This window comes from Arvicanthis niloticus, chromosome 6 (genome assembly GCF_011762505.2).
Source record: "Arvicanthis niloticus isolate mArvNil1 chromosome 6, mArvNil1.pat.X, whole genome shotgun sequence".
Taxonomy (NCBI): domain Eukaryota; kingdom Metazoa; phylum Chordata; class Mammalia; order Rodentia; family Muridae; genus Arvicanthis; species Arvicanthis niloticus.
The window spans coordinates 72,006,738-72,067,685 of NC_047663.1; the positions used below are offsets into that span (position 1 = coordinate 72,006,738).

Consider the following 60,948-nt stretch of genomic DNA (forward strand, 5'->3'; position numbering starts at 1 on the left):
GGATAAGAATGGATCAATTTGCATTCTTCTATATGCTGACCTCCAGTTGAACCAGCACCATTTGTTGAAACAGCTGCTCTTTTTCCACTGGATGGTTTTAGCTCCTTTGTCAAAGATCAAGTGACCATAGGTGTGTGGGTTCATTTCTGGATTTTCAATTCTATTCCATTGATCTTCCTGCCTGTCTCTGTACCAATACCATTCAGTTTTTATCACTACTGCTCTGTAGTACAGTTTGAGGTCAGGGATGGTGATTCCCCCAGCAGTTCTTTTATTGTTGAGAATGCTTCTCGATGTCCTGGGTGTTTTGGTATACCAAATGAATTTGCAAATTGCTCTTTCTATCTCTATGAAGAATTGATTTGGAATTTTGATGGGGATTGCATTGAACCTGTAGATTACTTTTGGCAAGATGGCCATTTTTACTAAATGAATCCTGCCAGTCCAGGAGCATGGGAGATCTTTCCATCTTCTGAGATCTTCTTCGATTTCTATCTTCAGAGACTTGAAGTTCTTATCATACAGATCTTTTACTTGCTTGGTTAGATTCATTCCAAGATATATTATATTATTTGTGACTATTGTGAAGGGTATCATTTCCCTAATTTCTTTCTCAGCCTGTTTATCTTTTGAGTATAGGAAGGCTACTGATTTGTTTAAGTTGATTTTATATCCAGCCACATTGCTAAAGTTGTTTATCAGGTTTAGGAGTTCTCTGGTGGAAGTTTTAGGGTCACTTAAATATACTATCATATCATCTGCAAATAGTAAAATTTTGTCTTCTTCCTTTTCTATTTGTATCCCTTTGACTTCCTTTTGTTGTCTAATTGCTCTGGCTAGGACTTCCAGTACTATATTGAATAGATAGGGTGAGAATGGGCAGCATTGTCTAGTCCCTGATCTTAGTGGGATTGCTTCAAGTTTCTCTCCATTTAGTTTGATGTTGGCTACTGGCTTGCTGTATATTGCTTTTACTGTTTAGGTATGGGCCTTGAATTCCTGATCTTTCCAAGACTTTTAACATGAAGAGATGTTGAATTTTGTCAAATGCTTTCTCAGCATCTAGTGAGATGACCATGTGGTTTTTTTTCTTTGAGTTTATTTATGTAGTGGATTACATTGATGGATTTTCGAATATTGAACCATCCCTGCATTCCTGGGATAAAGCCTACTTGATTATGATGGATGATTGTTTTGATGTGTTCTTGGATTCGGTGTGCAAGAATTTTATTGAGTATTTTTGCATCAATATTCATAAGCGATATTTGTCTGTAGTTCTATTTTTTGTTGGGTCTTTGTGAGGTTTAGGTATGAGCGTAGTTGTAGCTTCATAGAACAAATTGGGTAGTGTTCCTTCTGTTTCTATTCTGTGGAATAGTTTAAAGAGAATTGGTATTAGGTCTTCCTTAAAGGTCTGATAGAATTCTGGACTAAAACTGTCTGGTCCCGGACTTTTTTTGTTAGGAGACTTTTAATGACTGCTCCTATAGTTTTAGGGGTTATGGGACTGTTCAGATGGTTTATCTGCTCCTTGTTTAACTTTGGTACCTGGTATCTCTCTAGAAAATTGTCCATTTCATCCAGATTTTCCAATTTTGTTGAGTATAGGCCTTTGTAGTAGGATCTGATGATTTTTTTTTAATTTCCTCAGTTTCTGTTGTTATGTCTCCCTTTTCAGTTCTGGTTTTGTTAATTTGGATATTGTCTCTGTGCCCTTTGGTTAGTCTGGCTAAGGGTTTATCTATCTTGTTGATTTTCTCAAAGAACCAGCTCTTGGTTTTGTTGATATTTTGTATAGTTCTTTCTGTTTCTACTTGGTTGATTTCAGCTCTGAGTTTGATTATTTCCTGTTGTCTACTCCTCTTGGGTATATTAGCTTCTTTTTGTTCTAAAGCTTTCAGGTGTGCTGTCAAGTTGTTAGTGTATGCTCTCTCCAGTTTTTTGGGGTTTTTTTTGTTTGTTTGTTTGTTTGTTTGTTTGTTTTGTAAGCAATTAGAGCTATGAGTTTTCCTCTTACTATTGCTTTCATGGAGTCCCACAAGTATTGATATGATGTGTCCTCCTTTTTATCAAATTCTAAAAAGTCTTTAATTTCTTTATTTCTTCCTTGACCAAGTCATCATTGAGTAGAACATTGTTCAGTTTCCATGTGTATTTGGGCTTTCCGTTGTTTTTGTTGTTTTTAAAGACCAACCTTAGTCCATGGTGCTCTGATATGGTACAATGGATTATTTCCATCTTTTTGTATCTGTTGAGGCCTGTTTTGTGACCAATTATATGGAGAAGGTACCATGAGGTGCTGAGAAAATGTTATATTCTTTTGTTTTAGGATGAAATGTTCTATAGATATCAGTTAAATCCATTTAGTTCATAACTTCTGTTAGTTTCATTGTGTCTCGGTTTAGTTTTTGTTTCCATGATCTGTCCATTTCTGAGAGTAGGGTGTTGAAGTCCCCCACTATTATTGTGTGAGGTACAATGTATGGTTTGAGCTTTAGTAAAGTTTAGTAAACTTTCTTTTATGTATGTGGGTGCCGTTGCATTTGGGGCATAGATGTTTAGAATTGAGAGTTCTCCTGGGTACATTTTTCCTTTGATGAGTATGTAGTGTCCTTCCTTATCTTTTTTGATTACATTTGGTTGAAAATCAATTTTATTTGATGTTAGAATTGCTACTCCAGCTTGTTTCTTGGGACCATTTGCTTGGAAGATTATTTTCCATCCTTTTACTCTGAGGTAGTTTCTGTCTTTGTCACAGAGGTGCGTTTCCTGTATGCAGCAAAATTCTGGCTCCTGTTTATGTATCCAGTCTGATAGTCTACGTCATTTTATTGGAGAATTGAGTCCACTGATATTAAGAGATATTAAAGAAAAATGATTGCTGCCACCTGTTATTTTTGTTATTAGAGGTGGAATTATGTTTCTGTAACTATCTTCTTGGGGGTTGTTGGAAGATTACTTTCTTGCTTTTTCTTGGTGTTAGTTTCCCTCCTTGTGTTGGGGTTTTCCATCCATTATCCTTTGAAGTGCTGGATTTGTGAGAAGATATTGTGTAAATTTGGTTTTGTCATGGAATATATTTGATTTAGTAAGGCCTTCTGTTAAACTTCAAACAACTTGGTCTATACAAGGCCTCATCTATAAGAGAATAGATGAGTGTGGGATTCTCTCTAGGTCATGCCCCCCAGTTACCTGGAGGTACCCATGTATGCAGACTCACAAAAAAAAAAAAAAAAAGACTGTTTGACCCCGCCTCAATTTCTTAGTCACTTACTCTCTTACACTCCTACTCTCTTTCTGCTATGTCCCTTCTACCCATATTCCTCTCCCTCCTCTATCTCATCTGTTCATAGCCACCCTCTACTTCTCTCTTCTCCTCTCCTCCCCTTCCCTCCCAATTCTCTCTCTCTCTCTCTCTCTCTCTCTCTCTCTCTCTCTCTCTCTCTCTCTCTCTCCTACATTCCCAACTCCCCTTCCTATGTCTTAAATAAACTCTATTCTATTCCTGTGGCTGGTACCTCAGGGGAAAAGGATGCCTCAGCATGGGTCCACAGAGGCAACCTCCCACCCAACCATAATGCACCTCTTCCAAACATATTCCTGGCTATTTCTTTTTATAAAACACAATAGAGTTCCCATTTGATTCTTACAAACTAGCCGTTTCCAGGAAGAGAAACTGAAACCTACTCTGACTACAGCGTCCCCCCCCCTTGAGTAGTTTAGATAAATAGAGCTCAGATCCAGGCAGAACAGTGTAGAGAACAAAGACAGTGTGTAGAACAGTACGGAGAAAGATACCCAGGAATATCAGACTGTCCATTCCATGGTCTAATTCTTTTTTTGTGCAGTTCTTCCTGGGACACCAGAACTCCACACCTCATGTCTTCTCTTCATAAACATCCTGAGTATAAATTCCTGCTTTAGAGAAAGACCTTTCCTGAGAGGAGAGTATTCACAGAAGTGTTATTGCCACCAAGGTCACCACTGCTGAGGTAAGTGAAGAGTGTCCAGGTTCAGCTGGTTTGATAATCCAAGATGTGTGATAACCTGAGGAGTGTTGTCCTGACACCAGGAAAGCAAAGATCATTGCTTTGTACGTGGGGAGCATCCTGGGCCCGGGATTATACTTCAGTGGCCATCTTCTGGACCACAGAGCATCCCAAAGCAGAGAAGGCAACCCCTTCCTTCCACCTGTGTGTTGTGAGCCTTGGTTGTTTTCTGGAGCAGTCAAGCTTCAGGAAAAGAGTCCAGGTTGACAATCTCAGGTTTCCTTGGAGTCCATGCTGTAGACTCTTCATCTGCCCCCATGAAGATAAAATCCCAGATCAGAAACAGCCACAGACAAGTTCTGGCACATCATGTTAGGCTCTTCAGTTTTGAAAGATTCTTCTGCCCTCAGTCACTTGTTGCTCTGAATGGCCTATTTTAAAGTTCTTCCTGTTTCTCTATTGCAGTCTGCAAAATTCTTTGCTCTGTATATTCAGGGTTTTCACTATAATATGACTTCAGGAGTTTCTCTTTCTGCACTGTGTATCTGGAGTTCTACATGCTTCTTGTATCTTTCTGGATGTGCTTTACTGTCCCTAAATATGGAGACATGTCTGCTAGGATTAATTGAATACATTTTCTACGCTGTAGGAACAAAGTTCTTCTACTTTTTCTATGCCCATACTTGTCCTTGTGTTCCAAAGATCACATATGGTTGTTCATAGTTTTTTCAATTATTATGGAAAACCTTGAACATGTCTTCCAATTGTGTGTTATCTATATATACCTACAACTCCTGATAATCTCTTCTTCACATGATCCACTGCACTGATGAGCCTTTCCATTGGGCATTTGATTTATCAAGTTTTAATTTCTAGACCCATTTAAGACATGAGTTTCTTTGGTATTTCTGTTTATTGAATTCCATCATCATACCCTTTATTGACCCCTTATTTTCATTCAGCTGGTTGAGTGCATTTACCTTGGTCATATTTACAATCATTCTTTTCAGTTTTGTCTGGAACTTCACCTATGTCATTCTCATGAAAACCACAAGAACTCCCCTGGCATTTGTGGGTTTTAGAGGAGATGAGCTGTCTTTGTTTTTCAGAGAACATTTGGCTTTGTGTTTGAATTTGCTGTTAGGAGTTAGATCACTCCTAACAGTGAGTGTTATGAGTTTTGCAGGACAAGAAAGAGAGACACTGCAGGATGTGTCAAAGCTTAGCAGGCAGCAGGGAAGGACAGTCTCTGATAGAAAGCACCCCACAGAGCATTGCAGAATCACTTTCACTGATTAACAAAAAAGGGCTTTTAGGAATTCAGTTCCCACAGACCAAAACCTCCTGCTTGATCTAGAAGTTGTTTGAAGGAATCATTACCTGAGCCTTTCTCAGCCACACAAGGCTTCCTGGTTTGCCAGGTATTTCTTGGGGCTGAGGACATGCTAAGGTTCTGAAATTCCCAAGAATCAGCAACCCCATAAGTCTCAGATAACAATCACTGATTGTTTTCAAGAGCTTCACTTCAAAGCATAAGTGGCCATCACTCCAAAGTAAATGCCAGGTGCAGTGGCTCTTCCAGTTTGCCCACTGCCTGTCTACTTTGTTTAAGCTCTGTTAAGTTATCATGAAAATTAAGTTTATGTTGAAGATCATGCATCCTTTCAGTAAATACAGTGTTTTCTCTATCATGCTGTTTCACGATTTTGCACAAAGAAGCCAGTAAACTTATTAGTGAAAAGACAAGGATAGCAGTTGCTAGACCAAGAAATCTTTTTGAGAAAGTGTCCTTAATTTCTTGTTGAAAACCATGAACCACTTAAGGAAAACTGAGGGTAGTCCATCAAATGTCTTTTAACCTTTTTTCCAGTCATATGTGTTCTCGTTGTAATTTAAAGGTGAAATACAATATATAACATATAGTCACATTTAAACTTCATTTGTTCTTTGACTGTCCCTAATTCATATCAGTATTAGAGCTTGTTTTAGATCATCTATTTCATTAACCATGTCACTATTTTATTGTGTAGAGTCCAAAGTTCTGCAGAATGCTTATGCCATTCACTCATGAACTCAGCAGTTTGAATTTCTTACTAAGCACCAGTCTATCTGTAGTATTAACAGTAGCTAATGCAATAATTTACATAATGACAGCAAAAATCAGCCCAGTCATTCTACAAGTTTTTCTTAATACTCTTTCACCAGGTATTAAAAATAAACACTGGTGAGCTTTGCCATGCCCTCGACAGCTTCACCGAATTCCAAACTGATGGCCTTGCTCTAAGAATGCACAAATATTCAGAAATGACACTTAAGGACATACTAAGATTAACATGCCTATGAACAGTACAATATTCACAAGTGATATGATAATTATTATGTTGGCATTATACAGACTTTTCAGTAGCAAATAACAGGATGATATACATACTACAAAGGGGTGATATTGATTTAAGCTAAAGGTCAAAGATTACTAACCATCATTAGTGTTTAAACTCCCTTTCCATGCTTAAAGAGGGTAAAAGGCCTTTGCTATTTTCCACAAATTAGTCTGCACTGGATGGCCAAATTGCAGGAGAGGACCTGACAGTCCAACTCCATGCCATCAAATAAGTTCATTAACAATAGAAATAACTTCCATGGTTCCATTTGAACTAAGCCATTGCCGTCTCAATTCTGAGTGACAACATTTTCCCGAGGAAAGCAACAAGAACTCCAATGAATGACTTCTTCATGGGATATCAACAAGCACCCAAGGGTGCTCCCTTTAATGTTGTTGCCTCTGTATTCAGTCCAATTCCTTGTTAGTAATCCACATCTCACAAGACCAGATGTTAGATTTATGGAACAAGTAGCACTAATCTTCTATCCACTAAAGGCAGATGCGTGAAGCATGTAAAATTTTCTATGAAAATTCTGAGTAGCATCAACTATGAATAACTACACTTGAAAAGATCTATGTAGACTTTGAGTTCCATTACCCTTACAAATAGTAGTTCCTTGCGCTCCCATGGTATAACTCATGATTTCTGTAGTCTCCTCCATAGGCTTAGCACTTCCCAGTTATCATAGGGATCAGGTAACCAAAAAGATTTATTAACCACCAAGAGGATATCTATATCTCCCCAACTTACTCCTGTGTTAATTGTAGGATTAGGAATATAGGCCCAGTGTGCATGCTTGGTGCCCATTGCTGTATAGCTTCCATAGGCAGCATAGCAAGGAACAAAGTTGTACCATTCGAAAGTTTTGTCCAATTTTTATCAATTCTGATGGTGTCCAAAACACTTGGTTTTAATTCTAATATGAAAGCATGCTTGTTTTTCATCAAACACTCATTGTAAACAATAAGAGATTGTAAATTGTTCTTGTTGGCCCAGCAACATCTGAACAACAAAGCATGAGAAGCGCCACAGAGACAGGAAACAATGCAATGTGTCTTTGTGTGTCTGTGTGTATAGTGTGTGTGGATATGGAAAGACATATATTTAAGCTTGGGTAGCTATAACCTGGAATATATATTGAATATATTGAGTGGCTCTTACTCATTTCACTACATTGTTAAGGACAGTCACTGTCGGTCCCTTCACATAAAACTGGGAGCATAAGCCAGAGGACAGCCCAGGTCCAGCTCTGGATAGGGATTAATGCCAACTATGCAAGCTGGGCCATCCTTTAAAAATTGCTAATTGTACAAAAATGTTGCACTGCCCAGATAATCTTAAGGGTAATTAATGGGTCACAATATTAAAGAGGCTAGCTGCTAAGCTTTGTGGTTGTATGAACTACTTGTCTTGATGACAGAGGGCCCTGCTGGGAGTCTGTTACAGAATCAAGACTTGCCAGCCCACAGACAAGATACAAATTAAATTGATCCCCAGAATAATACCTAGTTTTTCCCTCTATAAATCTATGGCTAACAATAGATGGGTCCTTACCTAGATAATTCTCTCTGGTTTGGGCTTAGTCAGTCTCCTCCTAATAAAAAAAACTCTAATTTACAAAAACCAAAACTCCCGTCAGACTAGTGACCCTCTAAAGGACCACAGAACCATAATATCACATAGAAAAATGTTGCATCAGGGAAGAGAACTGGATTAGCCTCATGTCCCTACAGTCTGTGACTTTGTGGTTAGGAAATCTGTGGCTGGTGTGGTCAGGAGTTGGGTTGGTGAGAGTGACTTCCAATTTAATGCCATCTTGGGGCCATTTTACTAGAGAGAGGACTTCTGCATGGGATCAGAGACCAGTACTCACAGTGAAGATGGAGGAAATTTTCTCATCAAAATGCAGTGCAAGGGGCAGGGAAGATGAACCATGGTGCTCTGAGAGGTTCAGAGCAGCTCTGCAGTTTATAACCCTAACATCAGTGAAACAGTTTTCAACACTTAGCAACTTTTTAAAGATAAATGAACTGCACCAGGAACATTCAATCCAGCCAGCTGACAGTGTACATTCAAAGTCGGAGCAACTTCCTCATGGCTTAGACAAGTTAAACATAATTTTGCTTTTGCCAAATCTAACACAGTTAACAGCACATTAATCATAATGTTCAGACTCCCCATGGATTTTTCTATGAGTGGCTGGGGAGATAGATATTGAAGTGATAAAGTAACTGTCTTTCTAAGAGAGAGTTATGAATTGGATACACAGAATCCACATAACAGACAGGTATAGTGGAGTGAATTTGTAATTCCTGCACTCAGGAAGGAGGGACGCAGATCCCTGAAACTCGCTTGTCAGCCACCCTTGCCTAATTAATGAAGTTCAGGCCAGTGAGTGTGTCTGTGTCAAAATAAGAAAAATGATATCTGAGAAAGAACAGCATCTGCACACACCTGTCCACCTACACACACATACACACACACACTGAGACAGACAGACACATACACACACACACACACACACAGGAAAGAGTGTCAACAGAATAAGCACAGGGCAGGATTACAGGAAGTGTCTGCAATCGTCGAACCATGTGCTCACTGGGTCTGAAAGTCAGTACTGCTCAGAAATAAATGACATCATCTGAAAAGAGAGTCTTGAGGTAGGGGAGCAAAATGGTCAGTGTTGGGGTGGGATCCCTGACACTGGGCTAGGCTACCAAAGTACTCACTAGAGCTCTCAGGAAGCCCTGGAGTTGGTCACTTCAGCAGAGTTCCAACTCCCTCTCTGTGGAATGATGTGAAAATTTTTCAGATGATTGTGTAAACCTGGAAAAAAGGTCTGGGAACAGAAACAGAAGCTGACACTCAATGCACTTGCTTCCTTCGGGGACAAGGCAGGTAGGAATCAGATCTAGAAACTGCAGAACATAGAGCAAAGACTGCATGGACTGAGATCTGGAAGGAAATCTGAAAATATCCACATTTACTTCCCAGCTGTTCTCTCCAGAACACCAAGATACCAACAGTCTGCATCCCATCTGTTTTCTGAATGCCCCAGCTCAGAGGAGTTCTTAGAGAGCTACCCCAGTGACCTTGCTCCCAGAAAAGAAGTGACAGCACAGGAGGACCACTGACATCACTACTCAGGAGCAGGTACGTGAAGGGTTCTAAGTGCAGCTTGACCAGAAATCCTACTTACTTGTGGTATAAGGTATAGTCTCCTGGTACCAAGTCAGAGAATCTTTGATTATGGCTTATTTCACTCAGGGGTTGTTCACAGAGAGGCCCTTCTTTGTCTTCTGCACCACAGAGCACCCCAACCCACCAACCAGACAGTAACAAACTTCCCTATCACCTGCACATCCTGGGTCTGTTGCTCTTCAGATGCTAGCTTGAGCTTGGAGAAAGATTCCTTGTCTGACCAGATTCCTCAGAGTCAATGCAGGAACCTTGTTAGGGTTGAGAGTTGTTGTTGGAGGTTTTTGTTATTGTTATTTCTTTATTTTGATTTTGGCTTTAGTTGAGACTGGATTACACTGTGTGCCTATAGAAGGTGTAGAACCTGTAAATCAGGCTGGTCTCAAACTCAAGGAGATCCAACTACTTCTGTTGCTCTCTCTCCTAAGGGCTGAAATTAAAGACATACACCATGACACCCAGCTACACTGGAACTATTGTATTCACGCCATGAGGATAAAATCCTATCCAGAATATCCACTGCTATTTCCTTGTCTAGAAAAAAACTATGAGAAGACATTTTCAACATAATCAGCACTAACAGTACCTTGACTTTTTGGCAGGGTTCAGGAGCTTCACAATCATCAAATCATGGGGAGTAGCCCACTACTGGGGCTAGGATTTCTATTGATTAGTTTTTCACTTCTGGCAGCAGCTTCATCCACCCACTCAGGATATCTCTGTTCAAACTTTATTTCATTTTTTATAAACTTGAAAAGAACCATATTTCCTTATAGCTTGTTCACATATACTGAATGTTCGTTGACTCCACCACAGCCAGTCCTCTGTCACAGGTCTCTCGCTATCATCTCTATTCAAACTTCTCAGTTCTCATTATTTCACCATCCACTTGTATATCCTGTGTATGCTACTATCTCTCTCCCCGAAAGCTATTTGTACCCATCTTGTGGGCCCTCTTCCAGTTTGCTGGCCTCTGCAAACACTTCCTGCTACATAAATGTACATACCTAAAAATGAGAAGCTGAAATCCACATATGAGAGAGAACATCAGGTTTGCCTGTGTGACACTGGGTGACCTCACTTAACATTTAGTAGCTCTGTTAGTTTGTCTGAATGGTATACACTTCCACTGATATTATGCAGGAATCCAGTTCCATTGTGTCTCTGTGGCGCATTCTCATTATCCATTTATCATCTGGACTGATTGCGTTTCCCAGCTATTGTCACTAGAGCAGTGATGAACATGATGTTCCAGGGGCTCTGTGCTAAGATATAGAGTCCTTCAGGGCTACACTCAGGAACGCTGTCACTGATTCCATAATGGCTGTGCTTGCTTACAACCCCACAGCAGCAAATAAGGATTCCCCTTCCCCTACATCCACACCAGCATCTGTTGCCATGTTCTTTCTTCATGAAAATCTCTCTGACTCAGGTGAGATGAAATCCCAAAGTACCTACAATTCACATGATTTAATGGCTGAGGATGCTGAACCATTTGTGTTTCTTCTGAGAACTCTGTTCAGTTACACACATGTTTTTATTGAGCTATTTGTTTTCTTATTGATCTGGGTTTTTGTTTAAAGTTCTATGCATGTTTTGAATATTATCTTCTGTTGAATGAATTACTAATAAGGATTCACTCCTGTCTGTCAATCTGTCTCTTTTCTTGTCTGTTTCCTTTGCTATACAGAAGCTTTTAATTTCCATGAGCCCCTGCTTGTAGTCATGGCCTCATTTCCTGAGCAGCTGGAACCCTACTGGGAAAGCCCCTACCTAGCCCTACCTCTTGAAGTGTTTTCATTCCAGAGTTTTGAACTCCATTTCTTAATAGAAAGTTTTTTCTCCAATAAGATTATTTGAAAGAAAAAACGAGGAGGTGGAGGAGTAAAGAAACAAACAAAGAGAGTCTGGTAGGTGTTGCCCTGTGGGTTTTTATCTGTATTGTCTGTGCTCCCCTGCTTTTTAAGTTGTCTGATACTGAGGCAATACCATGTGCTTTTATTCCTGTCCTTCTGAGGCAGATCTTGAAACCAAGTACAGTAATGTCCTTAGTATTTTCCCTTCCTCAAGCTTGGTTTATCTGAGATCTTTCATGCTTTCAACTAAATTTTAAGATTTTTTTATTGGACATTTTATTTATTTACATTTCAGATGTTATCCCCTTTACCCAATACCCACCCCCAAAAACCCCCTATCCAAGCCCCCCTTCCTTCTGCTTCTCCCCCACTCACTCCCACCTTTCTGCCTATGAATTCCCCCACACTGGGGTATCCAGCCTTCATGGGACAAAGGACCTTCTCTCCCATCCATGCCTGACAAGGCCATCCTCCCCTACATATACATCTGGAACCATGGGTCACTCCCTGAGTACTCCCAGGCTGGCTGTTTAGACCCTGGGAACTCTGTTTGGTTGGTCTTGTTACTCTCCCCATGAGGCCACAAACGCCTTCAGCTCCTTCAATCTTCTCTCTAACTCCTCCATTGGGAACCACATGATCAATTCAGTGGTTAGCTGATAGCATCTGCCTCTGTATATGTCAGGCTCTGGCAGACCACTCAGGAGACAAGTATATCAGGCTCCTGTCAAAATGTACTTCCTGGCATCCACAACTTCATCTGCCTTTGGTGACTGCACATAAGATGAATACCCAGGTGGGGCAGTCTCCAGACAGCCCCTCATTCAGTTTCTGCTTCACTCTTTGTCTCCATATTTGCTCCCATGAGTATTTTGTTACTCCTTCTAAGAAGGACCAAAGCACCCACACTTTGGTCTTCCTTATTCACAAGCTTCATGTGGTCTGTGAGTTGTATCTTGGGTATTGTCAGCTTTTGGGCTAATATCCACTTATCAGTGAGTGAATACCATGTGTGCTCTTTTGTGATTGGGTTACCTCACTCAGGATGATATTTTCTAGTTCCATTCATTTGCCTAAGAAATTCATGAATTCATTGTAATAGCTGAGTAATACTCCATTGTATAAATGTACCACATTTTCTGTATCCATTTCTCCGTTGAAGGACATTTGGGCTTTTGCCAGCCCATAGCTATTCTAAATAAGGCTGCTGTGAACATAGTGGAGCATGTGTCTTTGTTATATGTTGGAGCATTTTTTGGATATATGTCCAGGAGTGGTATAGCTGGGTCCTCAGGTAATACTATGTCCAATTTTCTGGGGAACCACTAGACTGCTTTCCAGAGTGGTTGTATCAGCTTGCAATCCCACCAACAATGGAGGAGGGTTCCTCTTTCTCCACATCCTCACCAGCATCTACTATCACCTGAGTTTTTGATCTTAGGCATTATGACTGTTGTGAGGTGGAATCACAGAGATGTTCTTAGTTTGCATTTCCCTGCAGACTAAGGATGTTGAACATTTCTTTAGATTTTTCTTGGTCATTTGAGTTTCCTCAGTTGAGAATTCTTTGTTTAGCTCTGTACCCCATTTTTAATAGGGTTATTTGGCTGTCTGGAGTCTAATTTCTTGAGTTCTTTATATGTATTGGATATTAGCCCTCTATTGGATGTAAGATTGGTAAAGATATTTTCCCAATCTGTTGGTTGCTGTTTTGTCTTATTGACAGTGTCTTTTGCCTTATAGAAGCTTTGCAATTTTATGAGGTCCCATTTGTCAATTCTTGATCTTAGAGCATAAGCCATTGGTGTTTTGTTCAGAAACTTTTTTCCTGTGCCTAAGTATTCCAGGGTCTTCCACACCTTCTCTTCTATTAGTTTCAGTGTATCTGGTTTTATATGGATGTCCTTGATCCACTTGGACTTGAGCTTTGTACAAGGAGATAAGAATGGATCAATTTGCATTCTTCTACATGCTGATCTCCAGTTGAACCAGCACCATTTGTTGAAAATGCTATCTTTTTCTACTGGATGGTTTTAGGTCCTTTGTCAAAACTCAAGTGACCCTAGGTATGTGGGTTCATTTCTGGGTCTTCAATTCTATTCCATTGATCTTCCTGCCTATCTCTGTACCAATACCATGCAGTTTTTATCACTATTGCTCTGCAATACAGTTTGAGGTCAGGGATGGTGATTCCCTCAGAAGTTCTTTTACTGTTGAGAATAGTTCTTGCTATCCTATTTTTTTTGCTTTTTGTTGGTTTTTGTTGTTGTTGTTGTTGTTAATTCCTAATGAATTTGCAAATTGCTCTTTCTATCTCTATGTAGAATTGATTTGTAATTTTGGGACCAAGGATCTCCTCTCTCACCTATTCCCGACAGGGCTATCCTCCCTTACATGTACAGCTGGAGTCAGGGGTCCCTCCCTAAGTGCTCCCGGGCTGGTGGTTTAGACCTTGTTGCTCTTCTCATGGAGCAGCAAACCCTTTCAGCTCCTTCACTCTTCACTCTAACTCCTCAGTTGGGAACCCCTTGATTAGTCCATTGGCTAGATGTGAGCATTTGCCTCTGAATATGTCAAGCTCTGGCAGACCTCTAAGGAGACAGCGATATCAGGCTCCTGTCATCTGCACTTCCTGACATCCACATCATCATCTACTTTTGGTGACTGCACATGGGCTGGATACCCAGGTAGAATGGCAATTTTTACTATATTAATCCTGCCAATACATGAGCATTGGAGATCTTTCCACCTTCTGAGATCTTCTGCGATTTCTTTCTTCAGAGATTTGAATTTCTTGTCATACAGATCTTTCACTTGCTTGGTTAGATTCACACCAAGGTATTTTATATTATTTGTGAGTATTGTGAGGGGTGTCATTTCCCTAATTTCTCTCAGCCTGTATATCCATTGAATAGAGGAAGGCTACTGATTTGTTTCAATTAATTTTATATCCATCCAGCTAAAGTTGTTTACCAGGGTTATAGGCTCTCTGGTGGAAGTTTTGGGGTCACTTAAGTATACAATTATATCATTTGCAAATAGTGATATTTTGACTTCTTCCTTTCCTATTTGTATCCCTTTAAGCTAATTTTGTTGTCTAATTGCTCTGGCTAGGATTTCCAGTACTATACTGAATAAGTACAGAGAGAGTGGGCAGCCTTGTCTAGTCCCTGATTTTAGTGGGATTGCTTCAAATTTCTCTCCATTTAGTTTGATGTTGGCCACTGGTTTGCTGTATATTGCTTTTATTATGTTTATGTGTGGGCCTTGAATTCCTGATCTTTCCAGGACTTTTACCATAAAGGGGTGTTCAGTTTTGTAAAATGCTTTCGCAACATCTAGTGAGATGATCATGTTATTTTTTTTCCTTTGAGTTTGTTTATATAGTGGATTACATTAATGGATTTTCGAATTTTGAACCATCACTGCATTCGTGGGATAAAGCATACTTGATCATGATGGATGATTGTTTTGATGTGTTCTTGGATTTTGTTTGCGAGAATCATATTGAGTATTTTTGCATGGAAATTCATAGGGAAGATTGATCTAAATTTCTCTTTCTTTGTTGGGTCATTTAGGTATGAGTACACTCTTGGCTTCATAAAACAAATTGGGTAGTGATCTTTCTGTTTCTATTTTGTAAAATAGTTTGAAAAGAATTGATATTAGGTCTTCTTTGAATGTATGATAGAATTCTGCACTAAAACCATCTGGTCTCGGGCCTTTGGGGGGGGGGAGACTTTTATTGACTGCTGCTATTTCTTTAGGGGTTATGGAACTCTTTGGATGGTTTATCTGATCCTGATTTAACTTTGGTACCTAGTATCTATCTAGGAAATTGTCCATTTCATTCCAACTTTCCAGTTTTGTTGAGTATAGAATTTGTAGTAGGATCTAAGGATTTTTTTAATTTTCTTATTTTCTGTTGCTATATCTCCCTTTTCAGTTCTGAATTTATTAATTTGGGTACTGTCTCTGTGCCCTATAGTTAGTCTGGCTAAGGGTTTATCTATCTTGTTGATTTTCTCAAAGAAAAAGTGCCCAGTTTTGTTAACTTTGTATACTTCCTTTTGTTCCTACTTGGTTGATTTCAGCCCTGAGTTTGATTACTTCCTGCTGTCTACTCCTCTTGAGTGTATTTGCCTCTTTTTGTCCTAGTGCTTTCATGTGTGTTGTCAAGCTGTTAGTTTATGCTTTTTCCAGTTTCTTTTTATAGGCACTTAGAGCTACGAGTTTTCCTCTTAACACTGATTTCATTATGTCCCATAAGTTTTGGTATAATGTGTACTCATTTTCATTAAATTCTAAAAGGTGTTTAATTTCTTTATTTCTTCCTTGACCAAGTCATCATTGAGTAGAGTGTTTGTCAGTTTCCACGTGTATGTGGGCTTTCTATTCTTTTTGTTATTATTGAATACAATCCTTAGTCTGAGGTGATCTGATAGGAAGCAAGGGAATATGTGAATCTTTTTGTATCTGTTGAGGCCTGTTTTGTGACCACTTATATGGTCTGTTTTGGAGAAAGTACCATGAGATGCTGAGAAAAAGGTATATTCTTTGGTTTAGGATGAAATGTTCTATAGATATCAGTTAAATCCATTTGGTTCATAACTTCTGTTAGTTTCACTGTGTCTCTGTTTAGTTTCTGTTTCCATGGTCTATCCATTTCTGAGAGTGGAGTATTGAAGTCCCCCACTATGATTGTGTGAGGTGCAATGTGTGCTTTGAGCTTTTGTAAGGTTTCTATTATGATTGTAGGTGTCCTTGCATTTGGAGCATACATATTCAGAATTGAGAGTTCATATTGGTAGATTTTTTCTTTGTCGAGTATGAAGTGTCTTTCCTTATCTTTTTTGATAAATTTTGGTTGAAAGTCGATTTTATTTGATATTAGAATGGGTCGTCCAGCTTGTTTCTTGGAGTACCCATTTGCTTGGAAAATTCTTTGCCAAGCTTTTACTCTGAGGTAGTGTTTGTCTTTGTCACTGAGGTATGCTTCTGTTTACAGCATGATTCTGGGTTCTGCTTACATATCCAGTCCGTTAGTCTACTTCTTTTGGGGGGGGAATTGAATCCATTGATGTTAAGAGATACTAAGGAAACATGATGGTTGCTTCCTGTTATTTTTATTATTAGAGGTGGAATTATATTTGTGTAGCTATCTTCTTTTGGGTTTGTTGGAAGATTACTTTCTTGATTTTTCTAGGGTATAATGTCCCTCCTTGGGTTGGAGATTTCCATCTATTATCCTTTGAAGTGCTGGATTTGTGGGAAGATATTTTGTAAATTTGGTTTTGTCAATGAATATCTTGGTTTCTCCATCTGTAGTAATTGAGAGTTTTGCTGAGTATAGTAGTTTGTGTTTTCATATGGTCTGTATGACATCTTTCCTGGATCTTCTGGCTTTTAAAATCTCTGGTGAGAAGTCTTGTGAAATTCTTATAGGTCTGCCTTTATATGTTAATTGACATTTTCCCTTACTGCTTTTAATATTCTTTCTTTGTTTTGTGCATTTTATGTTTTGATTATTATGTGATGGGAGAAATTTCTTTTCTGGTCTAGTCTGTTTAGAGTTCTGTAGGCCTCTTGTATGTTCATAGGCATCTCTTTCTTTAGGTGAGGGAAGTTTTTTTTTATATATTTTGTTGAAGACATTTACTGGCCCTTTAAATTGGGAGTTTTCACTCTCTTCTATACCTGTTATCCTCAAGTTTGGATTTCTCATTGTGTCCTGGATTTCCTGGATGTTTTGGTTTAGGAGCTTTTTGCATTGTGCATTTTCTTTGACAGTCGTGTCAATATTTTCCATGGTATCTTCTGCACCTGAGATTCTCTCTTCTATCTCTTGTATTCTGTTGGTGATGCTTGCATCTATGACTCCTGATCTCTTTCCTAGGTTTTCTATGTCCAGGGTAGTCTCCTTTTGTGATTTCTTTATTGTTTCTGCTACCATTTTTAGATCCTGGGTGGCTTTGTTCAATTCATTCACCTGTTTGGTTTGGGTTTTCTTGTATTCTTTAAGGGATTTTTGTGTTTCCTCTTTAAGGGCTTCCCTACCTGTTTACCTGTGTACTCCTGTATTTCTATAAGGGAATTGTTTACATCCTCCCTAAAGTCCTCTATTGTTGAGAATCAAGCTGCTCTGCCCCATATTTGTGGGCCAAAATGTTGTGGACCGCTCTATCAATGTTGGAACCGTGCTGCCAAAAAGCCTTGGGGGCTAAGTTGTTAGAGCCCTCCCTGCCCCAAGCTGCTCCAGATCTGCGGGTCGTGTTCAACAAGATAGAGAATGAGGACAGAGGCAAAGAATGGAGACCAGACAGAGTGTAATACAATCCCATTTATTGTTCTGTCTCTCTTCTTCTCTCCAAGTCCCAAGTTCCAAGTCCCTAGTTCCAAGTCCCTAGTTCCTAGCACCAAGTCTCATGTCCTAATCCCAATTTCAGCTGTAATAAATCTCAAGTTCTTATCCTGTTCCAGCTGCTGGACTCTTTCCCAGTTCCAAGTTACCTGTCTCAAGTCTCAAGTGTCTAATCCAAGTTACCTGTCCAAGTACAAGTGTCTACTTCCTAGTTGCAAGTTCTTGCAAGTTCTTCCAGCTCCAAGTCTCAAGTACCAAGTGTCTAATCCTAGTTCTAAATTCTTCCAGCTCCAAGTCTAAAGTACCAAGTGTCTAATCCTTTCTTCTGTCTGCCTCTCGCCTTTTATATGTCTCACTTCTAAGCCACATCTTTAAGTCATGTCTTTAAATCACGCCTTTAAGTCTTATCTCTAAATTACACTTTTAAGTCACACCTTTAAGTCTCAGCTCTAAATCACACCTTTAAGTCTCACACACCAAAGGGAAAATCCTGGGTATCTAAAACAAGATGCTATCAGAGTGTGCTCAACTGTTGTAGGCTATTGTAAACAAGTCTCTTGTCAGTGTATATGACTCCAGTCTCTGCTTCAAACTTTGTCTATGTATTTGCTCCCGTGAATATTTTGTGCATGTTTCTTAGAAAGTTCAAAGCAACCACACTTTGGTCTTTTTTTTTCCAATAGTATAGCCACTGGCAGACTAGGTAGTGGCAAAACTAAGTTGTTATGGCCTGGGTATTTTTTTTCTTGAGCTTCCTGTGGTCTATGAGTTATATCATGGGTATTCTGAGCTTTTGGGCTATTATTCACTTCTCAGTGAGTGCATACCATGTGTGTTCTTTTGTTATTGGGTTACCTCACTCAGGATGTTATATTCTAGTACCATCCATTTGCCTAAAATTTTCATGAATTCATTGTTTGTAATAGATGAGTAGCACTCCATTGTGTAAATGTACCACATTTTCTGTATCCATTCCTCTAAAGAACCCAGATGTCCTTCAACAGAGGAATGGAATTTTTCAAGCTATTAAAGTCTTCATTATATAGGGCTTTTCCCTCCTTGGTTAGGCTTAATCCAAGGTATATTATTGTGGAGAAGGTGCTGGCTAGTAGTGCAAATAAGATTGATTCCCCATTTCTTCTTTAGTATTTTTGTCATTAATATAGGTGAAGGCGACCGAGATTTGAATGTTAATTTTTAATTCTGTCACATTGCTGAAATGATTCTAACAGTTCTTGGAGGAACACTTTAGCTCCTCTTATGGAGAGAACGTTATATTATCTTTGACTTTTCCCTTTTCTATTAATATATATTTTATTTTTTTTCTTGAGTTTAACTTTTCTAGCTAAGACTTCTAGTACTGAAGTGAATAAAGAGTGGATAATAAGTAGAAATCCATGTCTTCTTCCTGTGCTCAGTGCGTTTGTTTGGAGGGTTTCTCATTTGGCACAAAATTGGCAATATTGAGATGTATTCTCTCCTATCCCAATTTCTTCAGGATCTTATCATGAAGAGCATGTTTGATTTTCTCAGATCCTTAGTCTCTAGGAAGCTTGTCTCCAGCCTGAGATTAAGTCCTCCATCTGGGGGCTTCTTGTGTGCCCTGTTCCTGATTCCCCTGTGGCAAACATGAACTTAGAAACCAAGTCTGGCCAAACATATAATATCTTGCTATTTTCTTATAAAAGTACCATAATACACCATCCAGCCATGATGGGCTTTTGACCATATAAGAGACATATGGCACACATGGCAGAAAGTAGGATGTCAAATCCCAGGGAGGTTTCGACTCCAAACTTATTGTGGCTAACTATATAAAGCAGGTCTACTTGAACTCTGTTATGATTGGTTTCCAAGAACAATAAAGCATGCAACATAACAGACTTTGGGTGAACAGTTAACTCAGGCATGAAACTGTTCCTAGTAACAGCACATGGGACATTTTCCATGTAACAATTATAACCACATATGAGAAAGTTTGCTTATAATAGCATATAATGAATGGCTAGGCAGGCAGTAGATACCCAGGACATAACAACTTAGTTTTGCCACTACCTAGTCTGCCAGTGGCTATACTATCGGAGAAAATTACACCAAAGGATTATAGAAGGTATGTGTGTTGTTTTGTTTTTCCAAGACAAGGTTCTCTGTATAACATCCCTGGATGATCTTGAACTCATTTTGTAAACCAGGCTGGCCTTGAACACATCTGCATGCTTCTGCCTCTGTAGGACTTGTTCTGGGACACACACACTTACATTTTTATAAGGCTAGCATCAGCCTGTGAAAGAAAACATGTGCTATTTGTTTCTTGAGATCCAGATTCTTTCTCTGAATAACAAATTACAATTACACTAATATTTTTTTTGAAAATGTCATGGTTTCATTTTTCTTCACAACTCCTTAGAAACTTATTGTATATATGTACCATAATTTCTTTTTTAATTCATCAGTATATAAATGACTTCACTAAATTGATATCATAGCAACCATCAACACAGCAGCTATAACCACAGATGTGCTTGCATCTGTGTAGCCTGTTGACTAACAGTCCTTCAGGTTGAAGTAAGTAGTTTTCCTTGGACAGTGATGAATTTCTGAAGGAACTGCACCAACTTTTAACAGTAAATATGATTCTTCTTTCTACATTTCTTGTTGCTGCTGATTTCTTGATAATACCATTCTGATTTAACTGCTCTTTCTCTGATAGTTCAGGATATCCAGTAAATTTTAAAGTATGTATTAGCCACTTCATTTAGGATCTTGATGACTGTCTCTAAGCTCATTTGCCCACTAATTGACTGAATGATTTGGGTTTTTACTGTTTCAGTGATTGTTACATTGTCAAAGCACTACAATCCTTCTTCAGTTCTCACATCACTTCTGTTTTCTCTTCTGCATAAAAATAAGCCTTGGAGGCAGTAATTTACATATCACATTTATGGCTGTGCATTCAAAAGTCACTTCTGCTCAATTCTTTGTCCATTTTGAGTTAATGTAAAGTTACTCTTACTCACAATACACAGAAGCTTCTATGGCCAAATTAACAGCCATACCAATTCATGGATATAAACATACATAAATATGTAGATGGCAAATTGATGGGAATATTATGGCCATTCCACAAAACAACAGTAGCAGCTTTCCCACTGCAGACTATGACCACCACATCCACATGGTCTGGATTGAAAAGCAAAGGGATTTAAGCACCAAAGAGTGAAAGGACTTTGGTAGATAACAAAGTCACAGGAAACCCAAGAAGGATGGATCAACAGTCTCCCACATCCTTAAGACTACTCCTTCTGACCATGAGCTGAGCTCTCCAATTGAATTAGCTACCATTCATGTCAATTATTAAAGTAAAACTGAAAACCTGAAGGTCAGTGTGCATGGCATAATATGACCTTATTTGGAGAGACTGACAGAGCATTGGACTTGGTTAATTTCTTTTCCAGACAACATCTTGGTATCATAGCTCAGGCTATGCTCAGACCATTGTACAACCTACTTAATGCTGCTATTATAGGCTTTAATTTGATCTTGAAAAAATGAAAACACTGTAAAGAAGAAAATAGTCAAAGGTTAAGAAGTGTGAGCAAAACCAAAATTTAAAGCGAAAGCCAGGAGTTAAGTGCTATGTAGTCCTGTACATTTGATTGGAGGGGGGAAAGTCCCTATTTATAATGTGGGGGCAGGTGCTAGGTCCTGCTTTCCCAATGGTTGTTCCTGCTGAACTAATTTGTTGACCTTTTTGTCCTTTCTTCCCTTAGGTACCATCGACACTTCCCAAGCATGGGTCACACTTCCTCTTCTACATCCCCTCAAAAAGAGGAACCTGATTTGACCTCCATCTTCGGCACAAATCTTCAGAACTTCAAGATGAAAACCAATATCCTGTCTCAGGAATTGATCGCCTACATTGAATCATTCCTAGAGGAAGGAAACCTTCGGGAAACAATTTCTTCAATCAGGAATGCTCTGGGTGACATTGAGAAAGCCCCACTGAACATTGCAGTGATAGGAGAGGTTGGGACTGGAAAGTCCAGTCTCATCAATGCTTTACGGGGAGTAAAAGCTGATGAAGAAGGTGCAGCTGCTACTGGGGTGATATGTACAACCACTGAGAGAACACCGTACCCATATGCAAAGTATCCCAGTGTGATACTATGGGACCTGCCTGGTATTTCATTTTTTGCCTTACATCCATATGATTATTTGAAGAAAATCAACTTTGAGGAATATGACTTCTTCATTATTGTCTCTTCTGGAAAACTTTTACTTAATGACACAGTACTTGCCAAAGCCATGGCACAAATGAAGAGGAGTTTCTATTTTGTTGTAAGCCATACAGATACTGATATTATGAGGTCAAGATGGAATGAGAGATTCTATGAAGGGAGCACATTAGAGAGGATTCGTTATAGCATTTCAAATATACTCAAGGTAGTGACCAACCAGGAGCCTCCACTTTTCTTAGTCTCTAACTTTGATGTGTCTGACTTTGACTTCCCAAAGCTGGAAACTACCCTTCTGAGAGAGCTCCCAGCCTACAAACGCCACATGTTCATGCACACTTTGTCAATTTTTACGGATGCCATCATAGACCAGAAGAGGGATATGCTGAAACAAAAGATCTTGAAGGAATCCAGAATGCCAAGGGCTACCATGCCATTCAGGGGACTGACCCCAAATGACCTAGAGATGTTGGAACAGACTTTGAATGACTATAGATCTTCCTTTGGCCTGGATGAGGCATCACTGGAAAACATCGCTGAGGATTTGAACGTGACACTGGAGGAACTCAAGGCAAACATTAAGTCTCCACATTTGTTCTCAGATGAGCCTGGTACATCCTTAACAGATAAACTATTGAAGTACATTAGAAATCCCTTTATTTCAAAGGTTTTCCACTTGCAAAATTATTTCATTGACACAGTTGCAAGTGATGTTAAAATTATCCTCAGTAAAGAAGAGCTTTTGACAGAGAAGGTGAGCTCATTCTACTCTAAAGCCTCTCTATGTTGGAGGAGGCCATGAGAAAAGTTAGTTTCCAGAGTTGTCCCAGAAATCATCTTTCTATTTCATTACATTGAAATGTTCCAAAGCGACTCTGATGAATTTTGTCATATCCATTTTCTGCACTTGTTGACATGCTGGGGTCTCTCTGGTTGATACTGTTACATGATGCACTCCTGAGGCTTTTTGTTGTAAATTATCTCATTACTGTGGTGTTTACTTGCTTTGTAGTTAAGAAGTATTTCAGTTAGATGAAATGCTACTTTCAGTTTGCTTTTAATTGCTATGCTTTGCAGACCCCATGTGGGAAAATCTGATGAAGTTGATCATACCCATTTCCCTTTGAGAGCTTCAAGGTTACTATCTTATATTGAGCTCTTTAGCACAATTCTGGTTGGTTTTTTGGTAGAGTGAAGGGTGAGAGTCAAAGTTTAGTATTGCTTGATGTCCACTTTGCCTGGTTCTATTCTTCAAACCATGTAACCTTTGTGCACTGTGATTATTGGAAGCCTTGCTGAGATATTAATTGGCCATAGGAACACTCTCTGGCTGCATGGTTACAGATATCCTGGCTCTGCTCTTCCTATCAGTTTATTGGTTTATAGGCCTGTCCTCACACCACCATTGTGCTGATTTTGTCACTGTGGCTCTGTGCTATGACTTGAAATCAGGTATTAGAGTGACTCCTAGCCTGATGGTTTTGATCAATATTGTTTTGACTATTTGCAGTCTTCCGTATTCCCATGCGAGTTTTGTGGTTACACAGTACAGTTCTATTCTAAATGGCATTGATGTTTTAGTGGAGATTGCATTGTGTCTGTAGATCATTTTTTGAAGTATAGACACATTGAAAACATTAAGGTTTATAAACTATAAACACAGGAATCTTATCATCTTTGTTGCCTTCTTTGAGATTTCTTTCATCTTTGCTTGGAAGCATCTCACATTCTTATTTCCTTTTTTAAACTTGATTGCTTCCTTCCTTGCTTGTTTTCTACCTTCCTTCCTTCCTACCTTCTCAATCTGCCTTCTTATCTGGTATGTGTGTGTTGTGTCTATTGTAAATGAACTTTTAGGATTTTTTTCAAAATCTTACATTTGTGAATTTCTCATGCAAATCTTTATGTTTTCATTTTAATTTCATTCATCAGTATTTTCTTGGATCTCATTGAGGTTTGTTTTATTTCATTACATTTTTGGGGCAAGTATAAAACAGTGAGTTTCACCATGGCATTTCCATGCATGTATGCCATTATACATTGTCATTCATACTTATCTGTTCTCATTCTTTCCTTTACCTACTGCCCTCTGCCATGCTTCCCATATCTACCCAGTTCCCATTTACCCTCAAGAGTCCCTACTTCATGATCCTGTCACACATACTATGCTGCTCATCAGATACATTTCCTCCTTCGACATTTCTCTCCTCTCATGTGATTGAGATTTGTTTCATTACTTATGAAAATAATTGACAGGAATTTAATCTACTACAATTTCTTTGGAATCTTTTTAAATATTCATTCATACATTTATTTTTATGTATATAAGTCTTCATATACACTCCAGAGAATCACATCTTATTACAGGTGGTTGTGAGCCACCATATGGTTGCTGAGAATTGAACTCAGTATCTCTGGAAGATCAGCCAGTCCTCTCAACTGCTGAGCCATCACTTCGGCTGTCTTCAGAATTGTTTATTAGAGACTTATGATCCTTTGTGCTCATTGTTGCCTTAGCTTTTTAGCTATTTTGAATAGTTACAGTGTTCTGTGTGGTAATTTGTGCTTCTCAATGGAAATATCTACTTACATTTCACTTACATAGAAGGTCCTTATTAAGAAAGTTCTCCAGGAAAAAAAAATGTGTCTTAAGAAGTTGGGTTGTTATGTAATAATATTAGGTTTATTTACAGCTGGCCATCACAGTGTAGATGCCATATCACTGTTGTGGTGGCATCAAGTGACTTTTGGCTCAGTCTATTCTATATCAGAATTGTTGAGAATCATTCTTTCAGATGGTCATACAAGACTGGGACAAGCATACACTGCAAGCAACTGTGACAAAAATAGTAGGGTATAAACAATGCATTGTATGTGAATTTAAGTTCATTTCTGTAGCTACAATTACCAGCAGTTCCTAAATATTGCTTCTATTAGTAAATCAATTGTTGGCATCCCAGCACTAGAGAGGCAGAAATGGGTAGAATTCAGGAAATCATATGGGGCCTGCATACATGCATGTAGCATCCCATGGGAATTCTCAAGTAATTACCCTGGGAATTGTGATATTTTAATATATTATGACTAGTGGCAGCAGGATATATACTGATGCCCTCCTTTCACTTACTTTTATTGGTGACATGACCTACAACAAGATGATGGCTGACTCAAGAATAAAATTCCATATACCTGAAGCTTCTGTATTGAAATCGTCACACCACATTATTAACACTAGAGTATCAGAACTAAGTGAAGCCAATCTCTCATGACTTCCTGCATTTACCCTGTGTTCCAACTCTAATTCCAAAGTCCTCTCTGTGTCTGAAACACCAAAAGAAAAGAAAATGGCTGTGATTTATACTTCTCATCCAAAAGTTCTGGTATTTTTAGTATCAGTATTCATAAACTTTTTTTTTTTTTGGTTTTTTTTTTTTTTTTTTTTTTTGGTTTTTCGAGACAGGGTTCCTCTGTGTAGTCCTGGCTGTCATGGAACTCACTTTGTAGACCAGGCTGGCCTCGAACTCAGAAATCAGTATTCATAAACTTTGATCTACAGTCATAGCTATCATGAAGTCTGGTTTTCCACAATTCATGAAATATACATAGTTTTAATGTCCTTTTAAGATTATAATAAACAAGGAGTATCAGACAAAAAAAAAATTTGTGGCCTAAAGTCCAAAATATGTAATATATGGACATATAAGTAATCTATGTAATATGTGGATTCCTGTAAAAAACACATCTGAGATTTATCTTGGTTCATTGGTCTTAAGAACTTATGCTTCCTCAGAGAAGACCTCTCATTGGAATACTTTCTTGTTCATGTTTCTTAACCTTTAAAAAATTATTTCTTTAACATCTCTTCATATTTCTTTCTTCCTTCCTGACGTTCCACTGTACCCATTTAGGATTTTCATTTTTGTGGGTTGTTTCCTTGATGGTTGTAGACTGAACACTAGAAAACAGAGACACACAGGAAATATTTTAGGAAACTGTGTAAAACGAGGTGATCCTCTAACTCCCTTGCTGAAAAATAAGAAATAACATAGATATATATAACCTCCAAATAAATCTTTTTAATATCTAGACTTGAAGTTTCAAACAAGCACACATTGCACATTATAAATTTCTTGTCCCCCCAGACAGGTTCACTTCCACTTTCATGTCATATCTACAATATAACTTATGGATCTATAAAAAATCTAAGCACTGTGAATGATAAAATGTATTTGTCTTTCTGAGATGAACTTTATTGTCATAATATGACTATGTACAGTTACATACAATTTCCTACAAAAAAACAAAATTTCAATATTTTTAAGGCTAAAGAGAGTCAATTACACATATATAGTAATGTATCCAGCCCTCTGGTGGACATGTCAAGAATCTTTTCTGCTCCCCATCTCATGCCCCTTCACCCTAAATTCACAGACTACACAGGAGAAACGAGAATGGCTGTGCTAAGGGACCAGAGGTCATGAGGCCTAAAAAGCAATGACCTAAGCACTCAAAAGAGACAAAGAGCCTTTTCATGAGATATATTACTTGAGTTTTTCATATCTTGATCTGTGCCCTTAAGGATTTTACAACCTATGGGTATTAATGGTAATAGAGGTAAACAGAATGAAAAGACAACATAAAATAAGAAGTAAACACTGGTGTAGCAAACCACATGGAATAAGTTGGTCATGAATGGGACAACAAAACAGGAGGGAAAGCACAGAAGGTAAGGGCTGAAGGAGGGCATGTGACCTGCAGAGCAGAGATGGAGCCAGCAGCCAGGAGCAGAAAGGAAAGTGGTCTGCTTATACTGGTATCAGCAGCTGAGGTCCCTCTTTAACATAAGAACAAACTCCTAGGCCTTGCCTGCTGTGCTAATACTTACACTGTCTCTCTTTTCTTCTCTTTTCAGCAACCTTCATGGAACACAGCTACATGCAAGCCTTCCTCTAGCAGTTCCTCTCCTCCAACTGCTCAAATTTTGGCTTTCACCTTTGAAAACTTTTTTAAGAACTTCAAGAAGGAAAGCAAACTCCTCTCTGAGGAAACCATCACTTTGATTGAATCCCATCTGGAGGATAAGAACCTTCAGGGGGCACTGTCTGAAATTAGTCATGCTCTCAGAAACATTGACAAAGCCCCACTGAACATTGCTGTGACTGGAGAAACAGGAACTGGAAAATCCAGCTTTATCAATGCCCTGAGGGGAGTGAGGGATGAAGAAGAAGGAGCAGCCTCCACTGGGGTGGTAGAGACAACCATGAAGAGAACTGCATACCCACACCCAAAGCTTCCCAATGTGACAATATGGGACCTGCCTGGCATTGGCACCACTAACTTTAAACCACAAAACTACCTAACAGAAATGAAGTTTGGTGAGTATGACTTCTTCATTATAGTCTCGGCTACACGCTTCAAAGAACTTGATGCACATCTGGCCAAAGCCATTGAAAAGATGAACACAAAGTTCTACTTTGTCCGAACCAAGATAGATCAAGATGTCAGTAATGAACAGAGAAGTAAACCAAAGTCTTTCAATAGAGACAGTGTCTTAAAGAAAATTAGAGATGACTGTTCAGAGAACCTTCAGAAGGTTCTCTCCAGTCAGCCTCCAGTCTTCCTAGTCTCTAACTGTGATGTGTCTGACTTTGACTTCCCAAAGCTGGAAACCACCCTACTGAGCGAGCTCCCAGCCCACAAGCGCCACATCTTCATGATGTCCTTGCACAGTGTTACTGAGACTGCCATTGACCGGAAGAGGGATTTTCTCAGACAGAAGATCTGGCTGGAGGCCCTGAAGGCTGGAGTACTGGCCACCATTCCACTTGGGGGCTTCATCAGAGATGAAATACAGAAGTTGGAGGAGACCTTGAATCTCTACAGGTCTTACTTTGGGCTGGATGAAGCCTCACTGGTAAATATTGCCAAGGATTTTCACATGTCTGTGAGTGAAATCAAGGCAGAACTTAAGTGTCTCCATTTGTTAACAAAGGACAAAGACATGTCCTTCAAAGAAAAACTGTTGAAATATATTGAATCTATTTCCTGTGTTACTGGAGGACCACTTGCCTCAGGCCTTTACTTTAGAAAGACTTACTATTGGAAAAGTCTCTTTATTGATACTGTGGCAAGTGATGCCAAGTCTCTCCTTAATAAGGAACAGTTTTTATCACAGAAGCGAAGATCGTGCATGCCTATCATAAATTCTTGAAAACATGAATAGAGCTGTGAGGTACTAACCTTTGGACTGGCTTCTGGCACTGACTTAAAGCTACTTTTAAGCAGCAAACATTTTCTGGAAAAGACCAAAGAATCCATGCCTTTCAGAGACAGAATATCACTGAAATGAGTGGAAAAAGAAGCTTCCACATTATAAGGACTGTCTTCCATTAAATCGTCATTATGAGAATATATGGTTGTATACATATGAAATGCAATATCTTTTTCTAATTAACCTTGGATCATTTGTCCCACGGAGATTCTTTAAGCAGTGTCACACTCTCCTAAGATGAAGAAGTTAGACTGTGTAACCATTTGTGCTTTTCTATGTCTGCCTCAGTTCCAGAATAATGACACAGAGGTTCATTTTTTATGCATTAATGCCTATACCTTAGCTAAGCTTGTTCTTCAACTAAGTTATAACTAAGTTAACCTGTTTATACATTTCTTTGTCTGAGACGAGGCTGGTTGCCTCTTCTAAGTTTCATACATTCAACTTCCTCCATAACTTGGTGGAGATCTCTTCAGCCTGACTTTCCCAGAGTTGTTTCTCTCTCTGTCTCTCTCTCTCTCTCTCTCTCTCTCTCTCTCTCTCTCTCTCTCTCTCTCTGTCTGTCTGTCTTTCTGTCTCTCTCTGTCTCTCTCTGTCTCTCTCTGTCTCTCTCTGTCTCTCTCTCTGTCTCTCTCTGTCTCTCTTTCTCTCTCTCTCTCTCTCTCTCTCTCTCTCTCTCTCTCTCTCTCTCTCCAAGTTCTCCCACCTGTTTTCTCGTTTTCTCATGCCTTTCTGTGGGCCATTCAGCTTTTTGTTGACACATGACTTTTTGACATAGTGCAAGAGAGATTATTGCTACAATCCTGTACTGAATTTCTTTTAGGGTTCAGGAAGTACAGGGACTGGATCCCAGCACACATCTCCACATGAGGTGGTGTCTCCTTACACATGGTAGCCACACAGCAGATGGAATGATCACCATTTTCCATGCACCCTGTAGGAAGGGCTGGATAATGCATGGAAAAGTAGCCACACCTGGAGTTCCATGCAGACACAGATATTTTATTCTATATCCTTCAGCAGTCAACAAAATGAGTTTGGAACTTGGGCTCTAATTAAATTGTCATTTTTCATGGTATGGTAAAAGCTCAACAACGTCTTAAAATCTAGCCTCCTGGGCCATCTGGAGACCATCCCACCTGGGTCTCCATCCCATGTACAGTCACCAAAGGTAGACACTGAAGTGGATGTCAGGAAGTGCATGCTAACAAGAGCCTGATATAGCTGTCTCCTTAGAGGTCTCCCAGAGACTGACACATTCAGAGGCAGATACTCACAGCTAACTACTGATCTGATCAAGGGGTTCCCAATGGAGAAGTTAGAAGACTGAAAAAGCAGAAAGGATTTGTGGCCCCATGAGGAGAACAACAATACCAACCAACCAGAGCTCCCCAGGGTCTAAACCACCAGCCTGGGAAGACAAAGGGAGGGACCCACAACTCCATCTGGACATGAAGGGGAGGATGGCCTTGTTGGGCATAGGTGGGAGAGGAGATTCTTGGTCCCATGAAGGCTGAACACTGAGTGGGGGAAAATTCGAGGGTGGGGAGGTGGGAGTGGGGGGGTAGGCGAGGCACATCCACATAGAAGCATGAGGAGGGGGGATGGGATAGGAGGTTCCTGGGTGGTGGGGGGAATGGGAGTAAGGGGATAAAATCTGAAATGTAAATATAATATCCAATAAAAAATAAGAAAAAAATTTAGCCTCCTGCTGAACACCAGGTGATAACACAAGAGCCTATAGTCGATCCCTCAACTTCATTCTCCTTTCTCTTCCTCTTTCTTCTCTTGATATTTCTCCTGCTTTTCTTCTTCTTCATCCTCATTCTTCTCCCCTCTTCTGTCTTTACTTCTCTCCCTGCTTCTGTTTTTCATTTGCCCACTCAGTTATGAGACTTGCAAACACAGAATCTAGAGAGAACCCTTGCAGCCTGGAAAAATTTGGAAGACTTGGTATTTCACCTTCTGTCCACACAGCAAGAATTCTCTCTTCTCTCTTCCCTAAGGAATGACAGCAGGTTTTTGTTGTTGCTGGGTTTTGTTGTTGTTGTTGTTGTGTTGGTTTTTTTTAAATCTCTAAGAAATTCAATTGGTAAAACAGGGGCATTTGCAGTAGAAGAGGTCATCTGACATATTCAAAGCCTCCTGCTGTAGAGTGAGTCTCTTGTGCAATGCATAAAAGCATCACCTGTTAATAAAATGCTGTTGGCCTAAGATCATAAGGCAAGAAGTAATAAACTGGAGTTTGAGTAGAAAATAATGGAATTCTGGGAGAAAGAGAGCAAGTGGAAGATTTTTGTCATAACACTGAGGAAGACAAATGCATGAAACTGGGCATAGGTAATTAGCTGCATGGCAGGACTGATAACAGAATAAGTGGGAAAATTAAGTTATGAGCTAGCTGAGGAACAATCCTAAGATTTTGGCCTAAGCATTTATTCATACTTAGTAAGTCTCAGTCATTATTTCTGAAAATAAACAGGCCAGGTGGGAAAGCTTACATTTTCATTTGGCCCACTGAATGTCTGGCAAGAACTCCTTGAATACCCCACCCCCCACACACACCCTCCATGGTAAAACAAGGCCAGCTGCAGGGAAGAAGGGAGGACCTCCAGAGAGGCTGTTTGAAGGTAGCACTTTTAAGAAGCCCTGGCTGTGTAGAAAAAACAGCTCTTCAACTAAAGTCTCAATGCATAAAGCTGGACTTAGCTTCCTAGCCAAGCAAGTGGCTCCCTCCTTGAAAGGGCAAGCAAGGGAGGCCTGTGAGCTAACCCAGCTTGTGGAGCTGCTCTCACAGGACAAAAGCCTATCTGAGAGGGCTCATGTTAACCAGACACCTTGTGGCCTGATGACCCAACAATTGTGGGACCAACAACTTCCCTGAGTTGGGGAAAAGTCTAAATCCAGTGAGGCAGCTTCAAGTTACTTGTAGAAAGTAAAAACATGGCCCCTCACCTGGATCCCGGTGGCTGAAGCAGCACCCAGCTGGTCTGCTCCTGTGTGGAAAATGCAGCCAGAGACATCCTAGAGAGGCCTCTGCCCTCGGAGCTGCAGGTAGGATCACTCACCCACCACCTTATGTCCCAGAGGCACAACTGGCACCCAAACCCCTCTCCTGCGGAATACCACTCCCCTGCCGCCCCTCTCCCGGATCCCAATGGCTGGAGCAGACACCCAGCTGGTCTACTCCCTTGTGGAAACATCCTAGAGAGGCCACTAACCTAAGAGCAGGAGACATCATATCCTGAGATATCCTAGAGGAGCTACTGTACCCAGAACAGGTGAAGCTCAGGATCACAGAGACTTCCAGACCCCGAGGAGTTCTGATACAACCAAGATAACTGGAAAGGCAGACTCCAGTCAGAACCAGTGAGTGCAGGAAGCACTAGAGCTAACCAAATAGTGAAAGACAAGCATAAGGATGAAAACAACAGAAACCAAAGTTACTTGGCAACACCAGAACCCAGTCCCCCCACCATAGCAAGTCCTGAACAACACATCACACTGGAAAAGCAGGATTCAGAATTAAAATCACTTCTCATGATGATGATAGAGGACTTTAAAAAGGACATAAACAACACTCTCAAATAATTTGAGGAGAACGCAGGTAAACAGGTAGAAGCCCTTAATGAAATGCAAGAAAACACAACCAAACAGGTGAAGGAATTACACAAAACCATCCAGGATCTAAAAATGGAAGAATAAACAATAAAGAAATCTCAAAGGGAGACTACCCTGGATATAGAAAACCTAGAAAAAAATCAGGAGTCATAGACACAAGCATCACTAACAGGATACAAGAGATAAAAGAGGGAATCTCATGCGCAGAAGATACCATGGAAAACATTGACAAAATGGTCAAAGAAAATGCAAAATGCAGAAAGCTCCTAACACAAAACATCCAAAAAACCCAGGACAGAATGAGAAGACCAAACCTAAAGATAATAGGTATAGATGAGGGTAAGAACTCCCAACTTAAAGGGCCAGTAAATATCTTCAACAAAATTATAGAGGAAAACTTCTCTAACCTAAAGAAAGAGATATCCTTAAATATACAAGAAGCCTACAGAATGCCAAATAGACTAGACCAGAAAAGAAATACATCCTGTCACGTAATAATCAAAACATCAAATATACAAAACAAAGAAAAGATACTAAAAGCAGTAAGGGAAAAAGGCAAAGTAACATATAAAGGCAGACTTATAAGAATTACACCAGACTTCTCACCAGAGACTATAAAAGCCAGAAGATCGTGGACTGATATTATACAGACCCTAAGAGATCACAAATGCCAATCCAGACTACTATACCCAGCAAAACTCTCAATCACTATTGATGAAGAAACCATGATATTCCATGACAAAACCAAATTTACACAATATCTTCCCACAAATCCAGCACTTCAAAGGATAATGGATGGAAAACTCCAATACAAGGAGGGAAACTACAACCAAGAAAAAGCAAGAAAGCAGTCTTCCAACAACCCCAAAAGAAGATAGTTACAGAAACATAATTCCACCTCTAATAACAAAAAAACAGGAAGCAACAATCATTTTTCTTTAATATCTCTTAATATCAATGGACTCAATTGTCCAATAAAAACACTTAGACTATCAAACTGGATACATAAAGAGGACCCAGAATTTTGCTGGATACAGGAAACGCACCTCAGTGAAAAAGACAGACACTACCTCAGAGTAAAAGGATAGAAAACAATCTTCCAAGCAAATGGCCCCAAGAAACAAGCTGGAATAGAAATTCTAATATCAGATAAAGTTGATTTTCAACCAAATGTAATCAAAAAAGATAAGGAAGGACACTACATACTCATCAAAGGAAAAATGTACCAAGAAGAACTCTCAATTCTGAACATGTATGCCCCAAATGCAAGGGCACCCACATACATAAAAGAAACTTTACTAAAGCTCAAAACATATATTGCACCTCACACAATAATAGTGGGGAACTTTAACACACCACTCTCAATAATTGACAGATCATGGAAACAAAAACTAACCGAGACACAATGAAACTAACAGAAGTTATGAACCAAATAAATTTAACTGTTATCTATAGAACATTTCATCCTAGAACAAAAGAATATACCTTTTTCTCAGCACCTCATGGTACCTTCTCCAAAATAGACCATATAAGTGGTCACAAAACAGGCCTCAACAGATACAAACAGATTGAAATAATCCCTTGTACCCTATCAGACCACCATGGACTAAAGCTGGTCTTTAATAATGACAAAAACAACAGAAAGCCCAGAACCACGTGGAAACTGAACAACGCTCTACTCAGTGATGACTTGGTCAAGGAAGAAGTAAAGAAAGAAATTAAAGACTTTTTAGAATTTAATAAAAAGGAGGATACATCATACCAGAACTTGTGGGACTCCATGAAAGCAGTACTAAGAGGAAAACTCATAGCTCTAAGTGCTTACCAAAAAAAAAAAAAAAAAAAAAAAAAAAATAGAGAGAGAGAATACACTAACAACTTGACAGCACACCCGAAAGCATTAGAACAAAAAGAAGCAAATACACCCAAAAGGAGTAGACAGCAGGAAATAATCAAATGAACTAAGTAGAAACAGAAAGAACTATACAAAATATCAACAAAACCAGGAGCTGGTTCTTTGAGAAAAATCAACAAGATAGACAAACCCTTAGCCAGACTAATCAAAGGGCACAGAGACACTATCCAAATTAATAAAATCAGAAACGAAAAGAGAGACATAACAACAGAAACTGAGGAAATTTTAAAAATCATCAGATCCTACTACAAAGGCCTATACTCAACAAAATTGGAAAATCTGGATGAAATGGACAATTTTCTAGGCAGATACTAGGTACCAAAATTAAATCAGGAGCAGATAAACGATCTAAACAGTCCCATAATCCCTAAAGAAATAGAAGCAGTCATTAAAAGTCTCCCCACCAAAAAAAGTCCGGGACCAGACGGTTTTAGTGCAGAATTCTATCAGACCTTCAAGGAAGACCTAATATCAATTCTCTTCAAATTCTATTCCACAGAATAGAAACAAAAGGAACACTACCCAATTCGTTCTATGAAGGTACAATTACAATCATGCCTAAACCTCACAAAGACCCAACAAAGAAAGAGAACTACAGACCAATCTCACTTATTAATATTGATGCAAAAATACTCAAAAAATTCTTGCAAACCAAATCCAAGAACACATCAAAACAATCATCCATCATGATCAAGTAGGCTTTATCCTGGGAATGTAGGGATGGTTTAATATTAGAAATCCATCAATGTAATACACTACATAAACTCAAAGGAAAAAACCACATGATTATCTCACTAGATGCCAAGATAGCATTAGACAAAATTCAACATCTCTTCATGTTAAAAGTCTTGGAAAAATGAGGAATTCAAGGCCCATACCTAAACATAGTAAAAGCAATATACAACAAGCCAGTAGGCAACATCAAACTAAACGGAGAGAAACTTGAAGCAATCCCACTAAGATCAGGGACAAGACAAGGCTGCCTACTCTCACTCTACCTATTCAATATAGTACTGGAAGTCCTAGCCAGAGCAATTAGACAACAAAAGGAAGTCAAAGGGATACAAATAGGAAAAGAAGTCAAAATTTCACTATTTGCAGATGATATGATAGTATACTTAAGTGACCCTAAAACTTCCACCAGAGAACTCCTAAACCAGATAAACATCTTCAAGGAAGTGGCTGGATATAAAATCAATTCAAACAAATCAGTAGCCTTCCTCTACTCAAAGAATAAACAACCTGAGAAAGAAACTAGGGAAATGACACCCTTCACAATAGTGACAAATAATATAAAATACCTTGGAGTGAACCTAACCAAGCAAGTGAAAGATCTGTATGACAAAAATTTCAAGTCTCTGAAGAAAGAAATAGAAGAAGATGTCAAAAGATGGAAAGATCTCCCATGCTCCTGGATTGGCAGGATTAATTTAGCAAAAATGGCCATCTTGCCAAAAGCAATCTACAGATTCAATGCAATACCCATCAAAATTCCAAATAAATTCTTCATAGAGATAGAAAGAGCAATTTGCAAATTCATTTGGAATAACAAAAAACCCAGTATAGCGAGAACTATTCTCAACAATAAAAGAATTTCTGGGGGAATCACCATCCCTGACCTCAAACTGTACTACAGAGCAGTAGTGATAAAAACTGAATGGTATTGGTACAGAGACAGGCAGGAAGATCAATGGAATAGAATTGAAGATCCAGAAATGAACCCACACACCTATGGTCACTTGATCTTTGACAAAGGAGCTAAAACCATCCAGTGGAAAAAGAGCAGCATTTTCAACAAATGGTGCTGGTTCAAATGGAGGTCAGCATGTAGAAGGATGCAAATCAATCCATTCTTATCCCCTTGTACAAAGCTCAAGTCCAAGTGGATAAGGACCTCCACATAAAAGCAGATACACTGAAACTAATAGAAGAGAAGGTGGGGAAGACCCTCAAATACTTAGGCACAGGAGAAAAGTTCGTGAACAGAACACCAATGGCTTATGCTCTAAGATCAAGAATTGACAAATGGGACCTCATAAAATTGCAAAGCTTCTATAAGGCAAAAGACACTGTCAATAAGACAAAACAGCAACCAACAGATTGGGAAAAGATCATTACCAATCCTAGATCTGATAGAGGGCTATACAAATATATACAAAGAACTCAAGAAATTAGACTCCAGAAAACCAAATAACCCTATTAAAAAATGGGGTACAGAGCTAAACAAAGAATTCTCAACTGAGGAAACTCAAATGGCTGAGAAGCACCTTAAGAAATGCTCCACATCCTTAGTCATCAGGGAAATGCAAATCAAAACAACCCTGAGATACCACCTCACACCAGTCAGAATGGCTAAGATCAAAAATTCAAGTGATGGTAGATGCTGGCCAGGATGTGGAGAAAGAGGAACATTCCTGAATTGTTTGTGGGAATGCAAGCTGGTACAACCACTCTGGAAGTCAGTCTGGCGGTTCCTCAGAAAATTGGACATAGCATTACCTGAGGATCCAGCAATACCACTCCTGGACATATACCCAGAAGATGCTCCAACATATAACAAGGACATATGCTCCATTATGGTCATAGCAGCTTTATTTAGAATAGCCAGAATCTGGAAAGAACCCAGATGTACTTCAAAAGAGGAATGGATACAAAAAATGTGGTACATTTACACAATGGAGTATTACTCAGCTATTAAAAATAATGAATTCGAGAAATTTTTAGGTAAATGCATGGAACTAGAAAATATCATCCTGAGTGAAGTAACCCAATCACAAAAGAACACACATGGTATTTACTCACTGATATGCAGATATTAACCCAAAAGCTTGAAATAGCCAAGATTCAACTAACTGACCACATGAAGCTCATGAAGAAGGAAGACCAAGTGTAGATGGCTCCGTCCTACTTGGAAGGAGTGACAGAATTCTCAAGAGAGCAAATATGGCAAAGTGTGGGACAGATTGTCAAGGAGGGGCCATCTGGAGACCACTCTATCTTGATATCCGTCCCATGTGCAGTCACCAAAGATAGATGCCTATATGGATGTCAGGAAGTGCATGCTCACAGGAGCCTGACGTAGCTGTCTCCTCGGAGGTCTGCCAGAGTCTGACATATCCAAAGGTGGATGCTTGCAGCTACCCATTGATCTGATCAAGGATTCCAAATGGAGAAGTTAGAGGACTGAAGGAGCTGAAAGGGTTGGTGTCCCCAAGAGGAGAGCAACAGTGCTAACCAGCCAGAGCTCCCAGGGTCTAAACCATAAGCCTGCCAGCACAAAGGGAGACATCCATGACTTCAGCTCTATACTTAGGGGAGGATGGCCTTGTCAGGCATGGGTGGGAGATGAGATCCTTGGTCCCATGACGGCTGAACACTGATGGGGAGGAATTCAAGGGTGGGGAGGGGGGAGTGGCAGGTAGGTGGGAGCACACCCTTGTAAAGGCAGGAGGGGGGATGGGATGGGGGTTCATGGGGGTGGGGAGAATGGGGTGATGGGATAAAATCTGAAATGTAAACATAATATCCAATAAAAAATTTAAAAATTAAAAAATTTAAAAGTTTAAAAAATAATAATAATTTTAAAAAATGAAAGAAAGAAAGTAGAAACACCTATTCTCTGAGAGAGAAAAGACAGGGGACAGGCTAGTATCAGTACAGAGAGAAGCCAGACAGATGGAGAGCAGAATTTCTGATAATGTAAAAAAAAGTTTCAAGTTTCCCCTAATAAACGGAGCAGAAACTTTCTAGGCTTCTATTCCCTGCCATTGCATCCCTACCTTCCCTCTATCTGGACTGCCTGGTTGGGCTTCAGCAGGAGAGAATGTGCCTAATCCTTTTGGGACTAAATGTTTCAGGGTGGGTGGTACCCAAAGAGGGCTCCCCTTCTCTGAGGAGAAAGGGAGGGGACTTTGGGAGGAGGAATTAGTAAGGGTGGGGTGGAGAAGAGAAGAGGGAGAGTGTGGGATTAGGGTGTAAATTGAATAAAAAATAAATACATTACAATCTTTGAAGTTACACTTTAGGGATTAAGAAGAAGAAAGATTGAATGTAAAACATCATAAATAGGTGATATAAATAGTTTGATTTGGTAAAATTAATTCTGAAAAGACAGAATTAAATCAATTGAAAGGAATAAGCCTTATGCAAATGGAAAAGAATCTAGAAAAAAATTAAATACAGAAAAAGATATGAACTTTTGAAAATGTTAAGAGCAATATTAAAAGCAATTCCCCAGAGGAAAGAATTTAGAGATAATTAAATTTAAAAGTTAAGTTTAGAAACCCTTCAGAGAGAAATGAATAAATACACATAAAGGAAAATGTCTCCCAAAAAAGAAAAACGTTTCTACAGAAAGGAGAGAGAAAACATGACATGGAGTCTCCAAAAAAGAAAAAAAAATGTGATAGAATCTCCTTTAAAAGGAGATAGGAAAAAATTTAAGCTGAAGTCTCCATAGAAAGGAAGAGACAAAAAAAATATTCTCCAAGGGAAAAGAAAGAAAAATGCGGTAGAGTCTCCAAAAGAAACGAACAATGAAGAAAAATAAAATAGGCTCTTCAGAATGATAGAGAAATAAAAAAAAAAAAAATGAAGTCTTCAAATAAAGAGGAAAATTAGATTTAAAAAAATATATTCTTGATAAAAATGGAATGTTCTACAGAAAAGAACATCTGGTCCCCGTACAGTTTTGCTTTAATGTCAACAACAACAAAAAAAATGCTTGTATATTCAATAATAATTACAATTTTATATATCCTCTATAAGAAACGTCAAAATAAAATAGACTTAGACGCAAAAAAAAAAAGACTAAAAGATTACAGGCAATAGAACAGAGGTTGGAGGATTCTAAATATCAAAATAAAGAACCTTCAAAAATTCAATCAGGAATCTACAATGACAACACAAAAGTAGTTCCAGATGAAAAAAAATCCACAAAGGCTTAAAGATTAGAATGGCAACCAACCAATAAGGATACAATATTCTGAATTAAGCATCCTGATTTTTGGAATGATGCTACCCCAGAATAATATCAAACAGTAGCATCATATGTGATCCAATTTGTAGAATCTGAAAATCTAATATATGGACATATGTTGATAGACCATTGATATATAATCAGATTTTCAATGGACTTCTTCTGAAAAGGATGATTCTGAGATAATAAATTTATTAGAGATGATGGCATTCTTGAAGATTCCTTTACAGATTGAAGGTAAAAATACATCAAACATATCCATTAGAATACAACAATTTTTTAGACATTATGACATAAAACATGTTCCAAGCATAACTTACAGTTCTACAAGACAAACAATTATGGAGACATCTAACAAGACTTTAAAGAAAATGCTCATAGAAGAAAAGGGAAATATAAGATCTACCAATATGAATTGAATAATACTTTACTGACTTTAAATTTTATAATGTCAATGAGACAGATAACAAAGGTATGAAAACACACTGGATTTTGGAAGGGACTTGTAGGCTTAGATTTTTCAAAACCTATTTTAATAAAAGTCCCTAAATGCTTCACCCTTTCTTATAACCCACAGAACAAGAGTAAGGAAAGAAGACTGCTAATAGAACAAGGGGGTGGTAGACCTGCTTACAAGTTTTCTTTGAGGTGATTACAATCTCCACTGTCAGCAGTTGAAAAACACCAACATGAATCAGCACTGGCAACCTAGTCCATGAGTAAGTAATAGTGGCTCCATCCAGAAGAAATCTCGAGGCTCCCACACCTACATTGTGTCCAGAAGATGAATGTGAGCATGTGGAAAGATGTGCCCTCCCACACTCCTAAAATACACACCCCGACTCTGTGTAGAAAACACTCACTGCCCAACGTTAGCTCAGACTTTAATCTGCTTCTGTGTGCTTCAGAACTTCACAGAGGAAAGCTGTTGCTGACATCTTGCAGATGGGCTGTGAAAGGAAGGTAGCCAGCCCAAAGTGGCAAACATGGCTCTGACAGGCCTTGCCCTTCTCCGTTCCCTCTGCCTTGCTAAAAAAACAAACAAACAAACAAATCCCATTAGATTGCATTCCTACAGCTAGCCACCAAGGTCTATGCTGTTTATTTGAACACTTCCTCTTCCTAAGGTCATCTGCCAATGCCTAGTTATCAAAGAATTGACATCCAGCAATCACTAACCCCTTTTGGCTCCCCTAATTAACATGCCCAAATAAAATTAAACACCTCATCCTAACACAGGCTTTCCCTGTTTGCCTTTATAAACTGCCATTTGCCTATGAGCCACACGTGCCTCCTCTCTATGCAGAGGTAGACCTTTGTGCCCCTCAGGGACAAACAACCTTTCCCCTTCTCCATTGTTCCCTTCCCCTCCTCCCTCCATCTAGTCTCCTGTGTTTTATTCCCTGCCCTGTGACCCTATGCAACAAATGAATCTCATTTGAGATGAGAACTTGGTCTTGGGGTTCTGAGCCAAGGCCCTTTCATCCTGTCCTTGATGAAGTCTGTCTCTGAGGATGGGAGGCCCCTGGTCCTAGTTACAGGTAAGTGCACAAGTACACATCACTGCCCACTGATAACAACATGCTTCTGCCTCCTCAGACTGTAGCATCTTCCTAGTACCCATGCCCCCTGGCCATGGTTTATTTAGTTCATTGACAGGTTAGAATGGCTGGGGAAGCAGAACCTGTGGGAAAGGGGCTGATGTCTTGAGGCTGTGTCTCTGACATTCTAGAGACAAAGTCATCCCTTCCCCCAGCACACACATCCTTTCACATTCTTAGTCTTGTCTAAGCCCTGAACATAACTCCTCCTTGGTTCCATTGCAAGACTCACAATACAATTCTCAGAGCTGAAGAACTGGGGTACAGCAGCTGACTTCATCACGCCTGCAGTACTGAGTCTTGTTTCTGTGCTAACATGTCTCTAGACAAGGAGTGGAGAGGAGAGCAGCCACCTTTGCCTCTGAATAGCTACCAGGGAAGCTTATACTTTAGAGCCTTGATGTCACAGTGAGTTGAGATCAGGAAAGAGGGAGTCAGGGTCACACAGGAGAACAGAGTCTGTGAAAAACTAAATCAGCTCGCCTCAGAGCAGGACACCCCCTTTTCGATGAAAAGAACAACAGGGTCTGTTCTTTACTTACAAATGATATCCTGGGAGAAGATCTTCCTGGGACCCACAATGGTACAAGGCACCATTCATGGTGCATATATATGTGTGGATGTGTTTCCATGTGTGTTTCCCTGTGTGTTGGCAGAGAAGTCAGTCTGCACGAATGTGTGCTTGTGTGTAACTGATGACCCAATACTTGTAGCTACACACCAGCCTCTACAGTTAACAGTCAGGTATGAAGATCGTGAGTTCAGCAGGTTCTTAAGCCATGGAAATGCTGTGGTAAATGAATAATGAACAAATCCCTGTGAGGACAACATGGAGACAATCATCACATACTGCAGAACCAAAGAAAGTAAAGAGAGGACCACCTGCCATGTGCATTATGCAATAGTTAACTTTTCAATGTCTTTCCACAGTGAATCGATCATTAATGAGAAAAACCAAAGGCTTACATTAAAGAGAATAGCTTGGAAGAGTTTCAGCTCTGTAGCTACAAACAGCCAGTAACTCTCTGTGTGAAGGTCTGTGCTTACAGCCAACCTCATTGTAAACAATAGGTGACTGCAGACTCTTCCCATTGGCCCAGCCATGTGTAGAAAACAAAGTATGAGAAGTGCCACAGAGACCGAAAATCAACTAGAGTTTGTGATCATTGGGATGATTTTTGTGTCTGTGTGTGCAACCTGTGTGGGTGTGGAAAGATATATATGGGGTTTGGTGGCTATAACCTGGAATATATATTGAATATATTGTGTGGCTCTTACTCATTTCACTACATTGTTAAAGACAATCACTGCAGGCTCCTTCACATGAGAAACTGTGAGCAGGAGCCAGGGGACAGCCCAGGCCCAGGTCTGGATAGGGATTACTGCCAGTTCTGCACAGGACCTACTGAGTGGGAGGTGAGCAATCCAAGCCCTGGCCAGGGAGCACTGTTTGCCCCACCTCCCAGCAAGCCTCAAGTCAGGATTGTTCCAAGTTCAGCAAATAAATGCAGCAACACAATGAAATAAGAACACTTCAGATCAGGGCATCTGCATGTATGGGTGAGGCTTGGGAACCAATGCTCAGAGCTGAGAGAAAATGTCAGCTCTGCTGAGGATTTGAGAGCTAGAGATGATGGAAGTCTCAGGGGAGGCCGGAGGTCTGAATGAGAAAATCCAAGGTAAGCACTCACAGTTCTTAAAGATGGAACAGAAATGTCTGAACACACACACACACACACGCAGACACACACACACACACGCAGACACACACACACACTTACACTTCCAGCCTTCACTCTCTTCTCTGATCTCCCTTCTACACACAGTCCAAGGAATCTTACTGGTTCCCCACATGTTGGAATCCAGTTTCCTCCTCTGTCTGTCCATCAATTCCTCCAGCCAGCAGTGAGCTCTGCAGAGCCAGGCATAAATCACCCCTCCCACTTCCTGTTTATCCTCCTAAGATCAGGAAATGGTACAGACCTTTCAAAATCCTGCTTCTGAAAGCCCAAGGAAGCTTGGAGTCACAAACTGTCACTGCTTCTAACTAAGATATCACAGTGGAGTATTATGAGAGATATGCGTCATTTTAGTGTATCAACCTCAGTAATTAAAGACATGATACAAATAATTATGGATAATGTTAGCACAACTGATTGTAAAAGGAAATAAGAAAAAGTGTCCAGAGTCATTGCTCAATACAGGAGGATGTCACAATTACAGCTCTGTAGGGAGAGGATGCTGGGGCCTGAGGCCGCCCTCAGCCCTTGATAGATGAACTGGGAGAAGCAGACACTGGGAGCTCAGGGGAAAGTAGAACTGAAAAAGAGCAGCCTGGGTTCTGAGCAACAGAGGAACCTGAAGGCGATCCCTAGATATCTGGAAACATGTGGACCAAGGTGTTTGGTGCAGGGCATGACAGGTTTTCAGGAATGGAGGATGACACAAATGAAAAGGATTGCCAGGGAAGGGGCACTGAGACCAAGACAATGGTATAAATTGTGTCCAGAGACAGGTGGGTGTAAAGGGATAAATTTTTCCCGGTGGTTACAACACACACATGTCTGCTCACCCCAGATAGGGAGCCCACCACAGACCAAGGAACAGATACCACCAAAGTCCAACTTGTTGAGCCAATGGCTTCTATTGGGGTTTCTAACAGCAGCAGGAAATACTCAAAGACAGCTGCATCACCAAGGCCTGCCCCTGCATGAGTGACAGCTCAGGAAAACTGGGAACCTAGAGCAGCTAAGCAGGTCAGAGAGTGTCCTTTGCAAGTGGTTCTGCTCTAACCCTCTTCCAGGCATCTCCCTGGCTTTCTGCTTCTCCCAGGAGGCTGGTCTGGATGCAGAGTCTTCTGTGCAGCTCAGCTTTTTTAGTCTGAGAAGGACTCAGCTTTTATTGCTTACCCTAGCAGGGAGGGTTCTAGTTAAAGTAGTCAGTTTCAGTACTTCTGCTTTTGTTTGCCCATGCCTGAGTCCTCATTCGTTCTCTCTCTCTCTCTCTCTCTCTCTCTCTCTCTCTCTCTCTCTCTCTCTCTCTTTCTTTCTTTTTGTCTCTCTCTTTGTCTCTCTCATTATCTAACCTTTTCCTGTTTACCCACCTTCCTAGTAAGATCCTGCTAGTAGATGTTCCAGGTTATAAACTGCAGAGCTGCCTTGAACCTCTAAGAGCACCTTGGCTCATCTTTCCTGCCCTGTACACTGCGTTTTGATGAGAAATTTTTCTCTTTCTTCACTGGGAATACTGGCCTATGATCCCATACAGAAGTCCTCTGTCTAGTAAAATGACTCCGAGGTGGCATTAAATTGGAAGCCACCCTCCCCAAACCCACTCCTGACCACACCAGGCACAGACTTCCTAGCCACAGAGGCACAGACTGTAGGGACAGGAGGCTAATCCAGTGCTCTTCCTTGCTCCAGCATTTTCCTATGTGATGCTATGGGTCTGTGGTCATTCAGACAGTCACTAGTCTGACTGGAGTTTTGGTTTTAATAAATTAGAGGTGTTTTATTAGAAAGGAGACTGACCAAGCCCAAACCAGAAAGAATTTGCTAGGTAAGCTCCCAGATGTTGTTAGCCAAAGAATTATAAAGGAGAAAAACCATAGTTATTATTTGGAGATAAAATAAACTCTAATCCTATCTGGGTGTGGGCAAACTTTGATTCTGTACCAGACCTCCAGCAGGGCCCTCAGCCATCCTAGCAAGCAGTTCATACAACAGCAGAGCTTGGCAGTTAGCTTGTTTATTTGTGACACATTACCTTGTAAGATTATCTGGGAGCAGTGAAACATTGTTAAACAATTAGCAATTTTTTAAGGATAGGCAAACTGTACCAGAAAATAGTAAATTTTCCCACCTGACAGAGTACATTCAAGCAGAACTAACTTCCTCATGGCTTATACAAGCTAAAAATAATTTTGTTTTTTACAAAATGTAGCACAATAAACTTAACAGATTAATCATAATGTTCAGAGTCACCATGAATTTTTCTATGAGTGGCTAGGGAAAAAAGACAATCAATTGGTAAAGGAACTGTCTTTCAACAAGAAAGTTATGACTTAGATACACAGAATACACAGAATCCACATAACAGACCGGCATAGTGGAGTAAATTTGTAATTTCAGCACTGAAGAAGGAGGGAGGCAGATCCCTGAAGCTCACTCTTCAGCCACCCATGCCTAATTGATGAAGTCCAAGCCAGTAAGTGTGTCTGTTTCAAAATATGGGAAATGCTACCTGAGAAAGAACAGCATCTACACACACATGTCCACCTATACACACACAGAGGGGGGTTAAAGAGATCGAGAGAGAGGGAGAGGGAGAGAGAGAGAGTAGAGAGAGAGTAGAGAGAGAGAGAAGAGAAAGAATGTAAAAAGAATAAAGATAGGACAGGGTTACAGCAAGTGTCTGCAATCATTCAACCATGGGCTCACTGAATCTGAAAGTCAGTACTGCCCAGCAATAGATGACATCATCTGAAAACAGGGAATTGAGGTAGGGATGCAGAATGGTCAGTGGAGGGGGAGCCCTGACACTGGGCTAGGCTACCAGAGTACCTACTAGAGATCTCAGGAAGCCCTGGAGTTGGTCACTTCAGCAGAGCTCCACATCCCACTCAGTGGAAGGATGTGAAACCTGAATGTGTAAGCCAGACAGGGAGGTCTCAGAATAGAAACCAAATCCAACACTCAGTGCAGCCCCTCCCTTCAGGAACAAGGCAGGTAGGATTCAGATCTAGAAACTGCAGAACAGAGAGCAAAGACTGTGTGGACGGAGATCTGGAAGGAAATCTGAAAACATCGGCCTTTACTTCCCAGCTGTTCTCTCCAGAACATAAAGACAACAATACTGTATTGAGGGATAGGAGACATGCTAAAGAACACATATTTGCAGCATGCTTATCCTGTCCTCATTGATTGGGTTATCCAAACTGGCAGGGTGACTTGATTACCTAGCATTCATGTTCCAACTTACCAACCAGGATGTCAGTTACCCACACATATGGCAGAAAATAGGATTCCCAGGGAGGTCTTGATTCCAAAATTATTATGGGTATCTATATAAAGCAGGTCTAATTGACCTCTGTTATGATTGTTTTCCAAGAAACATAAAGTATAGAACATAATAGACTTTGGGTGAACAGTTAACTCAGGCATGAAAATGTTCCTAGTAACAGAACATAAGACAGTTTCCTTGTACAAGTCATAACAGCATATGAGAAAGTTTGCTTAACAGCATAAAATGAACAACTAGACAGGCAGTAGAAACCCAGGCCCTAACAACTTAATTTTCCACTACCTAGTCTTCTAGAAGCTGTACTATTAGGGAAAATGATACCAAAAAATTTTGGAGGGTATAATTTTTGTTTTGTTTTTCCTGACAAGGTTCCCTGTATGACAAACCTGGATGTTCTTGAATTTACTTTGTAGACCAGGCTGACCTTGAACTTATCTGCATGCCTCTGCCTCTGTAGGCCATGTTCTTTGGGAACGCACACATACATTTTTGAAGGTTAGCTTCAGCCTGTGAAAAACAACATGTGGTATTAGTGTTGCTGAGGTTCATATTTCTTTCTCTGAACAACAAATTCCAGTTTCACTAATTTTACTCTGAAAATGTCATGGTTTCATTTTTCTTCACAACTCCATAGAACCTTATTGTGTATATGTTCCAATATTTCTTTGTCTATTTATCTGTATATAAATATCTATACTGAATTGATTTCATAATGGCCATCAACACAGCAGCTATAACCTTGGATGTGCTTGCATCTGTGTGGAATGTTGACTAACAGTCCTCATGTTGAAGTGAGCAATGTACCTGGGACAGTGATCAATTTCTGAAGGAACTGCATCAACTTTGAACACTAAATGTGCTTCCTCTTTTCTACATTTGTGGTTGGTAGTGGTTTCTTGGTGGTACCATTCTGCTTCAATTGCCCTTTCTCTGATAATTCAGTATATTGAGTAAATTTTCAAGGCTGTATTAGCCATTCCATTTAGGCTCTTGATGACTGTCTCTACAGCTCATTAGCCCATTAATTCATTGAATGATTTGGGTTTTTACTGTTTTATGAATTTTTACATTGTCAAAATACTCCACCCTTCTTCCAGTTCTCACATCAATTCTGTTGTCTCTTCTGCATCACACTAAGCCTTGGAGGTGGTAATTTAGATATCACATTTATGACTGAGCATCCAAAAGTCATTTCTGCTCAATTCTTTGACAGTTATGAGTTAATCTAAAGTTACTCCTACTCATTACATAGAGCAGCTTCTATGGCCAAAGCTGACAGCCATGCTAGTTCATGGATACAAATGTAAGCATTTAAATGGCAAATCAATGGGCATATCATGCCAATTTGAGAAAATAATATTAGCAGCTTCCCCACCAGAGCCTACATCCACAACAACCACAAGTTTTGTCAAAACAAAGGGTTTTCAGCATCGAAGAGTGAAAGGACTTTGGTAGATATCAAAGTCACAGGAAACCCAAGAGAAGTAGATAAACAGTCTCCCACATCCTTAAGACTACTCATTCTGACCATGAGCTACCATTCTTCTCAATTATTACAGTAAAACTAAAAACCTGAAAGTCAGTGTGCATGTCATAGCTTGGAACTAGGGTAATTTTTTTGCAGACAACATCTTGGTATCAGCTCAGGCTGAGCTCAGACTTGTGGTCCATTGCACAAGCTCCTTAATGCTGCTAATACAGGCTTGAATTTTATCTTGAAGAACTAAAAACACTGTAAAGAAGATAACAGTCAAAGGTTAAGGAATGTGAGTCAAAACAAAATTTAAAGCTAAAACCCAGGAATAAGTGCTGTTCAGTCCTGTACATTTGATTGAAGGGAAGAAAGTCCCTATTTATTATATGGGGGAAGATGCAGGGCCCTGCTCTCCCAATGGTTGTTCTTGCTGAACTAATTTGTTGACTTTCCTGGTTCTTTCCTCCCTTAGGTACCATCGACATTTCCCAGGCATGGGTGTGACTTCCTCTTCTACACCCCCTCCAAAGGAGGATCCTGATTTGACCTCCAGCTTTGGCACAAACCTTCAGAGCTTTAAGATGAAAGCCAAAATCCTGTCTCGGGAATTAATCGCCTTCACTGAAGCCTCCCTAGAGGAAGGAAACCTTCAGGAAATGGTTTCTGCAATCAGCAATGCTGTGAGTGACATGGAGAAAGTTCCACTGAATGTTGCAGTGATGAGGGAGGTTGGGCTGGAAAGTCCAGTCTCATAAATGCTCTACAGGGAGTAGGGACTGATGAAGGAGGTGCAGGATCCTGTGATCCTGAGCTCCCACTGCTGTGAGAGCAGTAGTTCCTTTAGGATGTCTCAGGATATGGTGCCTCCATGGGAGCAAATCAGCTAGGTGTGTGCCCCAGCCACAAGAACCAAGCTAGGGGCGGAAGGGGGGTTTTCTTCAAGGGTAGGGTTTGTGTGCATGGTGGGTCCTGAGCACCCCAGGCTCCCAGTTGTAGCTCTGGTGTGTAGGGTAGTGAGAGAGGGTTCTCTTACCCACTGCTATGTGTGCAGTGGCTCCTCTATGATGTCTCAGGATATGGTGTCTTCATAGAAGCAGACCAGCTAGGTTGAGCCAAGCTTTCAAAATCATGAGAATATGGGGACTCTCATGGTAACTCCCCACAAACTTAGCCAGGTCTTCTGCTAAATCTCAGATACTTTGGCCCACCTATGACCGTCCCTAAAGGAGAATGTATGGACTTCTGGATTAATTCCTACAAACTAGCCATTTGACAGGATAAAAACTGAAACCTACTCTGACTACAGCCGCCCCTTGGGAGGTTTAGAGAAATAGGGCTCAGATCCAGGCAGAAAAGTGTAGAATCAGGGCTGTGTGGAGACCAATAATGATAAAAAGACTTGGCAAGGCTTGATTCTGTAACTGAAGTCTAGCAGGTGCCTTATTCATCCATGAAAGTCAGAGTCTGTACCATGAGCTGTGTTAAAAAGATCACCCCTTAGATTTAGTAAGGCATTCTGTTAAACTACAAACAACTTGGCCCATACAAGACCTTATCTAAGGAAAATATATGAAGTGAGCCATTGCTTTTAGGCTGTGCCCCGGAGCTACCTAGCAATAGCCATGTATGCCTGACTCACTATAAAAAGGGCTGTTTGACCCCGCCTCACTCTCTTACTCACTAACTCTCTTACACTCTTACTCTATTTCCTCTCTGACCCTTCTCTCCCCGTTACCGTCCCTCTTCTTTCTCACCTATTCATAGCCAGGCTCTACTCCTCCTTCCTTTTCCTCTCCTCTCCCCCTCGTCCTCACATCTCCCTCTCTCCCTCTCCCTCTCCCTCTCCCTCTCCCTCTCCCTCTCCCTCTCCCTCTCCCTCTCCCTCTCCCTCTCCCTCTCCCTCTCCCTCTCCCTCTCCCTCTCCCTCTCCCTCTCCCTCTCCCTCTCCCTCTCCCTCTCCCTCTCCCTCTCCCTCTCCCTCTCCCTCTCCCTCTCCCTCTCCCTCTCCCTCTCCCTCTCCCTCTCCCTCTCCCTCTCCCTCTCCCTCTCCCTCTCCCTCTCCCTCTCCCTCTCCCTCTCCCTCTCCCTCTCCCTCTCCCTCTCTCTCTCTCTCCTATATTCCCAACTCCCCTTCCCATGCCCTAAATAAACTCTATTCTATTCCTGTGGCTGGTACCTCAGGGGGAAGGCATGCCTCAGCATGGGTCCACAGAGGCATACTCACACATACACACCATACCATACCTCTTCCAAACATATTCCTGGCTACTTCTTTTTATAAAACACAATAGAGTTCCCATTTGATTCTTACAAACTAGCCATTTCCAGGAATAGAAACTGAAACCTATTCTGACTACAGCATCTCCCCTTGAGTGGTTTAGATAAATAGAGCTCCCATCCAGGCAGAAAAGTTTAGAGAACAAGGACTGTGTGTGGAACAGTAAAGACAAAGAAACCGAAGTAGATCAGACTGTCCATTCCACGGATTCCTGCTTTCTTTGTGGAGTTCTTGCTGGGGCACCAAAACTCCACACATTATGTCTTCTCTTCATAAACATCCTGAATCTGAATTCTAGCTTTAGATAAAGACCTTTCCTGAGAGGAGAGCATCACAGAAGTGTTATTGCCACCAAGGTCACCACTGTTAAGGTAAGTGAAGGGTGTCTAGATTCAGCTAGTTTGATAATCCAAGATATCTGATAACATGAGGAGTGGAGTCCTGACACCAAAAACGGAAAATTCAGGGGTTTGTTCTCAGGGAGCATCCTGGGAACAGGAGTATCCTTCAGTGGCCATCTTCTGGACCACAGAATATCCCAGAGCAGAGAAGGCAACCCCTTCCTTCCACATGTGTGTTGTGAACCTTGGTTGTCTTCTGGAGCAGTCAAGCTTGGAGAAAGTGTCCAGGTTGGGATACTCAGATGCCCTTGGAGTCCATGCTGTGGGGTCTTCATTTACACCATGAAGATAAAATCCCAGATTAGAAACAGCCACAGACGGGCTCCAGCAGATCATGATAGGCCCTTTAGTTTTCAAAGATTCTTCTGCCCTTGTTGCTCTGAATGGCCTATTTTAAAGTTTTTCCAGTTTCTCTCTTGCAGTCTGCAAAACTATTTGCTCTGAATATTCAGGGTTTTCACTATAATATGACTTCAGGAATTTCTCTTTCTGCCTTGTGTATCTGGAGTTCTACATGTTTCTTGTATCTATCTGGATGTGCTTTGCTGCCTCTAAATTTGGGGACATTTCTGCTAGGATTCATTGAATACATTTTCTATTCTGTTGGAATGGAGTTCTACTTCTTCTATGCCCATACATTTTCTGGTGTTCCAAAGATCACACATGGTTGTTTATAGGTTTTTCAATTATTATGGCCAAACTTGAACAAATCTTCCAATTCTATATTATTTATACATACTTACAACTCTAGATAATCTCACCTTCACATGATCCACTGTATTGATGAGCCTTTCCATTGGGCATTTGATTTATCAAGTTTTAATTTCTAGCCTCATTTAAGACAAGAGTTTCTTCGGTATTTCTGTTAATTGAATTCCATCATCATACCCTTTGTCGACGCCTCATTTTCATTCAGCTGATTGAATCTTTTCTTCCTTGGTCATATTTACAATCATCCTTTTCAATTCTTTGTCTGGAACTTCACCTATGTCATTTTCATGAAAACCACAGGAATTCCCCTGGCATTTGTGGGTTTTAGTATGTTAATTTACATCTTTTTATTGGGGAATTGAATTCATTGATCTTAAGAGATATTAAGAAAAAAATCAGCTGTTGCTTCCTGTTATTTTTGTTATTAGAGGTGAAATTATTTGTGTAGCTATCTTCTTTTGGGTTTCTTGGAAGATTATTTTCTTGCTTTTTCTAGTGTATAATGTCCCTCCTTGTGTTGGAGTTTTCCATCTATTATCCTTTGTACTGCTGGATTTGTGGAAAGATACTGTGTAAATTTGGTTTTTTCATGGAATATCTTTGTTTCTCCATCTATAGTAATTGAGAGTTTTGCTGAGTATAGTAGTCTGGGCTGCCATTTCTGTTCTCTTAGGGTCTGTATGACATATTTCCAGGATCTTCTGGCATTTATTATCTCCGGTAAAAAATCTGATTTAATTCTTATAGGTCTGCCTTTACATGTTACTTGACTTTTTTTCCCTTACTGATTTTAATATTCTTTCTTTGTTTTCTGCATTTGATGTTTTCATTATTATGTGATGGGAGGGATTTCTTTACTGGTCTAGTCTATTTGGAGTTCTGTAGACTTCTTGTATGTTCATGGACACCTCTTTCTTTAGGATATATATATATATATATATATATATATATATATATATATATATATATATATATTTGAAGATATTTACTGGCCCTTTAAGTTGGGAGTCTTCGATCTTATCTATACCTGTTATCCTTAGGTTTGGTTTTCTCATTGTGTCCTGGATTTCCTGGGTGTTTTGGGTTAGGAGCTGTTTGCATTGTACACTTTCTTTGACAGTTGTGTCATTATTTTCCATGGTCTCTTCTGCACCTGAAATTTTCTCTTCTATCTTTTGTATTCTATTGGTCATGCTTGCATCTCTGACTCCTGATCTCTTTCCTAGGTTTTCTATCTCCAGGGTAGTCTCCCTTTGTGATTTCTTTATTGTTTCTACTTCCATTTTTAGATCCTGGGTGGTTTTGTTCAATTTGTTCACCTGTTTGGTTTTGTTTTCTTGCAATTCTTTACGGGATTTTTATGTTTCCTCTTTAAGGGCTTCAACCTGTTTACCTGTGTTCTCCTGTATTTATTTAAAGGAGTTATTTGTGTCCTCCCTTAAGTCCTCTATCATCATCATGAGAAGTAATTTTAAATCTGAATCTTGTTTTTCCGGTGTGATGGGGGATTTAGGACTTGCTATGGTGGGAGAACTAGGTTCTGATGGTGCCCGGTAGCCTTGGTTTCTGCTGCTTATGTTCTTGTGCTAGCTTTTCACCATCTTGTTATCTCTAGTGCTACCTGCACTCATTGTCTCTGACTGGAGCCTGTCTCTCCTGTAATCTTGCTTGTGTCAGAACTCCTCGGAATCCAGCTGTCTCTGTGATCCCATGATCATGAGATCCTGGGTGTAAGAGCTCCTGGGATTCTGGCTGCCTCTGGGATCCTGAAATCCTTTGATCCTGGGTATGTTGGAGCCTTTGGGAGTCCAGATTCCTCTGGGTGTTCTGGGATTGTGTGCAGACCTATGATCCTGGGTGTGTTAGAGCTCTTGGGAGTCAAGCTTACTCAAATGCACTGAGTGCAGTAGATCTTCCACTGCTCTGAGTACAGGGGTTCCTCTAGGTTGGGTCATGATATGGTGTCTTCACAGGAGCAGACCAGCTAGGAGTCTGCCCTAGCAACAAGGCAATTTTTTTTTCTAATTCAGTGAATGATGGCCTTAGAATATTGATAGGAAATGCATTAAATCTGTAGATTAATTTTCTTTTTATTTAAGGACTCATTTGCCGTTATGAGTATACCGTAGGTATCTTCAGACACATCAGAACGAGGCATCAGATGGTTGTGAGCCACCATTTGGTTGCTGGAAATTGAACTCAGGACCTCTGGAAGAGCAGTCAGTGCTCCTAACCACTGAGCCATCTCTCCAGCCCACTAGATTAATTTTGTTCAGCCAGCCATTTTTATGACATGAATTCTTCTAATCCTTTAAAATGAGTAGTAGAGGTTGTATTTTTTTAGTGTCTTCTGACTTTTTCTGAAGCTTTTGTTTTTTAATTTTATGTTCAACATTCTTTTTTGAAAATTTGGATATTCTACTTATTTACATTTCAGATGTCATTCCCTATTCCCATTCCCCACCCCCAGTAACTACCTATCCCATCTCTTTTCCTCCTGCTTCTATGAGGGTGTGCCCCCCACCCATCCACCCACTCCCCCATCCCTGCCCTCAAATTCCCCCACACTGGGGCAACCCACCTTCACAGGACCAAGTACCTCCTCTCCCACCAATGCCTAACAAGGCCACCTTCCCCTACTTGTCTAAAGCTGGAGCCATGGGTCCTTCCATGCATGTTCCCAGGCTGGCGGCTTAGACCCTGGGAGCTCTGGTTGTTGGTCTTGTGGCTCTTCCCATGGAGCCACAAGCCCCTTCAGCTTTTTTATAGTCTTCTATCTACCTCCTCCGTTGGGGACCCCACGATCAATTCAATGGTTAGCTGCGAGCATCCACTTCTGTATATGTCAGGTTCTGACAAAGACTTCCTGACATCCACAACAGTGTCTGCATTTGTACACTACACATGGGATGAATTCTCACATAGGGCAGTCTCCAGGCAGCCCCTCCTCCAGTCTCTGCTCCAAACTTTGTCTCTATATTTGCTCCTGTGAGTATTTGGTTCACATTTCTAAGAAGGACCAAAGTAACAATACTTTGGTCTTCCTTCTTCTTGAGCTTCATGTGGTCTATGAGTTATCTCTTGAGTATTCTGAGCTTTTGGGCTATTATCCATTTTTCAGTGAGTACATACCATGTGTGTTCTTTTGTGGTTGGGTTACCTCACTCAGAATGATATTTTCTAGTTCCATCCATTTGCCTAAAAAAAAAATTATGAATTCATTGTTTTTAAAAGCTGAGTAGTACTCCATTGTACTCCTTTATGAAGGCATGTATATAAGTTATATATAGTTTGATTAAGTAATCAAACTAACCTGAAGAGGGCAGTGGCCTTTCTTTATTGATCTTCATTGACAAAGCTGTGTGCCCTACATGTTCCATGTGAATGTTTTTATAAAACTACCTGTTGCTTTTAAGTTTTATATGTTACAGGATGAAAGAAGAGAAACTCAGCCCTAGCATGATTTATACTCAGGGATTCTGAGTCTCTAGGACCTCCTATTCCAGCTTTGTGCTTGATTCTACTGCAACTGCATCAAAGCCGCTTCTTTTAAGAACTTGCTTCCAGAACTTTTCCAGAACAGCTAGCTTGCCTGTCCAACCTTTCTGACTGTAACAGTTATGGTGTCAGCTTTGCTATGAACTTTCTCAGTACACAGTGACTTCAAGGCAAATGATGCCAGCTAGCTCTCCTTTGACCAAGCCAATTTTCCTGTTTCCCTTTGGGCCCCCAGATGGGAATTCTTCGCCCCAATTCAGCTGGAAGCAGACAAAAGGAGATCATTGCCCCAGTTCCTTATGTTGGGGTGGATGGTTCTGGTTACTTTGTAAATTATACATGTGTTGTAATTTAAGGAATACTTTACAAATGTAGCTTCAGACAGGAAGGGAATTAGAGAGCTAAATCTCAGGAATTAAGTGGGATTAATATTTTACTCTTACATAGGCATTGTGCCTGTATAACTCATTTAGAAATACAAAGCTTAGACCCAGTTTAAAGAAAAAATAGGTATATCTTACATTGGTAAGAAATCTTTATGATAGTTACAAGGTTGAAATTATAATCTCTTACATTGATATGGAATTTATTTTATACAAATTTAGGGTTTTCACTGGCATAAGTTTCTTATTAATACAAAAGTGGGATTAATATATTACTCTCATGTAGGCATTGTACCTATATATCTTATTTAGAAATACAAGGCTTAGACCCAGTCCTTTTTAATCAAAAAAAAAAAAAAAATTAGTGGAAAGGAATTAACAGACAACTGTTCAGATTGCCGTACATAGTTGATTTTCAAAAACGTCAGAAATCCATAGAATTGACATTACAAACATTCTTATATAAACATTTATTTTATTGGAGATCTATCTGATCCTGACAGCTTCCCAGTCTTGGATTCTAAGAAGAAATTGAGCATCTTTGGAGTTACACCAGTTGTGGTATGACAGCCACTAGGCAAGAATTGCCTCTTTTCATCTACAGACGAAATAGTGTGCAAAAAAGAAACACACTTGCAGAATAGTCGACTGATTATATCTGCCAAGACAGAGTAATCAGCCCTTAGTAATTCTGCATTACTAGGTCTGTCAGATGGTTCCTGAGCCAGAAGGCTGAAGACCAGATGCTCCAACGTTTTGAAATAAGGAACTGTCTAGATGTTCAGTGGTCTATTTAAATTGGTTGAGTTTAGAAGCCACGCTTTGTGCTTCCCATATCTTTATTTAACTGAGTCATTCTGGATTTCTGATGGGGTTGAAGATTTATAATCTCACAGCCAACCCAGGCTATTTACTTTGAGAGGATGGTTTTCAGATGCTATTCATTTTGAAGACAGGACATAAGCCAGGTTCAGAACTAAGTTTTTTAATTGAGAAAGATGGCAAAGGTTCTATTTAGTTAACAAAAATGATGGACTGGGTGTTAGGTTTATCTTGTACTTTAACAATCACAACACGGTAATATAGTTAGTGTTCAATTAATATGTGAAAGGAAAAAAAATTTTTTTTATTATTGGACAAAAAGGGGGAAATGTGGTGGATAGCCCTAGCCTCTTGTTGTCATGGTAACTCCACTCCTGTGAGGGGCTGCAAAGGAGGAGTGAATCTTGTAAACCTTCTGTCCAATCAAATTTGTTAAATAAAGGCTACAGCCAGTGATTGGGCAGTAGAAGAGGAGTGGGAGGAGCCAGAGGCAGGAAAAGAGGAAGACCAAGAGAGCCGTAGGAGGGAGAAGCGGCGGGGTTGGCAGTTGGTCGAAGCAGAGGGCAGTTGGTGGAGAGAGAGAAGACGAAGAAGACCTTGACCTAGGAAACGGCAAGTTGTTAAGAGCTCTCATACCCGGGGAATAGTGTAGTTTAATGGTAAATCTGCCCAATCTAGGCATGCAGCATTCATTTAACAAATTTGATTGGACAGAAGTTTTACAAGATTCACTCCTCCTTCACAGCCCCTCACAGGAGTGGAGTTACCATGACAACAAGAGGCTAGGGCTATCCACCACACCATTGTGCAAATGTACCACATTTTCTGTATCCATTCCTCTTAAGAACCCAGATGTCCTTCAACAGAGGAATGGAATTTTTCAAGCTTTTAAAGTCTTCATTATACAGGGCTTTTCCCTCCTTGGTTAGGCTTAATCCGAGGTATGTTATTGTGGAGAAGGTACTGGCTAGTAGTGCAAATGAGATTGGTCCCCATTTCTTTTGCATGTTTGTCATTAACATAGGTGAAGGCGACTAAGATTTGAATGTTAATTTTTAATTCTGTCACTATGCTGAAATGATTCTAAGACTTCTCAGAGGAAGACTTTAGGATCTGTTATGGAGAGAACTTTATATTATCTTTGACTTTTTTTTCCCTTTTCTATTTATATATTTTTCCCCCTTGGGTCTAACTGTTCTAGCTAAGACTTCTAGTAAGGAAGAGAATAAACAGTGGATAATAAGTAGAAATCCATGTCTTCTTCCTGTTCTCAGTGCGTTTGCTTGGAGGGTTTCTGATTTTGCACAACAATGGCGATGTTGAGATGTGTTCTCTCCTTTCCCAATTTCTTCAGGACCTTATCATGAAGAGCATGTTTGATTTCCTTAGATCCTTAGTCTCTAGGAAGCTTGTCCCCAGCCTGAGATTAAGTCTTTTCTCTGGGGGCTCTTTGTGTGCCCTGTTCCTAAAATCTTCCTGATTTCCCTGTGGCAAACATGAACTTAGAAACCAAGTCTGGCCAAATATATAATATCTTGCTATTTTCTTATAAAAGTACCATGATACACCAGCCGGCCAGGATGGGCATTGGACCATATAAGAGACATATGTGGCACACATGGCAGAAAGTGGGATGTCAATTCCCAGGGAGGTCTCGGCTCCAAACTTATTGTGGGTAACTATATAAAGCAGGTCTATTTGAACTCTGTTATAATTGGTTTCCAAGAACAATAAAGCATGCAACATAACAGACATTGAGTGAACACTCAACTTAGGCATGAAAAAGTTCCTAGTAACAGCACATGATACATTTTCCATGTAACGGTTGTAACAGAATATGAGAGCTTGCTTATAATAGCATAAAATGAATGGCTAGAAAGACAGTAAATACCCAGGCCATACCAACTTAGTTTGTCCACTACCTAGTCTTCCAGCAGGTATACTATTAGAGAAAATGACACCAAAAGATTTTGGAAGTTATGCATTTTGTTTTGTTTTTTCAATACAAGGTTCCCTGTATAAGATCCCTGGATGTTCTTGAACTCATTTTGTAGACCAGGCTGACCTTGAACTCATCTGCATGCCTCTGCCTCTGTAGACCATGTTCTGGGACACACACATACATTTTTGTAAGGCTAGCTTCAGCCTATGAAAGACAACATGTGCTATTTGTTTTTGTGAGGTCTGGATTCTTTTCTCTGAACAACAAATTCCAGTTACACTAATTTTTTTAAAAATATCATGGTTTCATTTTTCTTCACAACTCCATAGAACCTTATTGTAGACATGTACCATAATTTATTTGTCCATTCATCTATATATAATTATCTACACTGGCTTGATTTCATATTGACCATCAACACAGCAGCTGCAACCACAGATGTGCTTGCATCTGTGTGGCCTGTTGACTAACAGTCTTTCATGTTGAAGTGAGTAGTGAACCTGGGACAATAATCAATTTCTGAAGGAACTGCATCAACTACTAACAGTAAATAAAATTCCTCTTTTCTACATTTGTTGTTGATTTCTTGGTAGCTCCAATATGATTTAATTGCCTCTTCTGTGATAGTTCAGTATATTGAGTAAATTTTCAAGTATGTATTTAGCCATTTCATTTAGGTTCTTGATGACTGTATCTACAGATCATTAGTCCACTAACTGACTGAATGATTTGGGTTTTTACTCTTTCAGTGATTGTTACATTGTCAAAATACTGCACCCCTCACTCAGTTCTAACTTTTGTTGTCTCTTCTGCATTGCAATAAGCCTTGGAGGTGGTAATTTAAATATCACATTTATGACTGAGCATCCAAAAGTCACTTCTGCTCAATTCTTTGACAGTTATGAGTTAATCTAAAGTTACTCCTACTCATTACATAGAGCAGCTTCTATGGCCAAAGCTGACAGCCACACTAATTCATGGATACAAACATAAGCATTTAAATGGCAAATCGATGGGCATATCATGCCAATTTGAGAAAATAATATTAGCAGCTTCCCCACCAGAGCCTACATCCACAACAACCACAAGGTTTTAATTACCAAAGCAAAGGGTTTTCAGCATCAAACAGTGAAAGACCTTTCATAGATATCAAACTCACAGGAAACCCAAGAAAAGTAGATAAAGAGTCTCACACATCCTTAAGACGACTCCTTTTGATCATAAGCTGAGCACTCTAATTGAATTTGCTACCATTCTTGTCAATTACTGAAGTAAAACTGAAAACCTAAAAGTCAGTGTGCATGTCATAATAAGACCTTATTTGGAGAGACTGACAGAGCATTGAACTTGATTAATCTCTTTTCCAGACAACGACTTGGTATCATAGCTCAGGCTAAGCTGAGACCATTGCACAACCTCCTTAATGCTCCTAATACAGGCTTGAATTTGATCTTGAAGAACTAAAAACACTGTAAAGAAGAAAATAGTCAAAGGTTAAATAAGGAGTGTGAGCCAAACCAAATTTAAAGCTAAACCCAGAAGCAAGTGCTGTTCATCCAGTACATTTGATTAAAGGGAAGAAAGTCCCTATCTATAATGTGGGGGCAGGTGCTAGGCCCTGCTCTCACAATGGTTGTTCCTGCTGAACTAATTTCTTGACTTTTCTTGTTCTTTCTTCCCTTAGGTACCATCAACATTTCCCAGGGATGGGTCAGACTTCTTCTTCTACACCTCCTTTGAAAAATGATCCTGACTTGACCTCCAGCTTTGGCACAAATCCTCAGAATTTCAAGATGAAACCCAAAATTGTGTCTCAGGAATTGATCGCCTTCATTGAATCATCCCTAGAGGAAGGAAAACTTCAGGAAACAGTTTCTGCAATCAGGAATGCTCTGAGTGACATGGAGAAAGCCCCAGTGAACATTGCACTGATAGGGGAGACTGGGGCTGGAAAGTCCAGTCTCATCAATGCTCTACGGGGAGTAAAAGCTGATGAAGAAGGTGCAGCTGCTACTGGGGTGATATGTACAACCACTGAGAGAACACCGTACCCATATGCAAAGATTCCCAGTGTGATACTATGGGACCTGCCAAGTATTGCATTTTGTGCCTTTCATCCAAATGAGTATTTGAAGAAAATCAACATTGAGGAGTATGACTTCTTCATTATTGTCTCTTCTGGACGCCTTAAATTTAGTGACAGAGAAATTGCCAAAGCCATTGTGCAAATGAATAGGAGTTTCTGTTTTGTTCTAACCCATACAGATATTGATCTTGAGGTAGAAAAACTGATTAACCCTAGGAGATTCAATAAAGAGAACACATTAAACAAGATTAGAAATTCCATTTCAAGTATACTTAAGGGGGTTACCTACCAGGAGCCCCTAGTCTTCTTAGTCTCTAACTTTGATGTGTCTGACCTTGACTTCCCAAAGCTGGAAGCCACCCTTCTGAAAGAGCTCCCAGCCTACAAACACCACATGTTCATGCACACTTTGTCAATTGTTACAGATTCCACCATAAACCGGAAGAGGGATATGCTGAAACAAAAGATTTTAAAGGAATCCAGAATGCCAAGAGCTACCATACCATTCAGGGGACTGACCCAAAATGACCTAGAGATGTTGGAACAGACTTTGAATAACTATAGATCTTCCTTTGGCCTGGATGAGGCATCACTGGAAAACATCTCTGAGGATTTGAATGTGACACTGGAGGAACTCAAGGCAAACATTAAGTCTCCACATTTGTTCTCAGATGAGCCTGGTACATCATTAACAGATAAATTATTGAACTACATTAAACATTCTTACTTTTCAAACTTTTACCACTTGCAAAATTATTTCATAGACACAGTTGCTAGTGATGTTAAAACTATCCTCAGTAAAGAAGAGCTTTTGACAAAGAAGGTGAGCTCATTCTACTCTAATGCCTCTCTATGTTGGGAGGAATTCCTGAGGAAAATTAGTGTTTCCACAGTTGTTCCAGAAAGCACTTGTCTAATTCACTTCATTGAGATGTTTCAAAGTGACTCTGATGAATTTTGTCATATCCATTTTCTGTACCTGTTGACTTGCTGGGGTCTCTCTGGTTGAGATTGTTACATGATGCATTCCTAAGGCTTTTCATTGTAAACCATCTCATTACTGTGGTGTTTATTTGCTTTGTATTTAAGAAGTATTTCAGTTAGATGGAATGCTACTTGTCAGTTTGCTTTTGATTGTTATGCTTTGCGGACCCCATGTGGGAAAATCTGATGAAGTTTGTCGTACCCATTTCCCTTTGAGAGCTTCAAGGTTTCCATCTTATATTAAGCTCTTTAGCCCACTCAGGGTTGGTTTATGTATAGGGTGAAGTGTGAGGGTCAAGGTTTAGTCTTGCCTAATGTCCAGTTTGCCTCGTTCCGTTCTTCAAACAATGTACCATTTGGGTACTGTGAGTATTGGAAGCCTTGCTGAGATATTGACTGGCTGTAGAAACATTCTGTTGGCTGCACGGTTATGGATATTCTGACTCTGCTCTATCACTTTGTTGGTCTATAGGCCTGCCTTCACATCACTATTGGGCTGATTTTGTCATTCTGCTTTTTGCTATCACTTGAAATCAGGTATTAAAGTAAATCCTAGCCTGATGGTTTTGATAAATAGTGTTTTGGCTACTTGCACTCTTCTGTATTCCCATGTGAATTTTGGATTCCACAGTCAAGTTCTATTCTAAATGGCATTGATGTTTTAGCTGAGATTGCATTAAATCTGTAGATCACTTGGTGAAGTACAGACACTTTGACAACATTAAGGTTTATAAACTATAAACACTGGAATCTTAGCATCTTTTCTTGTCATCTTTGAGATTTCTTTCATCTCTGCTTTAGAGCATCTCATGTTCTTGGTTACTTATCGAAACTTGATTGCTTCCTTCCTTACTTGTTTTCTACCTTCCTTTCTTCCTATCTTCTTACTCTGCCTGCTTCTCTGGTATGTGTGTGTTGTGTCTATTGTAAAACATTTA

At 39.9% G+C, this 60,948-nt stretch overlaps 2 protein-coding genes across 3 annotated transcripts; both read left to right on the forward strand.

Annotated features, from left to right (window-relative positions):
- The first annotated feature begins 3,725 nt into the window (after nucleotides 1-3,725).
- LOC117710998 (T-cell-specific guanine nucleotide triphosphate-binding protein 2-like) lies at nucleotides 3,726-30,554 on the forward strand. The gene is made up of 4 exons (XM_076936988.1): nucleotides 3,726-3,992; nucleotides 9,368-9,526; nucleotides 21,559-22,634; nucleotides 26,936-30,554. Exons 3-4 carry the CDS (start codon nucleotides 22,626-22,628, stop codon nucleotides 28,232-28,234), a joined length of 1,308 nt encoding a protein of 435 aa, XP_076793103.1. The 5' UTR covers nucleotides 3,726-3,992; nucleotides 9,368-9,526; nucleotides 21,559-22,625; the 3' UTR covers nucleotides 28,235-30,554.
- Nucleotides 30,555-47,427: 16,873 nt separating this feature from the next.
- On the forward strand, nucleotides 47,428-60,733 carry LOC117710336 (T-cell-specific guanine nucleotide triphosphate-binding protein 2-like). 2 transcript variants are annotated; one of them, XM_076936989.1, is made up of 2 exons: nucleotides 47,428-47,585; nucleotides 58,625-60,733. In XM_076936989.1, exons 1-2 carry the CDS (start codon nucleotides 47,581-47,583, stop codon nucleotides 60,033-60,035), a joined length of 1,416 nt encoding a protein of 471 aa, XP_076793104.1. In that variant the 5' UTR covers nucleotides 47,428-47,580; the 3' UTR covers nucleotides 60,036-60,733. The 2 variants fall into 2 exon arrangements, with proteins under 2 accessions (XP_076793104.1, XP_034360959.2); XM_034505068.2 differs by lacking the exon at nucleotides 47,428-47,585 and adding an exon at nucleotides 49,221-49,554 and having other exon boundaries at nucleotides 58,625-60,731.
- The last annotated feature ends 215 nt before the right edge of the window (nucleotides 60,734-60,948 follow it).